The sequence below is a fragment of the Astyanax mexicanus genome, chromosome 19 (assembly GCF_023375975.1).
Source record: "Astyanax mexicanus isolate ESR-SI-001 chromosome 19, AstMex3_surface, whole genome shotgun sequence".
Taxonomy (NCBI): Eukaryota; Metazoa; Chordata; class Actinopteri; order Characiformes; family Acestrorhamphidae; genus Astyanax; species Astyanax mexicanus.
Window position 1 is genome coordinate 19,679,459 of NC_064426.1, and position 54,427 is coordinate 19,733,885.

General features: G+C 39.9%; 1 protein-coding gene across 1 annotated transcript; it reads right to left on the reverse strand.

The window, feature by feature from the left end:
• Window positions 1–945: 945 nt before the first annotated feature.
• setd1a (SET domain containing 1A, histone lysine methyltransferase) lies at window positions 946–53,893 on the reverse strand. Its single transcript, XM_022674232.2, has 21 exons — window positions 53,674–53,893; window positions 52,147–52,291; window positions 51,249–51,347; window positions 50,005–50,275; window positions 49,082–49,206; window positions 47,276–47,511; window positions 45,349–47,044; window positions 42,359–43,369; window positions 39,835–40,005; window positions 38,175–38,262; window positions 36,862–37,022; window positions 36,042–36,075; window positions 35,712–35,928; window positions 35,471–35,526; window positions 33,971–35,358; window positions 31,634–32,024; window positions 30,252–30,430; window positions 28,501–28,611; window positions 20,616–20,735; window positions 11,214–11,351; window positions 946–2,737 (listed from the first exon to the last, which is right to left on the reverse strand). The coding sequence occupies exons 2-21, from the start codon at window positions 52,282–52,284 to the stop codon at window positions 2,564–2,566; spliced, it is 6,804 nt and encodes a 2,267-aa protein (XP_022529953.2). The 5' UTR covers window positions 52,285–52,291; window positions 53,674–53,893; the 3' UTR covers window positions 946–2,563.
• Window positions 53,894–54,427: the final 534 nt, after the last annotated feature.

Consider the following 54,427-nt stretch of genomic DNA (forward strand, 5'->3'; position numbering starts at 1 on the left):
CAAATAAATAGGTAGATTAGGAGAACAGATTGCAAAACGAATTCAGTGGAAATGCAGGAATATTAGACATATTTTCAGCAACAACTGAATTTGATGCATTTCCACATACAGTATTGTGTGATTCTCTGTTTCTACTGTCCAGGAGAGGCTTTCTACTAGATTTTGGAGCATTGCTCTGAGGATTTGATTTGACAAGAGCATAGAGAAATCAGGATGTGAACTTATCCCAGAAAAACTGGATAGAGCATAATTATACCAGAATACAGTTTTAGAGTATCCTATACTTTTAACAATACTTCTCTTCTGAACGTAGACAACCAGTGTCAGCAATGAGTGCTATTTAATGCTGAATGTATTTTTTAAGTGTTTATAATGAACGTGTTCAGTGTTCATAAGAAAGTGCTCAAACTTAAAAGCCAACTGCAGTGCTGATGGCTTCTTTTTTTATATATATAATTTTATTTCAATTTTTTCCCATTTTCTCCCCAATTTACACGTCCAATTACCCAACCCACTCATTAGGACTCCCCCCATCACTAGTAAAGCCCCAACACACCAGGAGGGTGAAGACTAACACATGCTTCCTCCGATACATGTGAAGTCAGCCACCGCTTCTTTTCGAAAGAAAGCGCAGCGGCTTGGTTCTGATACATCAGCTCACAGACGCCCTGTGCTGCAGAGATCACCCTCGGATTGATGTGGGGAGAGGGCGCCATCTACCCACCTGGAGGGAGCAGGGCCAATTTTGCTCCCTCTGAGCGCCGGCAGCTTGATGGCAAAGCTGCATGAGCTGGGGGTTCGGCTGATGGCTTCTTTAAGGCATTATTATAAAACACTACCTGAAGATGACACTTCCACAGTGTTAATGACAGTGTCGACGAGCAGACTCATTCTGGTGTATAACGAGAGACAAACACAGAAAAGAAACAAATCCACTGTTGGGAGTTTTCCGTTTTTTAAAAAATATTTTAATGCACCATTAATAAAGGGTCCAACGCATTAATACAAGAGAAATATTGCAAATAATATTAAAATAATACAACAAATTAAAAGAAAAAAAAAACAACAAAAAAAAAACAAATAAGATAACTGAATGATAGGTATGTACAATTTTTTCTCGCAATGGGAAAGTAGGAAAAGGAAGAACATATTTACAGACTGGAACCAGTGTGTTTCTACGAGAAACAAACACCTCTACAATATTTACACGTATTTCTTTCCATGTATTTTTTTTGTCCTTTTCTGTTCATTTAGTCTTTGTTTCTGAGGGTCAGTGTTGTACTGACAGACTGCTGCAACTCTACATATATTACATGGCTTCCTTTCAAAAAAGGAACAGACTGCTGACGGGGCATTTCACTCGCAGTTAAAAGTCATTAAAAATGAAGATTAAAAGCAGGGAGAGAAAAAACTAAAGAAAATATAATAACACTGCCTGAGCTGAGAGAGCTGACCAATCACAGCTGACCAGAGGCAGATTGGCAGGTACCTCTGCTTTGATCTGCTTTTCGATGCTACCAGAGTTTTTCTTTAACGTACTATCCAAAATAAAAGCATCCCACTGACTGAACTCTTAATTTAACATCTATACGGTTGGTTAATCATTTTATTTCTCTGATAAGTTCATTAGCATCCCTTGGTCCACCACAAAATAAAACATAAAAATAAAATAAATCAGGACTAAATGTACCTTGAAAGCTGATAAAATTGTTTTTTTAAATTGTTTTGATGGCAGCACTGATGTGCAGTTGCTGTGTGTTGTTTTAAAGCTGTTAAATGAGGCAGGTGAGGAGTACGAATAATATCTGAACTTTCGATACAGTTTGAAGAAATGGGGAGTCAAAAAAAATATAATAATTAAAAAAAAAAACTTGTGTGTGGATATACACATAGCTGACAGAGGAGCATGAGTAACAAACACACCTAATTATGAAATGAAAAATGAAAGAACTGAAAAATAAAATTTAAATAAAAAATCCTTATGTTTAAAGTGTGGCAAATATGAGAAATAATGATAATTATAATAAAAAACGCTCATCCAAAACCCAGAATGAAGGCTGTTTCCTACCCTTTTATCCCACCCACCCGTTAGCTTTGTGTGCGCGCGTGTGTTCTTGTGTGAGAAAGAGAGGCGTTGGTGTGCTTGTTGCCTAACAACGATCACAGACCTCTAAAAATAACGTGAAACGAAACGCAGCTGCAAAAATGAAATGCAGAGACTGGAAGAGAGCTCACGTGATTTATGAATCAGCAGTGGTGCTGACATCCCTACACAGACGTGTGTCACTCAATCCTTCCTTCACCCGACAGCTGCACGGCCAGATCCAGACAAAAATATGCTCCTTTAAGTCTCTATTAATACATCAGGGTATTGCGAGCACATGTAATAATAAGCTTCTCCCAGTGCCCAATACAGTAACTGAATATGGACACCGAACACAAGCCCCTGACTGCTCGCTGCACCAGAGAACCCAACCAGGCCGGGGAAGCTGAACGTGAAGGAGGAGGAGGAGGAAGAAGAGGAGCTGGAGGTGAAGGAGAAGTGCAGGTCTGTCCCAGGACTTCAGTTGAGAGTTCCTCTGCAGTTCTCTGTTCCACACAGACAGGGGATTTTGTTCTCCTCTATAGGGAACTTGTAGTCGTACGTGATCTCTTCGTTCACTCCGATCGGCTGCTTGGAATAGATGACGATCTTCTTCTGGGACTCGATGGTGATCACCTTGGCGTAGCAGTTCGGCTGTGGAAACGAGAGAAGAGGAAGTTAAATTTGGAGTACTGTTAATTTCAGGAAAACACTAAAGTTGCTCCCACACAGACCACAATGGAAAGACACATTCCGATAGGTGTTTATTACCCTCCATTATCAGGGTTCCCAGCTTTTTTAGGAAAACCTTTTCCAGACACAACATATTAAAAAGACTCTTAAAAAAAGAAAGGTTATCCTGCTTTTGTTGGGGTAACTACTGTCCAGGGAAAAAGGCCTTCTACTACATTTTAGAGGACTACTGTGAGGATTTGATTGCATTCAGCTCCAAGTGCTGCAGTTTTCTTTTTTAAATCCTCCCCCATTCAAATTTTATTTTTTGTTTTCTCCTCATGATGCATTTAGATCTACAATTACACAGACAATAGCAAAAAATTATATATATATATATATATATATATATATATATATATATATATATATATATATATATATATATTTATTTAGTGAAATAATTTGGCTGAAATATAACAGAGTATATAGCCAATGCAGAGTATATAGCAGTGGTTTTGCAAAAGTATTTATACCCCTTCAACTTTTCCACATTTTGTCACCCTATACAACCACAAACTTAAATGTTTTTTTATTGAGATTTTAAGTGATGGGCAAACACAAAGCATTGCATAAGTGAAGTGCGTTAGGATTATAGATTCAACAGTGCTCCTTGGTAGGGGTGGGCGATATTATTTTAGGGCCATATCACAGTATTTCATGGTATTTTCGCGATAACGATACTCTTGGCAACATGACAAAACACTGAATAAAAAAAAATGCAACAAAATGGAAATTACATTTTATTATTGCATACTAGGGGTGTCACGATTCTCTAAATCCTCGATTCGATTTCATTTTCGATTTGAGGGTCACGATTCGATTCGATTCTCGATTTTCTTGTTTTTTTTTTCTTGTTATTATTTTATGCCTCATAAAATTTAAATAATATATTTATTATTATTATTATTATTATTATTATTATTATTATTATTATAAATATTATAAATATTATTATTATTATTTATTAAGATATATATGGTAATGCCATCTAGTGACTTTTTTTGGTAGCAACAGTGTGCACTATTAAAACAAGCAGTTTATCAGAGCTGTGTGTGGATGGCTGGTGAAACTGCTCATTACATGAAGCTGCAGTTCTTCATCCAACCACTAGCAGCAGCAGCACAAGCCCCGCTCTCTTCACTCAGTCACTACTTCAGTACAGCCCAGCCACGGGCTACAGAGCTCAGCCAGTCCGTTTTTACTGTTTCTGTAAACAAATAAAGGTTTTAACCCCACTAACCGGATAATACAGCTCACTACAGTTCATCTTTCAGCCCAAGCAGCTAACAGCAGCAGGTTAGAACAGCCGACACGGAGGCACTGCTCGGATTACATTATAAACAGGTCAGTTAGCGCGCTGCTAACCTCAGGATGTTTATAACTACGGAGTTTAGTGGACACACCACGGCCGCCAGGTAAGTCTTTTAAAGGCTACTGAAGACTATTAAAGGCTATTAGAGTGTAACCCCTGGCTCCCAGGGGTTACAAGAGGTTATTGAAAGCATTATTGGGGGGCAGAAATCAGTACAGGCTGGTTAGATAAGTGATGTGGGTATTGTCTTATAAATATTTACACATAACTTATATCTCTCCTGAAAAGCTTTTATTTTAGTCAGAAACACGCTTGTGTTTACTTTATCTGAGAGAAAGATGTTTTTTTAATTCAATGGAAAGCAACAGGTGTAGTCAATTATAAGTTTAAGATTTTTAATCCACCTCACTGTGATCTATAGTCAGTGTTCTCAAGTCACACTGACACACGCATTTCAGCGAGTTCACACGCTCTCACCTGCGCGCACCCACCCCTCCGTTAGATACAGATACAAAACCTGCGCGCCCAACCCCCGCCCCCCCTCCCCCGTTGGACAGATAAAAACAGTGATCACACTCCCGCCGACTGCGCTCATGCAGTGGCTATCTCTATTTAAATGAATAGGATGCGCTGTGTTGGTGCCGCGCCATTTGCGTAGCGCGCTGCGCTATTTGCGTAGCGCGCGCGGGAGGGATCGTCGATCCTCTTTTTGACTTCGATACTCGAGATCGTGACCTCATTTCGATTCGATTTCGATAAAATATCGAGATCGTGACACCCCTATTGCATACGATATAATATGGAACACCCTTAAATGAGATATTCAAAAATACAAGAATTTTATCAGATTTGTAACAGAAGTCAGTGATCCAGAGTGTTATGATACTAATAATACATTCCAGATATCTCCATATATCCAGAATTAAAGTAAAATTAATAATATTGGACAGATATAATCTGTCTTTAGTAGATTTATAATGTAAATATAATTTTTCTTTCGATAAAAATATTAAAAAAAAAAAAGTACCCTGATGTGATAATTAGGGGTGGGTGATATGGCACGATATTTGAGGGTATAATATCGTTCATGATATTTAAAAATGTTGGCGATATTATTGGGTACGATACGATATGGCACACCTCTACTCCTTGAGATGCCTAAAGCTTGGAATATGTTTTTTTAACTTAACCCTGCTTGAAGCTTCTCCACAACTTCACAATCTCTGACCTGTCTGGTGAGTTCCTTGGTCTTCGTGATGCTGTTTGTTTAGTAGTGTTCTCTAACAAACCACTGAGGCCTTCACAGAACAGGTGTTTATATTTATACTGAGACTAAATTACACACAGCTGGACTTTTTTGACTAATTAAGTGACTTGTGAAGGCACTTGATTGCACTGGATTTTATTAAGGGGTTTTAGAGTGAATACTTCTGCACATCATACTTTTCAGATTTTTATTTGGTAAAAAATATCTAAAAACAATGTATTATTTTCACTTTAATTCTCTCGTATGCAATACTTTGTGTTTGTCTATTACTTATAATCTCAATAAAATACATTTAAGGTGACAAAATGTGGAAAAGTTGTTCAGTGCACAGTGTTCCACTGTGTCAGACACTTTAAAATCTGTGGAACGTTCCTTAAAGCACTCTGCCCATCATTTTAACTCATACTAACTCATCCTAAGTAACATCTATCTACTGGACATCTTGAGAGCATCACTACAGGACAGTGTGTGAATGTGTGATTGATCTCACCACATTTACAGAATATAGGAGTGCTGAGTTAGTGCTAGAGATAAAAGTAGCTCCTTTTCAAATTGTATTATCTGCTTCAAGCTTAAGCTTAAGCTTTAAACTCTGAGTAAATGTTTTATGTTTCATATAACCATTTCTGATCTGATTTCTAGAACAAGATGTTAAAATGTAAGTTATTAAACTGTTGTTGTGTCATTTACGTTATATATTAATTTTAACTATACAATATTTACTGTGCCCACATTAAGAAAAACATGAATGATCTGCTCAATAAAATATATGATTCGATTTTGAATTTGATTTCAATATTTAAAATAGTTTTGGACTTTTATGGGTTACAGACTACATCCATGTATGGGTAAAAGCTCAAGGTGAGTCAGAAGGACCACATATCTCATAATTTGCAATTAAAAATTAAAAAAAAAAATTAAAACAGTGAAAATGAGTGAGAATAATTAAAATGAATAAAAAGGCAGTATTTTGTGTTGCAGCTTGGTTTGTACTGATGTTTATTTTGACATGGTCTGTTCGGTCAACTTATTATATTCCATTAGCAGTACTTCTCTGGGTGAACTAGACACAGCATTCTGAATGGAGATTTTGTTGCTGAAAGGAAAATATAATAGTCTTTGACTAGGCTTAATCATTGTCCGGGAAACTGGCCCACGTTGTGTTTACAGGGGCTCAAGTCATACGCAGAATATGTAAGAGTTTTAACAAAGGTTTTTAACCAAAGTTAAACAGTAGTATATTAAGAACGGCCTGCAGAGTAAAATCAACAGAAGAATTTAATGATTTACAATCAAACAGCCTAGCTTCGTGTTTTTACAGCACTGTGACATCAGCTTATCAAGCTCATCTTCTTATTTGACTTTTATTAAAGGAAAAATAGGCATGTGCTGTAAAACGATGGTTCGAAATGCTGATTATCACATATTCCAATATTACTGATAGAAAATATTTTGTGGCCAAAACACAAAAAAACCCTTTTTAAACCATTTTTACTAATATCCTGATGTGTGGTTAGGGTCTCAAACACCTGCATATAAAGTCTTGAAGGTGGTGTAGAGAAATAGGAACGCTGGGTTCTTTTCCTTTATCCAACAAAAAGGCTGTGACTAAGAATTATTTTAGTAATCGACTGATCAGTCTACTTATTTATTAAACACTAGATAACATTTTTAGACTTTTTTTTTTATATAAAAGGTTGCCGATTATATCGACTTACCGTATTTTTCGTACTATAAGTCGCACTTAAAATCCTTTAATTTTCCCAAATTCGACAGTGCGCTTTATAATCCATTGCGCATTATATATGAATTTTACCAGTAAAGCCACTTTGCTGAAGTACAGTGTTATAAAGGAGTTTCAGTTTAGTTCTCCAGCTGAAGTAGCATTAGCTGCTAACGGCTATTTCCCAGTTCAGAGGTGAGTATTATCAGCCTGTAGCCTGCTGCTAACCCCAGCTGGAGCAGCATTAGCATTACCCGCTAACCGCGCTGTTTTGGCATTCACAGGTGAGTATATCGAACTGTAGCTTTGTGTTTACCATGTTAAAACACGGTAGCTGATATCATCCTGGCTTACCGAAGCACTCAGGGTTCCTAGCAGTTAGCTGCTAATGCTATAATGCGGGAATCTAAGCTTACTGTAAATAAACGAGAGAGAAATCTGTGTAGATTAACATCTAGTGCTTGTTTGACTTTAAAAGAAAGTATTTTATTTTATTAGTTTTGTTTACTTATTTACTTGTTTACTTGCTTAGCTGTATGAAAATAGACCAGAAAATAGACATTCATTGACAGTGCACCTTATAATACGGTGCACATTACAGTACCAAAAATACGGTACCTTAGCAGTCATACCTACTAAAAAAAACTTTTTTTGCAAAAGCTAAACACCTAAACATTAATAAATTCTATATATAATACAGTATAATACATCAGTCAACTCTAACTACAATTAATTGTGCTTAGTGTACTGCAGTACAAATAATGAAATAATACATTTAAACCCAATTCATACGTCATTAAACATATAAGTGATAAAATATACACTTTGGCTGTGCACAGAAGCAGGGCAAACTTTAACACTTCTATAATCATGGACAAAAAACACTCCTGAGGTGATATAATTTCAGTTTGCCATCAGTAATCAGTAAAGGTTTTTTTTTTCCACAACAAATGCTTTTGTTCATGTAAAAGTATCTCACGTAAAAGTAATTCCCCTTAAAATGTTGTAGATGGTGTCAGTAAATGGCAAGTTTAGCTTTAGCTCACATTCACAAAAAAACCCATTAAATTTCCTGTGTGTAATGTCCAGCAAGCACCACGGTAGAAACAAACACACGTGTGAAAGGGGTTAACCGCCAACCACCAATCTTTTCCACCTCTCGAATTATCCATCTCTAATAAAAAACTCTTCCAGTCAAAACAACCACAATTACAGGCCTGCGCAATTACAGGCTACCGTATTTTCAAAACAAGCCTGGCAGAGCTTAAGTTCTAGCAGCGCCAGCTCTGCTGCTGCTCACGCAGCCTAAGCACACCATCCGTGACCCAGCGCTTTATTAAACCCACTGAACCCAGCAGTCATGACCTAAGCAAGAAACCAAGAGCACTTTAACAGGAGTTAGACTTGGTCTTTGTGTACTCCTGCATTACACACCAGTGTTTGACCTTTGCCATGCAAACATTATTAATTAAACTAACTACGCAGCTGAACAGAAACCTGTACTTTAGATAAACAAATGTAGAAGTGTGTGCTCATGCCATGTGCAGTACCAGGTAATAACAGTGTGGGAGGTGGGTGTGTATTTAAATAATACAATCCTTACTTAATTTAGATAGCAGCAACATCAGGATACCAACTAGATACTAAATAGGGGTGTGCCATATTGGTTTGTTTAGAACTTAAAAATATAGCAATAATTTAGGAAATGATAAAAACTAAATCCATATTGTTATAAGAGCAATATTCTGACCCACCCCACTCATAAGGACTCCCTCGCATTGCTATCACAAGCACCGCCCCCAACAGTAGGAGGGTGAAGACTAGCGCATGCCTCCTGCGACACATATGAAGCCAGTCATCCCCTCTTTTCAAACTGCCGCTTGAACACACCAGCTAACAGAACACACTGCCACAGACTCCTGTTCTGACCAACATTACACTAGGAGCGATTGGGGAGAGAGCACCACTTCCTCCTTAGATTTTCTCTAAATTACCATATTTTTTGTACTACAAGGCGCACTACCAATGAACATCTATTTTCTGGTTTATTTTCATACAAAAGGTGCACTGGATTATTAACTGCATTATGCAGCACTAATAAGGAACAGGGGTGACATCATGTTTTCCTTCTAATTCAGCAGGTCTCACTGCTGGGTAAGGCTAAGCTCAGATAAGTAAACAAAACTGTAATTCTTACAAAAAAAAAAAAAAACGTGCACTGTATGTTAATTTACACAGATTTTTTTTCTTTCTTATTTGCGCTTCCATTTATTTTTTAGTAAACTTAGATTTCCAGATTTCCACTAGAGCTGGGCGCAGCAGCAATAGCGGCTAAGCACAGGATAAGGCAGTGTAGCGCTTCACAGTGCTAGCCGGGTTAGCAGCAGACTACAAGCCAATGATACTCACCTCTAAACAACAAATAAGCTAGTGCTTAGCGCGATTATTAGCTAATGCTAATACTGCTCCAGCGTCAATGCTGGAAAATTTAACTGAAACTCCTGTATAACACTGCACTTTAGCAGAGGCTTTACTGCTTCTTACAACCTGACTGGTAAAATTCATACATAAGGTGCACGAGATTACAAGGTGAACTGACTATTTTTGGGGAAAAGTGCACCTTATAGTGTGAAATACGGTATCTGAACTTTCTACATTTAAAAAATACCCTTGTTTCTCCTATTTAATTTCAGCTTGTTTTCATTCTGATCGTTAAAAAATTAAAATTTTATCCAGATAAATCTCTCCAGTCAAATAGAGTGAATTTGATTTTAATTGGATGAGAAGTATAAACATATAACATTCCGACACACTTTTAGTTTAAACGATCCATCTCACCTGCACACAGCACGTCACACTTCAGCAAGAACATAGCAGGTGTATGTAGCCCAGTATGAAGATGATCAGAAATGCTCTCGAAATTTCCTAAACTAAGCTTCTTTAACATATTTGCATTGTACTAAAATGAATTCATTTTTAATGCGTATATATGCAGCTAAAATAGAGAGCCTAGTGCATCTTAACAATTTAATAGAACATTATACTCATTATGTCCTTATTGGTATTTGTTTTCCCTTACATTACTTTTACTTTCATTCTTTAAGTAGTTTTAAAAGCAGTACTTTTACACTTTTGCTTGAGTAAAAATCTTCTACAGAAGTATTTTAAACACTAGTATCTATACTTCTACCTGAGAAATGAATGTAAATACTTTCTACACCTTTGCCAATAGCTGATGGCTAACAGCATGATCCAGGATTTGAACCAGAGATCCTCAGATCATAGTGACAGCACATTAGTCCATACTAAACAACTTATTTTGTTGCAGTAGTATATCCTTTCATTTTTGACAAGAATATAACGGTCATAAAATAACACAACATTGTAAGATCTGTTTAATATTTTAATTAATAGTAACTTGAGTTGTCAAGGTAGCAACACAATAAAAACAGTGCTGAACAATATGAATACATCAAGTTCAAGGATTTGAGGATTAGTACGGTTTTGTAATACCAAACACAACACAAATGTGTATATTTAAATACCGATATTCATGCTATATTGTCTAGCACTATTCAGAAATATCAACATTATAGTACATTATACAGATATTCGCAGTTTTATTACTTTTATGACTGATTTTCTTTACTTATATTGGTAATTGTACCTTAAAAGACCTTTTTAAATATAATATACATTTTTAATTAATGCCTACACTTCACCATACTTTACAGTCTCTATAAACTGTTTTGAATCCCTGTTTATAAAATGCTAAATATTATCTGTGGGTACATAGTCTCCCTCTTTATCTTTTTAAGCACTCTGTGAAGCACTCTGAGCTGTATTTCTGTATAAACAAAGCTTTCCCACGCCTGTGTTCTTATTAGAAACTGCTGAGTTATGAAGTAAGAATGTACTTGAAGAGTTTTGAATATGTTTGAGTTTCAGACAGAACAGCAATGTGCTTTTATTACTCATTTGTTTATCAGAATTCTGCACACACTTCAAGAGAAGTCCACGTGGGTGCAGGAATCTGATAAACAAGCATGTGAATTGGCATGTACTGCATGTGTAGGATGTGAGATATACTTACAGTGCAGCAATGGTTGATGAAGCGAGCCAGGTTCCCACACTTTGTGGCATCGATGATGGTGTCGTGATCAACACGAAACAGGTAGCTGCTTCCAATTCCTTCCTGAGCGTAACGTTTCTCCCGATTGTCTGCCACCATCTGAAAAAAGTGCAACATGGTCAGAAACAAGAAAATGACTTTTACATTAATGCATAAATATTTTATTTATTTATTTTACATCTGGCACAGCACTCAAGCAGAGCAGCATCAACACTGTCAAAACATCAATCTGGTGACGGAAGAATTTATATATATATATATATATATATATATATATATATATACATGTTGGTATGGCATGATTCAGTGCTCAGGTGATCAGTTATACAATTTAAAATTCAAATAAATTCATAGAAAAATTATGCAGCTCTGAAAACAATTGAGATCACTTAAAAAAAATGATGAGTTTCTCTGATTTTGCCAAATTAAAAACCTCTGGAATATAATCAAGAGGAAGATGAATGATCACAAGCCATCAAACCAAGCAGAACTGTTTGATGTTTTCCACCAGGAGTGGCATAAAGTTATCCAAAAGCAGTGTGTAAGACTGGTGGAGGAGAACATGCCAAGATGCATGAAACCTGTGATTAAAAACCAGGGTTATTCCACCAAATATTGATTTCTGAACTCTTAAAACTTTATAAATATGAACTTGTTTTCTTTGCATTATTTTACTTGGAATTTGGGAGAAATGTTTCCATAGTTTATAGAATTAAACAACAATGTTAATTTTATCCAAAAATATACCTATAAACATCAAAATCAGAGAAACTGATTCAGAAACTAGTGTTTTTTTTTTTTTTGGATGAACTGATTGTGGTCTTACAAAATGTCATGCGGTGCGACCATGATTTATCTTAAAATTACTTCTATTTTTTTTATTATTATTTCTGTAAATACATTTTATGGCGTATTGTCAAAGATAAACACAAGCATAATAAACTGACGTATTTTTCAAATAAAGGGGGGAAATTAAAATAAATAAAAATGATATAAAACTTCAAATATCATATTATTGGTGAATTTTTATGGTGAGTAAATATTTAAGAGAGGTACTAATATGTAGAGACATACAAATGTCCTCACTTTATGCATTTAAACTGCTCTTTTAACTAAACAATAATGCATCATATCGAAGACCCATTTCTTTAATTTAACCAATCCTGAGATTGATTAACATTTTGGCGCAGCTTTAAACGAGCCATTGACAGGATTCCACTTACGTGATGAAAGATATGTTGCCAGAATGGAGGGGATATAAATAAATATATACCCCTCTCACAAGCCCTCACTGAGCCCAGTGGAGTGACTAACATTGGTTTTACTCATTTATTATTTTGACCTCATTTATTATCTTATGAGATGAAGCACAGAACATAACTAAAGATCTGAACAATGACGCATTACCAAGGTTGTCAGGAAAGGTAATGATGTAATGATGATTCCATTTAACTCTTCCCAGAAAGGACAAATGATATCATTTAATAATATCTTCTTGTTTCACCTTCACATGCCCACATCCCCACCCAACCTCCTGATACCACATTTCAATTGAAAATGCGTCACAGAAACAAATGGAAACTGATTGCTATTTCCTTATTCATCACTTTAACATTAGATTCCGTTTGACCAGCCTAGCTTACCTGGAAATATGGTATCTAGGATACGGGGTCAGAGGACAACCGACCAGATCAGAGTGAAACGTCACGACAGGCTGGTTTCCTCTACCTCTGCCTGACCCTGTGCTCAATCGACCTTCTACCTTCCTGCTGTTTTCAACTACAACTCAAAAAATTCAGACCCATAAAACACCCTTTCCGCTGATTTAATGCAGCACAGATGCCTACTGAGGTCCACCACATCCACAGTTCAAACACCTCTGTTTAAGAGGGGGAGGAAGAGAAAGGAAACACTACACCTCCATCTGTCTGGAAAGTGTGGTCTAGGGCATGATTAAAGATTCTTATTCCTAAACAGAAAGCAGTACTGCCATTTTCAAATCGTAAACCATAGAAAAACGTTGTTTATTTTAAACCAGTGCTTGAGGTTATATTGAATACTGGAACATTATAATTGTTTTAGGTGATGTTATACTTCTAAAACCTAAATAATGTAGATTTTATTCATTTTAATACATTTGTAATTCTACAAAAATAAATAATTTTATGTTACTCTGTAATTTTTTTATTCTCAGTTTTAGAAAAATAATTAAAAAAAAAAATAAATGTATTCTTAATTATTCTCAATTTTTTACATTTTAGAAGTAAGGCCATATATATATATATTTAAAAGTGATCATTTTTTTTCTGACTGATGGTTAATACATGTGTTTTTTTGCAGGTTTTCATTAATTTTGTCTTTTTACTACCATTAAATTAACTGAATATTTTACATGAATTTCTGTCACAAGCAAACAATTAAACAAATCATTTAAATGTTAAATCTGCTGATATTTCGTGAGTAATCCTGTAATCTGTTTTGTTTGGGCACACAGATTAGGCACATCAAATTAGGCCTGGACAATATTTCGATATCGGTATTTATCGCGATAAGAAATGTTTAAATAACGGTGATATCATTTTTGTGGCATATCGATATGTATAACTCACAGGCGTTTTTAGCGGCGTCAGTTCACTGCAGCGCTGTACACAATCAGACTCAGTAGCCGGGCTACGTCAGTGCGTGATGACGCAATCATACAGGCACGTAGCCAGATAGGCTAGGCTAGACCTGGGTCGGGTCGGCTCCGCTCCGCACCTAAAATCTCCCGCGATGAAGCAAAACCGACCCTAACCGAGCGGATCTCAGCTCCGCTCCGCACGTAAAACCTCCCACGATGAAGCGAAACCGACCCTAACCGAGCAGACCTCGGCTCCGCTCCTAAAATCTCCCGCGATGAAGCGAAACCGACCCTAACCGAGCAGACCTCGGCTCCGCTCCTAAAATCTCCCGCGATGAAGCAAAACCGACCCTAACCGAGCGGATCTCGGCTCCGCTCCGCACGTAAAACCTCCCGCGATGAAGCGAAACCGAACCTAACCGAGCGGATCTCGGCTCCGCTCCGCACCTAAAATCTCCCGCGGTGAAGCGAAACTGACCCTAACCCGCAGAATGAGCGCACCTGACGTCTCCACAAGTGATTAAACAGAATAAATAATTGAGGGAGTCGGGTCTAATTCAGTGGTTCGGCGTTCAAAGGTCTGATAAACTTCAGACTTCAGCTTTCACTAAATTGTTCTGGAGAGTGGAGCCGACTAGCAACAGTAATACATCCGTTCCTCCACCTCAAGCAGATTCACTACACACAATATCTTCCTTATTCTAAAACACTTTTTTAGTTTATGTTGTATCTAAGTTATTTATAGTTGATATAGGTTTGTTTATTTGACAGGGATATCATGTTCCCTTTATATAAATGAAGACTTTTTGTATTCCCTATTCTGGTTAAAGCACTTCTGTTTTGATCTGTTAAATATGTTTACAAAATAATAAGAAGCTTTGCCTCCGTTGTAATGTAAAGTTATTTATATTGGTAATATGTTTATAGGTTATAGGTTTGTGTTTCACAGAGTGAGCATTGATTTATTCTGATCATTTTTTATTTCTAAATTATTATATAGTTTTAGTGAGAGGAGGCTTTAAAAGACTTAAATTAAAATTAATTTCAGACAGTAGTGTACAGATATCCATTGCAGGGATTCTTAGCAGTTTTTCTGAGCCCTTTAAAGTATTTATATCGATATCGAAATTATATCGTATTGACCGAAATTAAGGAATATATCGTGATATAAATTTTGGCCATATCGTCCAGCACTAGTTCAAATCAGTCTTTTCAGAGACTAAGATAAGTAAGATGACTCACTCCTCCCACCTCTATACTGTGTATACAAAGTACACACATCCCACATGCACTGTACCGCTGCTATGGGATTAAAAATGTGACTAATCGGAAATTAGTATATATTTTTTTTGAGCTGGATTACTTACCGACATTTAAGGGGAGAGGACACTATGCCAATTAGATATAAAGTATAAAGTCTTGAGGTTTAAACCTAAGTTAGAAAGCCTTAAGTAGCTTGACAGCAGTGATGCCAATAGTTGTTCTGAGCTGGATTACTTGCAGGTAGTTTATGACAGGTAGTTACCCAGCACACTGTGTTAAAAATAATTGAGTGATTGTTTAGTGCTAATGATAATTTGTTTTTAGGGGGAAAAAAAAACAATGCATACCTGATATCTGCATCAACAAAGTAGTTGCCCTTTTTGTAGAACTTGAAATCAGTATTACACAAGATACGAATGACAAAGTTAAGATTATTATTATAACTAATCATTATTTTTGTTATAATTACTGAGTTTTCCAAGCCATATTTGTCCAGAACCAGTTCCAGCAGCAGCACACAGTAAAAGATTCTCCAGAGACAGGCAGACTGGTAAAGTATTAGGCAGCTTTATAGCAACTATAATGCTGTCTGTCTGAAAATCTCACATCATACTTTAAAGTATGTGGGGGAGCTACTGGTCTTTTTGTTTTAATGGACATATTAAACCTGTTTCTCTTTTAAAAAGTCAAAGCATACCCATCTGTTCAAAGTTTTCACTTGTTCATAAGTCAGTGTACTTGTTTCAAGGAGCTAATACTGGGTTTCATTAAGAGCATTCCAGAAATGCAAACGTACCAACTAGAGACTGCACTGAGAGGAACAGATACAGCATTTGTTATGAAAGAAGCATGTGAATAGAGGCAGTAGAGTAATATTACAGGATTTTACATAAATATGATTGGGTTACACACCGGTGGTTGTGTCTTGTTGCAGTACAGCAGCAATGTTCTGGCCAGGAATTGAAATGACAGATTGCCATTCTCACTATTACAGTAAGCGTGATTTCGTTCAGTTTTTTTTTGCCCCTAAAATATCAGCTTCAGAATCATGTTTATGCTTCACCAAGTTATGATTTAAGTAACAAAAACTGTTACTTAAATCATAGTAGGTTGACCATATTAAGAAGAGTTTGAGGTTTCATAATTTTCTCATTCTACACTCGCTCTCAGGGAAAATAATATCTTCTCATAGTTTTCATACCACTGCTATGCTGGTGACCCTCAGCTAATCCTTTCTTTTCCTCCTTCCAACACTCAGGTTTCATTCCGCATTTCAGCAAGTCTTGCTGATGTCTCATCGTGGATGACTTCTCGTCACCTGAAACTCAACACCTGGCAAACTGATCTACTGTTCATTTTAGATACCACAGGTCTTTAACACAATCTCATCATCTCCTTCAAGAACTTGCTGTTCACTCCATCAGCAGAAGTTAAATGCCTTCACGTAGTAACGGATGACCAGTTACCATTCTCAAGCCATGTCGCAAATCTGACTGAGTCACGCAGAATTCTCTTTTATAACATCCAGACAATTCGTCTGCTTCTCTCTAAGGAAGCCACTCAAGTGATTGTGCAGTCTCTCGTCATTTCAGAACTTGACTACTGTTTCTGCCTACTGGCTGCTCTTTCTTTGTGAGCCATCACGCTCCCTGCAATGACTCAGAACACAGCAGCACGACTCGTCTGCAGTCTTCCGAAGTTCAATCATGTGACTACTTGGCTGCATTCCCTCGACTGGTTTCCTGTTGCCGCCCACATCAGATTCAAACCCTGATGCTGGCCTACAAAGCCTAAAACGGACCAGCTTCTTCTTAATTGATGCAATTCAATAGTCAAAGCTAGATTGGTTTCAAGGGCGATTCGAGTTTTTAATATGGCTTGGCTCGAGCCACCATCACCTAAAAAACCCATCGAAGACAGACATTCGGGTAGGGCTGCACGATATATCGTTTAAGCATCGTCATCCCAATGTGTGCATATGCAATAGTCACATCGTAGGACGTGCGATGTCACCTAAGGCAATTAAATCAAATGTTTTGATTCTTGACACAAGAAATAGATACACAGCGCTGACAGGCTGCTGCTGCCTGAGAAGCGCAAAGGGGAGGGGGAGTGCGAGGGGGGGTTTCAGGCGTAAACACGAGTTAACCACATGGCTTGGAACGTGCTTGAAAGCTGGCTTGCATGTGTTGAAAGCTGTGCACCTCAGTTTAGCACAGTTTTGCGCAGATCACACTTTTAATCCCATAAAAATGCTTTTATTTTCCTATTAAAAGGCAATTTAAATGCCAGAATAAAATGCCAATTATTGTTGAGGTGCTGTTTGCCTCAGGTTTTGATTGATTGGTTGACTCTAAAGTGCTGACTCAGCTCTCGGTTGGTCTGGATTTCTGATGCAAGACAGCACATAGGTGGGGGCAGAGCTGGTGACGTCACAGGTCCTGCATTGTTTAAAATAAATAAATAAATTTCCAATATCGTGCAGCCCTACATTCAGACTCTCTTCTGTTCGTTCCATTACCTTGGTCCCAGGACAGAGAAGTCACTTATGGTGTTCAAACTCTGACTGAATACTTTTTACCTAAACAAATAATTTGCTACCAGGTGTCTAAACATTATTAGACCTTGATGTATTTCTGTTGATTTTAGTCTCTACAAATTAGCTATGGATATTTCAAGGTAATCAACAAAGCATTTTGTAAGACACTTTAAATAAGGGCTTCTGCTAAATAACCTAAATGTAGATGTAAACGTAAGAAGTTGCTTGAGGACTATGAAGCTCAAAATAGTCTCATACTAGCGTGGCAGATGGTTTCTGCAGAGCCAGGGAGAGCTGAGGCAGCAGAACACTGTACAGTAAAGCTGACAGTGCTGGGGTGAGAGTCGTTGGGGGTCATCAAGGTTAACACCAACGATAGTGCAGGCTATGTAAACACTCTAATGTTATAATAACCAATCTGTAATGAAAAACTTTTCAAAATTCTTAGAAGCAGTGTATGATTAAAAAAAAAGATCCGAGTACTTTCTTTAATAAACTATACATTAAAAATCGTTATACAATACTGAAACTTCGACACAATCATCTTTTAAAGCGAGCCTCTTTCCTGGTTCACCTTCAACTGTGCCTCCAAACCGAGCTCCAAGTCCAGCCTGGTGTATATTCTGACGATTACACCACTGTGTTAATGACCTCTCAGCAGTGATGGCACAGCTTGCGTGCAGAGAGGCGAGTCTCAGGATTCAGCACAATTAAACTGTTCGTGTCATTGAATACAGGAAGCTGGAGTATTGCAGTATTAGTGAAACATATCAACAGCTTTAAATTCCAGGAAGTTGTCATCATTCATTTTGAGGAAGTCATTCCGAGCGTGCATATGCACTGATAAAGGTGACGAAGTTGCCAGCTGATGAAGGGATGTGCCCCACCAAACCTTTAACACAGAACGCACGACAGACACTGCTTCCAGGGAAGAATAGTAACTGAAAGAGTGAATGAGCAGTTCCAGAGCAAAACGACCCAATTCCAGTCTATTCTTACACCAACACATGACTCAGAACATCTGAACAACACTGAAACCTGGTCTACGCAATCAGATATCAGTCATGACTGACAAAGGTGCAAATGATGCTTTAAAGGGAACTAAGGGTTACGGTCAGGAGATGTGTCAGTGTTTAAACTGATTATATTACCTGAGGGAATGGTTTAGGAACAGGGGTAAAGTGTTACCTTGTGGATAAAGCCATCATGTCCATTACAAAGCAACAAGATTACATCCACACAAACAACAATATCGACTATTAAAATGTGTTGACAGAATTTGGGAGGTGTAATGGGCTCACACACACACACGACTTGTTTTCTGTGTTTCCAAAAGCGTAAACACACCAGATAAGGGACAAAACAACACCCATACACACAGTACATCAGCTTATTATATTTAAACTCTTATCCTTTTTTGTAACTTCTGCGTACTATGTATACACGCTGCTAGTGGAGGTCCAGAATTTCCCTCTGGGATCAATGAAGTGTGTGAGCGTATCTGCCTGTGTGTGTGTCTGTCTCTGTGTGTGTCTGTGTGTGTGTGTGTCTGTCTCTGTGTGTGTCCGTCTGTGTGTGTGTGTGTGTGTGTCCGTCTGTGTGTGTGTGTGTGTGTGTCTGCCTCTGTGTGTGTGTGTGTGTCTGCCTCTGTGTGTGTGTGTGTCTGCCTCTGTGTGTGTGTGTGTGTGTGTGTCTGCCTCTGTGTGTGTGTGTGTGTGTCTGCCTCTGTGTGTGTGTGTGTGTGTGTGTGTGTCTGTCTGTGTGTGTGTGTGTGTGTGTGTCTGTCTGTGTGTGTGTGTGTGTGTCTGTCTGTGTGTGTGTGTCTGTCTGTCTGTGTGTGTGTGTCTGTCTGTGTGTGTGTGTGTGTCTGTCTGTGTGTGTGTGTGTGTCTGTGTGTGTGTGTCTGTCTGTGTGTGTGTGTCTGTCTGTGTGTGTGTGTCTGTCTGTGTGTGTGTGTCTGTCTGTGTGTGTCTGTCTGTGTGTGTCTGTCTGTGTGTGTCTGTCTGTGTGTGTGTGTGTATCCGTCTGTGTGTGTGTGTGTGTGTCTGTCTCTGTGTGTGTGTGTCTGTCTGTCTGTCTCTGTGTGTGTGTCTGTGCGTCTCTGTGTCTGTGTGCGTGCCTGTCTCTGTGTGCGTGCCTGTCTCTATGTCTATCTGCCTCTGTCTCTCTGTGTGTGTCTGTCTGTCTGTCTGTCTGTGCGTCTCTGTCTCGGTCTGTCTCTGTGTGTGTCTCTGTCTGTGTGTGTGTGTGTGTCTGTGGCTCTGTGTCTGTATGTCTGTGTGTGTGTGTCTCTGTGTCTGTATGTCTGTGTGTGTGTGTCTGTCTGTCTGTCTCTCTGTGTGTGTCTGTGTCTGCCTGTCTGTCTCTGTGTGTGTGCCTGTGTCTGTCTGTCTCTCTGTGTGTGCCTGTGTCTGTCTGTCTCTCTGTCTCTGTGTGTGTGTGTGTCTGCCTGTCTGTCTGTCTGTGTGTGTCGGTGTGTGTCCAGTAAAACATGCATTAGCTGTAGAGGCCTCAACAATAGGAAACAAAAATAAAGGGAATGCTTAAAAAAATAATCATAATTAATCGAGTAATCGAACAAATAATGGTCAGAGGGGTACAAGGAAAACCCTGAAGGCATTACTACCCACAGTGAACAGTGCAGTGGGCAGTAATGATGCTGTGACTGGCACAATCTGGCTAGAACTCTCCATATCGGCACACAAGCAAATCTGGCAGACAGGATTACACATCTACATTCAAACCACAAAGCCCCAGACACATACCTCACAGGTCAGGAAAGCATTCTTTAGCTTCCATGTGACATGTCAAAAGTCATGGGACACAATACTAGTTCCTGTTTCATGACACATGGCATGTGGTCATTAACTCATTTATTCCATGCTTTTTCCATTAACTGGGTATTTGGCAGTATATAGAAGCAATATACCAAGCAATTTACCTGTCTGATGTTTTGGCCCACATACTCGATAACCATCTCATCTGCTGCGATTGGCTCCATGGCAAACAGGCCCCACTCGTGAATACGACTGCGCCCAAACCGCAGTTTCTTCTTCCGGAACTGCATGCGTACATAAACAACAGGCATGATGAGATAAAAGAAAATGAACAAAAAAGGCAAAGACAGTCAGATATACAACAACAATACATATTTACAAATACATGTTTTTGTGGATGCTCGTTCTAATAAATTAATTCAGCTACTTTAATTTGTTTTTAATAATTTCTATTACAATTACAATTAGGATTTGCAGTAATGTTTTTTTATCAAACACGAAAGATTTTTAAGCATTGCTCAAATAGAAATCCCCAAGATTTAGGTGTGTAATATCAGGCAGAAATTTAACAAAAATGCTGGCCTGTTATGGGGTTAGGGCTGCCACAAACGATTATTTTTATAGTCGACTAATCACCGATTATTTTTTATGATTAGTCGACTAATCGGATCATACGTTAATTGAATATAAAAGACAGTTTATCACAATAGAATGCAGCTGCTATTATACAACCAACATTAGATTTCAGCTATATGCTAACTAAAAATAAAAACAATTAAAATCATAGTTCATTAAACCTTTAATGAAATATGCAGCTTGTTGTAACAGACAATTATTTTACTGTTTAGCATAAAGTGTAAACAACTGTGTAAAATAAGGATAAGGCACTGGCATTTATGAAACATCTCAACCGTGAGGTTGTTTGAACTATTATGAAAAAAAAGTATATTAATAAAAAATGCCTCTCTGTCCAGATATTGTGTACATTACCGTACACAGGGCAGCGGTCTGCACAGATCTGATTGGCAGAGGAGAGCGTTTGGTGATTTTACACCACACATGACTGATCTGTGAGTTTACTGCACCGAAAAGCACTGAAAACAGAAGCCACTGTCAGAATGAAATCCTTCTCTGTAGTTTATCGGTTTGGGACGGCATTTGTGACAACGTCTGGGTCCGGATCCGGATCGCGGTCCGCCTATTAGTGACCTCTGTTTTAAAGCTATCAAGATGAGTAAGTTAAGTACTGAGTTAACGCTCTGTTTACGCTAATTTTAGCAGCTAAATAGCAATTTAGCTTCTTCGTCATTTAATCAGCCACAACATGCCTCCTTTTCAGGTGCTCGTGCATCGCGGTTGTGCTGCCGAGGAAGGCAAGTTCTTCATTGCAGATATTGCATTGCACGCGTTTCACTTTTATTTTCTTGGTGATCCCACACTTTTGAGTTCTGTAGCGGGGTAGCCATGAAACCAGAGCCTGTCTGTATAATGTCCTGAGATGTCGTCCACTACCTACCCTGGTTTCCACTACTGCGCATGTGCGTCCAGGACAGAAAGGCAGTCGCAGCAGTTTGGAGAGAAAAACAAAGAAAAAAAAAAAAAAAGACTAATCGACTATTAAATTAGTCGTCGACTATTTTAATAGTCGACATAATCGTGACTAGTCGACTAATCGTGGCAGCCCTATATGGGGTTAAGCTGCACCCACTATTGACACTAATGTGCAAATGCACATACACACACACAGCTTTTTTAAACCCAGTAAAGAAGCATTTGGAGCTGACGGACATGAACATATGCCAACATATAAGCCCTGAACAAACTAAACAGTGTTCCCTAGAATGACTATAGGCTCTAACCAATACTTTTGGGATGAGGTGGCGTATTGGTCATTCAACATATTCAACATATGACCTCAGTAACAGGATAGTTCCAAAATTCTGTAGAAAGCATTCCCAGGACACTGGAGATTTATTCTAACTAAAACCAAATAAACACTTTAAACCATTGAGTTAGGAATAAACAATACTTGCTAAGTGCATATTTTGTTGGTACACGGATACAGAAGAAGACAGATCAGACAGATACGAAGACAGATGCACAGAAACAAACAAATTTGTCCAAAGGATGAAAACCAAATATCTTTTTTTTTCACTGTTTTTCATTAATCTGACACTTATATTTCTTTATATGAAGAGTGTAAGTCTTGTGCTGGTGCTGATCAAATTCTTATGTTAGAGCTATAGTTAAGATTTCATATTTGTTTTATTTGTGTATGAGTATTTTTGTGTATTTCTGTATTATTTCATGAAAGTATCAACAATGTCAATTTGATTTAATAGAAATTTTACAATGAGACTCTTATTTTGACAGTGTGCAAAAAAAAAAGATGCCACTGGAAAAATTTGGGCAGGACAGATGCACAAAGCACATAGATCGTACTTGTTGTATTTAGCAATTATTTGAAGAAAACTGTAATAAGAGGAAACCTTTAGGATTTGCACTTTTCTTTGGTTAAAACAGATCCATTAGTTTTCAGAGTGCTTTCCTGATTACTGAATATGTTGCAATAACACCTTATATTATCATATGATAATATAAGCAATATGTGAGCAATATGAGCCTGATTAATTATTTTGGTATTTTCACTTTTTTATTATTATTTGTTTTTATTTTGTGGTGATAATAATAAGCTAATCAGATAGTTGGACAAAAATTAACAAACATACAGGCAAAAAGGAGACAGAAAGACGACATATACATGTTAGTGAACAAAGACGACATGCGTTTTAAACGAACTCCAAACTTTACTTCTCCGTATTCACACAACCACCATTAAATCGCTCTCCCTCAGCACGCATGCGCATTAACAGTTAACAAACTCCCTCTTCTTAAAAAAAAAAAAAAAAAAAAAAAAAAAAACTCAAGTATAATACTGTCCAAAGGGAAAAAAAAAATACTGCCTTAAAAATGTTTTTAGTCCATTAAACGTCTGTCTTGGTCTCTTATTCCTTGAGGTGCCATTCACCTTCGCTGAAGGCCTTTAGGAGGAGTAGAGCTGACGTTCCTTTCTTTGTCAAGCAGTCAGCAAGCTGGTCTTTGGTCGCTGACCACATGATGTGTCGAATGACTCCGGACTGTATGAGCTCCTTGATATTGCTAATTTCAAGCCGTAGTCTCTTCTCTGTAACTGGTTTGGTTGACTTTACAGCATCCAGGAGTGAGTGATCGTCAGTTATACATATTATGGGTAAGCCTCTGTGCTTGCAGTCACCTACAGTAAGTTCTGAGTAGAGTGTGGCCAGAAATATTGCATTATCAATGCCATCTGCAAGGGCCAGTGTCTCCCCTGCAAGAGTACTTCTCACCACTCTTCTTATTCTTTTCGACTGCCAGCATATAGGTGAGAATCTTCCATTCTCTCCCATGAGCATGATTAGATGACCACCCTGAGTGCCACCATCAGGAAGGTTGCCCATTGATGAATCACTGAACACGACAAGCTGTAAGGAACTGTCTTTGCCGAGGTGCTGGAATTTCAAGGTCACTTCATCAGATTTGAGTTTCTGGATCAGTTTGTTTACAGAGTGCAGACTTTGAACAGTAGCAGCTTTCATACTGGATGCTAAGATGGATACATCACACATTGCATCTGGCCTTGTTTGTCTTGCTACCCACAATATTTGGCCAATTTTTGATCTAAGCATGTCAATTTCTTGATTTGTTAGGGGAGCATCTCGCTCAGCAGCTCTAGCCGGGTTCACTGGAATGGGCTGGAGATTCTTGCTCTGTACATGCTCTGCTGTACCTGTACTGTGTCATTCAGAGAGGAGAACTCCATTCCAATATAGCTGAAGGTGTTGTGTTCTTCCCGTCCAACTTGAAAAGCTGCTTTTAACTGTGGTATGATTTTTGTGGCGAATCTTTCAGAACCTCCCCAGATAAAATCATCCACATGACAGCCGAGTACTCCCATGACGTTGGAGGAGTCATCTAACCAGTAGAAGACTGCTGGATCAACTTGCGACATGACTGCTCCTAAATGATGCATTGTGTCCTTCACTTTATTATACCAATAGAGAAAGGCATCTGCTAGTCCATAGACACACTTTTTCAGTCTCCATAGAACGCCTTGGCTCTGAGCCTCTGGTGGTGGGCGTATGTAGATGTTTCGAGCCAATTCTTTGCCTTGCAAAAAAGCTGCTTTTATATCCATAGAATTTAATTGCCATTTCTTTTGACATGCCACTTCTTTGTGGAGATGCATTTCTGTCCTTCGTCTTTCACTTCCTCAAAGACATCATTCTTCTTCCAATTGCATAACTCTGCTTGTTTTGCAGCATCAAAAATATCGTCATCAACCATCAGAGTCTCCTCTGTACTGCTTTCCTCACATAAGACAGTGTGCTCTGCTGGTACAGTTTGAACATTGTCCATTTCACCCAGATTTACTGAGCCTGTGGAACCAGCAAGGTCCCCAGATCCACTGAACTGTACATTGTACCAGTTTCTGTGTTTTCCAGTGGCCTTACCTGCACGACTTAGAATGGTTCCTGTTAATGTTTGTCCACTTTCTCTATCTGTATATGTCACTGTTTGTCCAGCTTTTAGTCGCAATTCTCCATGTTTTGTGAATGTTTTAGTGTGTACTGTGTCAGCATTTGGTCTGTTTTCAGGAGCAAGTGGACCGGCTACAGCATGATTTTCTGATTCAGGCAAGTCATGTTGCAAGTCAAGTTTTTAGCTCAATGTTAAATTTTTCAGCCATATCTCTCATGTCTTCATTGTTAAATTCACCACCGTTGTCTCTAAATAGTCTATATGGGGGTCCATGCACGCTTATCCAACAGTGGATGAGATGCTTCACGATGTCTTTGGGTTTCTTGGTTGTCACAATACTCCCTGCACTGAAACGTGTGAAGTGATCAATGACATGGAGATACCATACCCCTGGTTCCAACTCATGCAAGTCCACAGCCACTGTCTCATTGTAGGTTGAGGCCATGGGTAAGCCCACTGCAGGCTTTGGCTTTGACTTGCTGTATCGTATGCATGTGTCACATTTGCTTACAATGTCATTGAGAATTGCAAGGCAGTCATAGTCATGGTTGCCTGCGCAGTCCAGCAATTTTTTTAGCTTTTCTACGGACGCATGTCCAAATTGTCTGTGTAGTTTTAACAGAACTTTCTGTTTTTCCTGTCTTGTCATATTTTCAGTTACAGTCAGAACGTCTTCGTTATTCTGAATATCATTCTCTGCTGAATTATCGTTTGCTTTTATGTTAACACAATAGTGACCTGAGGAGGTCAGCTCATGTTTCACTGGCTGCCTGAACATTGTGGCTTTATCATTCTCAATGTCCAGGACAGCACCTGCTCTTTTTAGTGATGTTTTGCTCAAAAGCAAGGGAATGTCGACTGGCACAACTTCTGTTTCTATATAGCATTTAGTCTGACCGATCACAGCTGGAATTGTCACACGTTTTGTGGAATGAACAAGTCTACCATCTCCAAATCGGAACGCTTTGGCACTGGTTTGGGTCTCCAGCTCGCTCTGCTTCAGTCCATTAACATAGTTGTCAAACCATTTTTCTCCACAAACTGTTCTGGTGCAGGCAGTGTCAATTACAGCTGATCCTAAAGCCTCTACCATGAATATCTCTGCTTCAGACAATGTTTCTTTTGAGAACAAAGTTATGTGACATTCATCAATATCTTCTGTGTGGCTCTCAACACTTTCTGTTAATCTTGCCTGTTCAGTTTTGTGAGGACAGTCCTTTGCCCAGTGGTAAGTACTCTGACAGATAGCACAACGCGATCTTCTTCCATATTTGTCTAATGGGTTTGACCCAGGTGGCACAGCAGTTTGACTTTGAGAGCTTGACTTGTCCTTTTTTCCAGTAAATCTTGTGAAGTACGCACAGTCAGGATCAGCTGATGCACTAGCACCAGCTGGCGGTGAATTATCGCCAAATATCCTTTTCAAGGCTGATTTCATGCTACTGAATGTTACATCAGAGCAAGCGGTAAGCGCTAATTGTTTGTCTTTAACTGTAAGTCCAGCAGTATCAAGTAATTTAAATGCGAGAACAGCATCGGGTAGTTTCATTTTCAACTTACTCATTTTGTTGTATACCCGTTCGAATTCAACAATGTAATCCATCATGGTAACGTTGCTATCTCTTCTGATGTTGTCGAACTCCGTATGAGCATCGTACTGACGGTCTTTCTCCTCTTTCAAGTACACCGTGTCCAATTTCTGCAAAAGCGTTGTTAATCCATTGTCTTTGTTCAAATCCTCCGCGGATATTTCCAGTGCTATAGTCCTCGCTTTTCCAGTTAGAGACAGGGTTACTGCTAGCGCCTGTTTCCTCTGGTCCAGCTCAGTAACTAGCTTCCAGATCTTGATTTCATTCTTCCAACTTTCATAATCCGACTTGTTTTCATCAAACGGAGGCCGCCATCCTCTGCTACCAATGTTAGTGAACAAAGACGACACGCGTTTTAAACGAACTCCAAACTTTACTTCTCCGTATTCACACAACCACCATTACATCGCTCTCCCTCAGAATGACCCCCCCCCCCGTGTTAACAATACAGAGACAGGTTGTAAGAGAGTCAGATGAACAGAGAAAGATAAAATGCTAGAGATAACTATATGCAGTTTGAAAGTATAGAAACTCTGACGTCTTATAATGCACACCAACAAAACAAATCAACAATAGAGCAAATCAACAGGCATTCACTGTTTAACAATAAGGAGGAGAATGCTGAAAGTTCAGGGGAAGTCGAGCATGATTTCCAGCATAAACATACGCGCATACACAAACCCCACTTCAGCCTACAGAAAGAGTGGGGTTGGGTAAGGCACGGCTTTCTATTCATGGCAATTAGATCATAAGTCTGAGGTGCTTTTTTTATGCAAAAGACAGTTTAGGGTCTCTGTATCCTGCAAATTTAGAACATTGTGTTGAATCATCTGTTAAAGACGCATCAGTCAACAGCCTTTTTGTTTTTACAAAACAGACAAAAACAGATAGATGCTATTAAACATTTAAACATTTATCTGTTTTTTTTCTTCAAAATTAATACCCAAAATATTTTAAAAATATAGCAGATCTACATGCTTGCATTCACATTAACACAAATGCAGGTACTTTGTGGTTGAACGGGAAGCTATAAACAGTTTCAAGCATCATAAGAATGAAAAAGGTTAGAAATTAGCAGAAAAAATGAGAATCCTAACAAAACAAACAAAATTCTGCTGGTGAGTTGACTCACACAGGCCAGCAGCAAAGCAAGAGTCTGACAGCATAATCTATCGTTTAAGACCTAATTAATCTGTCTAAAATGAGGAAATTGTGACCTAATATTATTATAAAAAAAGGCTGTAAGATTTTAAGATTTTAAACAAATACATGCATGCTGTTGTATGGCTAAATTTTGCCTGTAATTTATTAAGGCTATAAATCTGGTCATTCACCAAAGGCGTCTCGATTTTTAAATGCTAAAAATATTGTCTCCATTTGGGCTTTTGATTCAGTTTCTTAATCTGGTGGACATTAATATAAACACATGTGTTTCCTGACATAATAATTAGATTAGTCTGCAAGGCAGACCCTACTCCATATACCTCTTTTGGGGATTTTTAAATAATACTCAAAAAAAAGTTTCTGTGACTTTGCAGATTCTCTCAATGTGGACAACATCAGAAATAAAATGTTTCCAAATGATTTACTGATTGCTTGATAATCTATATGGGGAAAAACATAAAGGAATAGTAGAATTGACTGACTGGAGACATGAACGCATTTCCAACTGGCCAAATTCTGTGTCGGGTACAGCCCTAACAAGGTCAGTCAGTTCATAATTAACAGTGAAACAGATGATCACCATTAGGTAAAATGGGTTTGCAGGGAGGAACAACCTTCCATTCAACAGCTGATTACGTCATCATCTTCTACTGATACAAGAATAATGCAAGAGCAGTAAAGCTGCCGTAATCTCAATAGTCTGATAAACAGTCAAGGCCAGAGCAGGAGATTTTACCTTGAGCTGGTTCAGTTTTAACAGGTCTGAGTCCATCACCGCCGGCGTTCCGATAGCGCTGAGGAGACGCCTCTGTTCAGAGCGCCTCTCAGACAGCAGACGGTTTGATCCCTGCGAGAAAAAGGAGGAGTGTGCAAATTAGTATATTAGTGCTGAGCTAAATTCTGCTTGAAGAAAAATAATTAGGATCAACTGAAATTCAAACTTATACTATATACTATATACTGATGTAATTACAAAAAAAAAAAACTCACTGTATTTTCATTTTGTATCAGTATCAGTGTCTGAAGTTCAGTCCACCCCCCAATGTCAATGTACAGAAATTAGCATAATTAAAATTCTGTGTTCTACTTTAAAGTAATATTTAAAATAATAAACTATTATTAAGCTATAAACTAATTATTGTTTTTGTTATGCATAAAGCAAACCCTAGAAATTATTATGCAACATATAGAAACCACCTTGCAACACTAGACGCCATAGTAACAAATCAGGATACCATATGCAACACCTTGCAAATCACCTTCAAAAAAGGCACTTGTCTAGCAACCACTTGGCAAGACCCCAGCAACCAGTGGGAATAAAATAGCAACCGTCTAAGCTGTATCACAGCAATCACATAGCACAGCACAGCAACAACCTAGCAACAGTATAAAAACAGCATGCATATACCTTAAAACACATGACCCAACAAAACCATAGCAACCACGTGGGATATCGTAATATTGCAAGCACTCACCACCACAGCAACCACCTAGCAACAGTATAGAAACAGCATGCAATACTAAAGCAACCACCTTGAAACACTACAGGATCTAACAAATCCATAGCAACCACATGGGATATAGTAATATTGGAAACACTCAACACCACAGCAACCACCCAGCAGCAACACAGTCACCACTGTGATACCACAGAAATCACCTAGAAACACTATAGCAAACACCTAGCAAATACTAAGTAACACCACCTTGCAACACTACATCATCCATTTACCAACCACTAAGCAACACCATAGGAACCACTCCATAAAAACCATAAAAATCACATAACTAGCAATCACGTGGCAAAACCATAGGAACCAGTGGGAATAAAACAGCAATCTTCTTAGCAACATCACAGCAACCACTATGCACAACACAGTAACCGCCAAGCAACAGTACAGAAACAGCATGCAATACTATAGCAACCATCTTGAAACACATACATAATATAACAAAACCACAGCAAACATAATAGTGAAAACACTCAACACCACAGCAACCACATAGCAACAGTATAGAAACAACATGATCAATAACCACTAGGCAATGTCATAGTTACCATAGCTACCATATGTACCACATTGCAAAAGCACTTATCTAGAAACCCTAGTAAAACATAGCAAAAAATGGCATAAAACAGCAACCTTCTTAGCAGCATCACAACAACCATTTTGCACAACACAGCAACTACCTAGCAACAGTACAGAAACAGCATGCAATAGCAACCCCCTTTAAACACTAACAAAGCCATAGGGACCACATGGGATATCGTAATCTTGCAACCACTTAACACCCCAGCAACCACCTGGTGGCAACATAGCAAGTCCATGGAATACCATAGCAATCAACTAGCAACAGAACAGAACTCATCTACCGTTACTTTATCACAACCTAGCAAACACTAAGCCACATCACAGCAATCATCAAGCAAACACTTAGCAACAGCATCGCAACAGCATCATGTAAAATCCTGTGTCAGTAAAATACCGCAGTTTCGAAGTCCACAGCTTCCTGCACGGCCTCAGGGAGGTCCAGGTCCAGATAGACGTCCTTCTCCTTGCGGCTGATGGCGTAGTATCCCTCACTTCGGGCGCAGCCTGTGACGTGCTCTCTGAGCTGTCCATCCGGGGTCTTCTTCTTACGCCGCGGGTTCGGGATGTTGGTCAGTGCAGACGTGGGTTAAGGATCGAAAACTTAATAAGGAGAAGCTTAACATGCAAAACATCATAAAAAGAGACTTAAGTACAGAAAAATGCTTAAAGGCACAGTCGGAAAGTTTTGGGGATTTGGGAAGCGAGCCCTCTCTGGTAAGAATATGTAACTGCATGTGGAAGAGTCCTTTAATACAGATTACGTAAATAAAATCTGTGCGACACTACTAAGGATCAGGAGTGTCGCCATGTTTTCCTTCTAAATCAGCAGGTCTCGCCTCTCGGTGGTGGTAACTAAGTTAAAAGCTAAAGTAAAGCTAAGCTAAGTAAACAAAACTGTAAAACACTTTTTTCAAAGTCAAAGCTCTGGAGGTTAATCTACACAGATTTAGCTTCTGAAAACTGTTTAAGTGAGTAAAGTGCTTCCGTTTGTTTACAGTAATCTTAGATTTTCAGATTTCCACTAAGGCTAGGTACAGCATTATTAGCATTATCGGCTAAATTAGCGGGTAAACGCCACCCGACATTGCTACACTGAGGAACCCTGAGTGTTCCTGTAAGCCAGGACAATATTAGCTAGCAGTCCTTCCCACATAGCTTGTTTAGCTTGGTAAGTGTGCAGGCTACAGACCGATAATGCTCAGCACAGCAAAAGTGCTAGTGCTTTGCAGCTAATGCTAACGCTGCTGCAGCAGTACTAGCCAGGGTTGGCAGCAGGCCAATAATACTCACCTCAAAACGACAAAAAAGCTAGCGCTTAGTGAGGTTAGCGGCTAATGCAAATACTGGTCCAGCCTCGGGCTAAACTGAAACTCCTGTGTAACTCTGCACTTCACTGGAGTGGCTTTACTGCTTCTTACAACCCAACTGGTAAAATTCATGCATAAGGCACACTGGATTATAAGGCGCACTGATGATTTTTGGAAAAATTAAAGGATTTTAAGGGTGCCTTACAGTGCAAAAACTATGGTAATATATTAGACACTGATACCAATAATTCCTCTAAACTCAGGAATATTACAGCTTCAGATTTAAAAGAAAGGAATCAATGAGATAAAATGTATATATTTTTTTTAAACATAAATAGAACATTTTCAAAAAGCTGTAGAAAACCCTCAGAAATCACTCCTCTGTGCTTTTCACTACTAGCACTACTTTCATATCCTGCTCTCTATCCCCCCCATGTGGCCATCCCAAATACTCTGGAAAAAAGGATATTAGGGTGAGGGACCCAGTGTGTGTCATTGAGCCAGTCTGTGTTGTGGTCGTTCTGCAGAAGCTTCTCATAGGTGTTCATCAACAGACTCATGTCCTCGTGGTCCAGGCCAGCGTTCCAGATGTCATAGAGTATGGTCATCTGCTCAAACTCGCTGCGCTGATCGAAGGAGATCAGCTTCTCCGGTGTAGAGGGTGAAACAGGGGCTCGTTTGGGCTTCCTTTGGGTGGACGGGGTTACGCCAGCATCCTGAAGGAAGAGTCGTTCACTCTTCCTCACTTCTTCACGCTCAACCGACTCCTCCAAACCAAAGTCGGAGTCGGCTGAGTCAGAGCTGGAGCTGGACAGTTCGCCTGATTCCAGCTCCTCCACGTCAACGTCCATCTCCGGGTCCTGATGGCAAAGAGGAGAGAAGAGGAGAGAAGAGGAGAGAACAGATATAAGCAACGACAGCGTCAGGTAAGAGAATTAGGGATGTTTGAGGAAATAATGGTAATAAAACGTCCAAGAGTTCCTTGACCTGCCCATCTGACTGTCTTTCATGCTCTAATAGACAGACAGAACCTGGCAAGACAAAAGTCTTTGTTTGAATCACTGTCAAAACACAAAATATTAAAGATACATTCAGTTGTAATACAAAATTGCACTGGTAATACACAACAGAAGCCTCATCACTCATACTACCCATTACTGTTTTTGGCAAGATTTATTTCTCAAACAATCCACAGTCCAAACAGCGAGACAAAAAGCGAGACGGGCCTAATCTAATACTAATCTAAAATGCAGGGTAGGTTTGTATGTTAGAAGCTTGGATGAGCTTTTGTGCAAATACAGTTTGAAGTTTTCCCAAACTCCTAATGAACCAAAACAGAGCTCCTTACAGTACAAACCCAAAGTGGTGTGCTTTTTTTTAACAAGCAACCACTGCTTAGCATTAGCGTTGAGTCTGTTTCTCAATCCTGATCCTGCACCCCCTGTTCTGAACAATTTGCACACATTTTTTAATCAAAGGAGAAATATATAAAAAAATATAGTGTTGTTAATTCAACGGTTAATAAGAAATTTGTCTTTTGTGTGGTTACTTTTTTGGGGGGGCGGGGGGGGGGAGGTATATCATATATAATCTGAAAAAAAAAACAAGTAAGTAATGGGTGAGGGTGATCTTTTAGGCTATTTCTGAAACATGGCCACAATCTTGATAGCCACCATATTTTGTTTGTGAAATAAATGGGGGGGTTCTGCAACTTTTGACTCACCCTGTCTATTGTATAATAAAATGGAAATATGTTTTGTTTATTACTCAAACTACAAACAATCAAAATCCCTCATCTACTGCCACAGTGTGCTTATATCATACCACTGCACTGGTATTATTTTCTGTAGATGCCCCAGAAAAACTGAGACTGATAAAACACGAAGTAATTTAGATATTTAGCTCGCTACTGGCCTACTAATAATGTCATTTTTTTTAATCTATTTTTAATCAAAATAAAATATTTCACTCATTTAACATGAAATGTTACTAAGTTGACACCACATTGAGGTGATTGAGTATTGCTGCAGGTTTTCATTTCAAACAAACCTGAGCACAATAGGGTTGCATATCTTATGATTATTTTTTCAATTCATCGATTAGTCAGCAATTATTTCTGCCATGTTCTCCATCTCTAAAAACAATAAAAACAACTGAACATGAAATTTAAATGTTTAGATGTTGTTTAAACATGAAAAGTAATAATCTTTAGTGAATAAATATGTAAACTGCTGTGTTTGGGCACTTTTGGAGACACAAACTGATTTGAATGTTAACTATGTGAGCCATTTACCCATCTCCCATTGCGATTCTGTCCCCAGCACTTTGTGAAATGAAGTACTGTTACAAATTAACGATTAGTCAACAATGACACATTGAATTTATCAACATTGTCAATTATATCGACTAAACGCTGCAGCCCTAGAGCACATCTGACCACTCATTCAATCAAGTCCTGCTGCCTCACCAGGCTCAAAAATCCTCTATTGATGCTGTTTTAAGAGCTTTTGTTTTTGGAGGCAAGAATGTTGAATTTGTCCACCCAAACAATTAAAGAAAAGTGGAACTGGAACAGACAGCATGTCAATCTTACACAGACTCTTAGCCTGACCACCAAGTTCTTGTAAATTAAAATGAGGAAATCTGCATGAAAAAATAAAAGAACTTAACCAGACGTCGTGAGAAGTTGAGTGATTTCCTTTGCATTATTTGTGTCTCATGAAAATTAAAACCTCAAGAAAAACTCAAGCAAATGCACGTTGTGACGAAACTCCACAGACAGACTGACTGATAGAGAGATACACACCTCTAACTTCCCCTTCCTCTGTTTTTTGCCATGTTCCTCCTTTTGGCGCTTGGGAAGCTGTACATCCACATTCTCTTTGTCTTTTTTAGTCCTCTTTTTACTCTTTGCTTTCTCCAGCTCCTCCAATTTCTTAAGTGACCCTTTCTTTTTGGACGAAGGGCTGTGGAACGGCGCCTCAGCCCAATCTGCGCCCTCGGACACAAGGCCACCGTAAAGTTCGACTGCTTCCCCCTTGCCTGCCTGAGCATCTCCGATAACCTCCTCCGGAGCCTCCTGCACACCGTGCTGGTTGAGGTCCGCGGGGAGGAGGACGGTGGAGTCCTGTTTTGTCCTCTTTTGTGCAGAAGAGAGAGGAGAGTGAGGGAGGAGAGCTAGGTATTTGGAGTAGTTGTGTTCCTGCAGGATGAACATGCCTTCCGGGTCCAACTGACGGAGTCGAGGATGAGGAGCAAATAAATCCCCCTCTTCCTCCTCCAGCTTGTGTTCCTCAGCCTCGTCTGAGGTTTCCGTTTCCTCGGAATCGATGTCCGCGTCAGGGTCCATCTTTAACGCTACATCGGCCAGCACAGACAGGTCGGGAGTGGATGCGGTGGCCAGCTGTAGCAAGCTGGACGCTCCTACCTGCTCCCTCAGTCTTAACCTCTGCTCCAACTGTTCCTCTTCATCATCCTCATCCTCCTCCTGCAACACAGGGTACAAAGAGGAACTGTGGGGAGGGGTGGAAGCCGACTGGCTGGGTGTTCTTGCACGACCTCGAGGGCGACCCTTCTGCGTGGGGGTGGTTGGGAGAGGGGCTGGCTCCTTGTAAGCAGTTTTGACCAGAGAAGCATGGTCCAGAGGTAAGTTCTGGACTGTAAGGCAAACTGGAGCAGCAGGTGTTTTGGGAGAGTCTTTGCCTGCTCCACGTTTGGAGGGGGACTTTGAAGGGGGCGTCTGTGGGGACTGAGGGGGGCCTGGACTTTTTCTGGGCTCCTCCGACCGAAGGGAGCGCACAGGAGGAGGGACGGTGAGAACTGAAGTGGGGGACTGCGGCAGGGTGCTCCCCTCGCCTGGGTGTGAGGCGAAGGGGCGGAGCATTGGAAGAGGTTTGGATGACGTGGGCAGGGCAGCAGAAGTGGGTGTGGTTGAAGGAGAGGTGGCAGTGAGCACATCAGGAGGCTGAGATTTGACAGGAGAAAGGAGGAGAGACTGTGAGGGAGTTGGAGTTGCAGGTGGAGACAGTGGCACAGCACCAGGCTCTGGTGTTGGTTTGACCTCGTTCTCCTCCATGGAGAAGGACACGGTCTTGCGCCGCTTCTTGAGAGGAGGCAGGATGGGAGAGGAAGGGCGAGGACACGGCGGAGATGGCAGTCGCTGATCCGCAGGTTCTGCGACGGTCGTCTTTTCTTCTGTGACAAGAAATAAAAAACACAAAATATTAAGAGAAAAAGAGGAAGAGGGTTTTTCCAGAAAGTTCATTTTTTAAAAATCCAGTCGCGTGAATGAGGTTCTTTGGCTTACCTGGTTTAACCTCCACAGCAGCCACAGCAGATGATTGGTCAGCTTTTGCCTTTTCCCTGTGAGAAATAAATTAGTGTCAATTCAGCTGTCAGTTCATTCTTTCCTTGGATATAATCAACAAAATCCATCTGATCTCTGTTTTGATTGATGTTTTGTACATCTGTTAGTGGCGATGCATGCAGTTATAAAACAAAGTTATACATAAAATAAAATAAAGATGTCAATCGAAAAAGGTGCATACTTCTCTTCCACTTTTTCTGTGTCCACAGCCACGCTATCCATCGTAGACTCGTCCATTGTATCCAATCCTTCACTCTCCTCCTCTGCTCGCCCAGCTTCTTCCTCATCTTCATCTTCTGAGGATGAAGATGATGAAGACGAGGATGAAGAGGAGGATGAGGAACTCTCGGATGAAGAAGAGATGCTCTCATCGTCACTGTCCGCACTGAGGGCTTCATCTGGTTAGGCAATAAAAATAGAAAGAACATTCACAAATTGTAAAAATAAATAAATAAATAAATACTTGACGACATAAAAATAACGGATAATAAACATAAAAAAATCTGCTCACCCTCTGACTCTTTGTCACTGTCTTCTTCATCCTCCTTGAATAGAAATAAAGCACATAATCGCACATTACTGACAGTCCTTTACGTTAAAGTATCATCATCATTAAGATCATGTCAAGTCTCTAATAGTCTAACATAACTATCACACAAAGAGCACTGCTGCCACCTAGTGTCCACTTCAAGCAAAACACTTATTCATTCATGTCTTTTTTTTTTTTAGTACAATTCACAGAAGTAGTTAATTTTCAATGAAAATCAGCATGGGTCTTTGCATTCACAAATTATAAAGCTATTTAAGAAGCCTCTTTGAAACAAATATGCCATTGCTAGGAATATAATTTCTATCATTTTGACAAAACCATTATTTAATAAATGTTTGTAAAAGTTCTCAGAGTACTAGCATGTGCTTTTTAATTGATGATTGGTTGCTCAACACTTTCATGGAAGTTATATATTAAAAAGGTATTTGTTTTATTTACAAACAAATACATTGAAAAAAGAGTGAAAAATATCAAACAGTGCATGTATGTGAAAACTGTGACCTTTCAGATTCAGTTCTTATGCATTTATTAATGGGTATTTAAATAAAGATGGGCAAACTTAAATTATATTTATTATTATATTACATGATTCAATTTATTAAAATGACCATTTTTTAAACACAAGTGGGTGAGATACAGAGAGCGATCGATATAGAGACAGAGTGAGCGTGTAAAACACAGCCAGAGCGCCTGAGAGCCTATAGCACAGCGACAATGTGTGTAGATAAATTAAATAAACAAACAATGAGTGACACAAAGAACCACACATTCAGAAAATCACCTTTTCAGAAGAAGATTCATCTGATGTTTCCTCTCCTTCACTATCCAGATCGTAAGGTTTACGAGCCTTGGCCCTCTTCCTCCTCCGAGTGCCCCCTCGGTCAGGTGCCCGACTCTCCTCTGGACGGACTGGAGCATCAGAGCCTTTACCCTGGTATGAATCTGAAAGAAGATAAAAAAGAAGCTCAGGTTAACAGAGAAGAAACACGCTCACACCAAAGTGTCCATAATTGCACACTTGATATAAAATAATGCATTTTAAAGCTGCAGCTCAGCTAAACATGTATGCAATGTTTCTGCATAACCTTTTTCACTAATATTAATATATATATATATATATATATATATATATATATATATATATATATATATATATGCCTAGATGTTTGCACTTGCTTAAATAGCGTTGCACTATAGAGCTAGGAGGCTTTTGCAGCCAACAATGAAGGAAGGCTTACAGATACCAGGTTCTGCAACACTGTGCAAACAGCACGCCTAAACTGTCACACCATTGCCTTAAACCCCACACATATTTTAATTATGTGGTCTCTGACAGTTGTATGTATGTGATATACTTGATACAAGCATAGTGCATAGGTTAAAGTGACAAGAGCAACTATTTTAAGGTCTAAGGTCCATAATTTGTTTGTATACAGTACAGCATGCAGGGGTCCAGTCACTCATTACTGAAGATACCGTATTTTTCGCACTATAAAAGCCTTTAATTTTCCCCAAAATGGACAGGGCACCTTTTAATCCAGTATGTCTTATATATGAATTTTACCAGTCAGGTTGTAAGCAGCAGTAAAGCCACTTTGCTGAAGTACAGCGTTATACAGGAGTTTCAGTGAAGTTCGCCAGTATTAGCTGCTAACTGTCAGACTCGTCTAAAATGCTTTTTTTCTTTCTTTTTAAAAAATATTTGTAAAATTAGCTGCTAACAGTCAGACTTGTATGGAATGCTTTTTTTTCTTTCTTATTAAAGATTTTTTGTAAAATTAACTGCTAAACGTCAAACTCGTATGAAATGCTTTTTCTTTTTTTCTTTTTTAAAGAATTCCTTTAAAATTTTGTTTACTTAACTTAGCTTAAGTCAGGTCTGATTTCATAAGGAAAACATGTCACCATCCCTGTTCCTCCTACTAGTTACTACTGTCACATTAAATGAGCTTTATAATCCGGTGGGCCTTATGTATGAAAATAGACCAGAAAACAGTTGTTTATTGATAATGTGCCTTAGAATCCGGTGCGCCTTACAGTGCAAAAAATAGTGTACTTTCAGGCCAGGCCTGAAAAGAGACAAGAGAAATTCACCTTCATCCTCCTCATCCGGTGGGGTGGAAGGTCTGGCTCTTTTCAGTGACACGTCCTCTGCAAGCTCCTGAGGTTCTTTCCTTTTCACCTGGAAAATAAACACCCACACACATGAGTCACTCTTGCCAGCAGAGACTCGTACAGCTACTTCCAGCTCTTAAACAACAGACAGCTTTTCTCATAACACATGACAAAAATAATGTAACAGCAGTCTACACATTGATCATTAAGTGCTACCTCAGGGGATGGCTTCTAAACCTGTGTAACTTGTGAGGTGTTATCTTGTGAGTGAAACTGAACACTGGCAGGCATTGAGCACATAAAGAACCATTGACACCCATAATAGAGAGTGCAGTGGGGGTGGTGATAATTCTTACCGGTAGTTTCTGGCTAGAAAGATATCAGATCCACATTCTATGCAGGAAACCCCACATGCATATCTTCATTGTGAGTGCAGATTCCTTTAGCTTCCATGTGATACATCAAAAGTCATACAACACGATGGTAGGAGTTTCTATCCCATAATATGAGTCCTGAATAAATCTGGAATTGGATCAATTAAAGTGTGAAATGGACTTGGTTTAGTGAAATATGGTGTACATACTTTTGTTGAATGGCTCACCTCCATTCACCCCCAGCATTTCAATATACAGTGCTTTTTTATTTCTAATTTATTTCTCATTTTTCTTATTATCTCATTTCCTCCCCAATTAACAAGGCCAATTACCCAACCCACTCATTAGATCTCCCCCCAATCACTATTGATGCCCCAACACCAGGATGGTGAAGACTAGCACATGCCTCCTTCGATACATGTAAAGTCAGCCACTGCCTCTTTTCCAACTGCTGCTGATGCAGCATTGCTGAGTAGCATCACAGAGCACTCGGAGGAAAGCGCAGCAACTCGGTTCCGATACATCAGCTCACAGATGCCTTGTGCTGATCGACATCACCCAAGGAGTGTTGTGGGGAGAGAGAGCCCCATTTTCCCACCTGGAGAAATCATGCTCTCTCCAATTGTGCTCTCTCAGGGCTTTGATGTGGTCGCCTCTGAGAGCGGATGAATCCGATTCCAGGTTATGTTTTGTCAGAGAGAGAGAGAAAGTGCTTCAGAAGTCTCCATTGCTCCACCAGCCGCTCGCATTCAGTAAAACTGAGCCGGATCCTCTATCAGAGGGTGTACATGTGACGTAAGTATGTAAAGACACGTGACATGGCCAGGATAACTCCCGTGAAAAGCAACCCGAAAAGCCAGTTTTTAGAATGAATATATTAGACTTAGCAGGGATGGTTGTTTAAGCACACTGGTACCATTAAACACAATATTTTGTTCCTTCTCCACTCAGAAATACTTCTGCTTTTAGTTTAGAAAAAAAATAATACGGACTGCCACTTTAAGATATATGGAGCCCTTGTGATGACGACAAAAAAATATGACCCAGATTTCTTTTAATTTAATTTGAACAAAAAATTGTGAGTTGGGCATGTCAGATTATGTTCATTTATAAGCATGGTGTGTGGGGGGTGTGTGTGTGTTAACATGATTGGCAGCAGAGTGAAAGGTTTCTCTCTAAGTAACTCAGAAACATATTGTTTACGACATGGCACATTTACTGCGTCTCAAATGGGAGTAGTACATCTACTTGCACCGGAAAAGTACCTTAAAAGACGGTAGTCGCAGAGCCCCCCGCAATGCAAAGCCCTCCACGCCTCCACTCTTCGCCCAATCCACCAGAGACATGAGAGGCTCGCGTGGCCGACTGCTCGTCTTCTCTTCCTTCTTCTCATCCTCTCGCACCACTGAAACACTTCGCATAGCTGTCTGGAATGGCTAAGAACAGACAAAGAGAGATCATAAGAAACTGAATGAACACATTACATTCATTTAAGACTCAGACAACCCTAGTTTGACCTTGAAACACAATCAGCATCACTTAAACCTAGTGCTGTGCAATATGACTATAAATATTGTAGGGACGACAGAAAAGTGTTTATCGTGCTACTTACCTTCTATCATCCTTATTGTTTCTACAGTAATTTCATCAATTATTCATGTACATCTGTGTGTTCACTATTTCTTTTTGATCTTTTAGAATTCGTTTGATTATTTTTCTTTTAGCATTTTGAGCTTAGTTTAGTTGGTTATTTTCCTATTACATATCTATTTTCTGTTTTTATCAAATGTTGTTATTAGCTTATTAGCTAGATTGTTGCTAGCCTCCTTGTTATTTAGCATACATAATGTCTCACTGGTCTTTTCAATGAATGTTGACTCATTCATTTAATACCTTTATCTTACTATTTTAAGCCAGACAGACACTGTGATTTTTTAATCAGGTGCGGAGAGCTCATCTGCATGTTTGAACGGTTTGTCCTGTAGGAAAACGAATGCAATTTATTTGCTGACATTTATCTGCATCCACCTGCGGATGTTTAAACGCGCGGATGAGCTGTAACTTTTGGATCAGCACAAAAATCACAGTGTGATTTGTTACGCTGAACATAGTTCTACATCGCGCCACAGACCATTTTCGTCAGGCAACCGACAGCGCACCAGGAAAGTGGTGAGAATTCTCGCCGGCCCAAATTCGGGCATCAGGTCAGTCAGGCTCGGGTTCAGGCAGACAATCTGAACTCTAAGCACTTTCCCTTCCATTTAAGTGCTTTTCACACAGCAGAATTTGCAAAATAGATTTCTTACTGCAGACCTGTCAACCTTAAAATAAGTTTAGGAGAACAATTTATTTTAAATGCTGGTATTTCCCTGGATGTTTAGGACTAGACATTAATAATAGTGTAGTGTGGTTTAGGCCTGGCAGACTACAACATTTTTCTTGTGTTATAATATCTCAGCGTAGTTTTGAGAGCCTGAGAATCTTCAGCACATGTATCTTGCCGGATTTGAGTGTTTGCTAACCGGCCAGTGTGACAGCATGAGTGGCCGCAAACACACGCACAATACACAAACTTGGAAGGTCATGTGAAATGTGAGATCAAATGATATAAATACTTTACAACATGGAATTTTACAAGCATACAAGGGGTCCACATCCTTAATCCTAGCTTTTTGTATTATTATTTGATTTAAAAACATTTGTTGTACCAAGTAAATAAAGAAAAAGTGTCAAAGAGCCTATAAAAAAGCAGATTCATTATGGCTCATTACTTTAAAAGTACCAAGTAATCAAGCAACAAGAAAAAAATAGACAATTAGAGCTGGGCAGTATACAAGTTCATACGGTATACCGTAGGGGAAGATATAACCGGTATGCATTTTTTATACCGCCATACTACTAGAGGTGCTGCGGAGAGCTGCGTAGAACAGCACCGCCAAAGAAGCACGCTGGGACAGCTCGCTAGCCAGTTAGCCTAACAAGCAGGTTAGCTCTATGCAGAACAATAAACTGCCTGAGAACAGCACTTTACCCCACAGACGAGCCCAGAAACGGTCCTGAGTACAGAATCATTTATTCAGCAAGTGATAAAACTCCCTAAAACTTAAGGTGAGCAGTACTACAGCCCTGTTTATATATATTAATACTGTAGCTACCGAACTTAATTTCAACTATGAAAGGCTTGAACTATTTAAAATATATAGTTTTGTAAAGTTTACCATGTTAAAGAGGCGCATCTCTTGAGGTCTATTGTTTGCATTCTTTAGTTGTTTTTCTGTTAATGAAGTGTAATTTTGCGGGGCAAAGTAAACCTAACAGTAATCAAAGTCTTAATTGAAACCCTTAAGTGTTTTATATTACATGTACTCACAGTACAGTAAGTCACAAACCTATATAAAAGCCCAGTCATACAAAAAAAAAAAAAAACAATAATAATACTAAAAATACTGTGATATACCGCGAAACCATCAGAATCTTGCAAAAATACAGCGATATAAATTTTTGGTCATACTGCCCAGCACTAAATCCAATATAGAAGATAAAGATGCATGAAGACGTATAGATAATCGTTTTGTAATTGCATCGTAGAATCGTAATCGAATCATAAAGTGCCTAGAGATTCCTACTCCTACCTTTTACTCCATTTTTAATATAACTATTTATGTTTAAGTGAATACATGACACAAATATAACACCAATACAACTATTAACTCTCAAGACTGGACCACCTGGCCTAACAGTGATCCCTAGAGTCATGTGGTTCCATTTTGAAGCACAAAAGGCGCTTACCTTAGCCTTTCTCTCTTTACGCTCCCACCACTCATCAAAAGTGCCAAAGGCCACGTTTTCTACCATCTTGCGGTTCAAGTCCCTCTGCATGATGTTCTTCATCTCCTCAATAAGAAGTGTAAGTACTTGCTGAACTACAGCTTCGTGGGGGTTCTGGTCCATCATGCCCATTTGGTTCCCTGTTTCCCCGTAATGCTCTTCTTCCACAGCCGGTGCTGTGCCATAGGCTGGCATGGGGTAAGGGGAGGGGTAGTGCTGAGGGAGGACATGTTGGGGCCAGGTAGAGTGCTGGGGAGGGATGGGATTGTGGTGAGGAGGTGGTAACTGGGCGGCATGCGGATCTGGGTATGGATACTGCATGTGAGGGGGCATATAGCGGTGGTCCTGGTCATAGTGGTTGCCTGCAGTACCGTCTTGGTCCATGTATGGGTGATGAGGGTGTGGAGGAGGTGGTGCATGGGGATGGGTCACTGAATGAAGGTGATAAGATTGTTGGTATTCAGAAGCTGGCGGGTGTTCTCCGTGGGGCACTTCGGAACCATTGCTCGATGCAATCCTCATCTGGTGCAAGCGACTGAGCATCTGGGTCTGCATCTGGAAGGACATGCCACTGTACTGGCTCATCAACTCCATAGAGTTGGCGTAATCGTACATGTGGTGCGAAATCTGAGGTGGATATTCCGGATGCAGCTCCATGTGGGGCAGTGGAGGAGGAATGCCAGGAGGTGGAGGAGGCTGAAGGGAGAAGCCAGGAGGTGGTGGAGGGGGCAGGTGGGGAGGGTAAGAGGGGATGGGTGGAGGAGGCATGTTTGAGCCGAAGTGCTGTGTGCTGTCTGGGGGAGGACTTGCGGAGGGGTCTGAGGTCTGTGAGGGAAGGATCATTTGTGACGTGGTCGTGGGCGAAGAGGACGAAGAGGCAGCAACAAGATGCGGCATCACCGCGGAGATGGCAGCGCCATTATCTTCTTCTTCCGATATCTCCATGTCTTCCCCAGAGGAATGAGGAGATGGCTGGAGGAGTGAGAAAATAGGAAACATTTGAGATGCTGACACAGTACAGTACAGGTTCTAAACAAGAAGGCAAATGCATCAAAACAGGTGGAAACAGCTCGACTGTAGTTGTAAATTTAGGCAAATCTACTAAACTTGGATATAGGAGTCTGCAAGGCGTTATTATCTCGACTGTGTGCGCAGGTTTGAAGCTTTAGGCTCTGGGTGTGTGTGATTTGCGGTTAGTCCCTTAGTGGGTAGCCTGCTAGCTAATGCTATGTTGTGTTGTTACACTGGTAATGTTAGTTAATAGGCTAACCACTGTGCTGTGTAGTGTTAGCAGTTGGTCTGTTAGCTAAAATTACTAACTAAAACTCTCAGACACAGGTTTGTATCATCAGTACTCAGATTAGTTTGTCAAAAACAACTATTCCGAGCTGTCTGATGCTCTGAATATCTGTACTAGAGGGAAACCGTAAACGGGATTCATAAAATTGGAGAAAAAAAAGTGATATTTTGTTGTTCTGACATCAAATTTGTGAGAAAATTTAGTTTTAGAAAATGTTAAAGCTCCACTAGGTAGGATTGAGATTTTGTGCTCGTGGGCTCCCCCTACAGTTGCAGAGTGTAATAAATGTTTAATTAGAACTAAAGGTCGGAAAGCAGGGCGCAGTTCTTGCGAGCGTTGGTTGCGGCCGCCTCGGAAAACTTACAGAGTCTGGTTTGAACTCAGAGGAGCCCGGCACAGATACGAGAGCACCGGAAATCCTACCTAGTGAGGCTTTAAACATATGACCCAACATAATAATAATAATACACACTGTGTATCAACAATTGAATTGAAACAAACAGTACTGGTCAGATATAAATCTGTTTTTGCTAGATATGTCATGGACAATAAAAGCAGTATATATTTCTTTTTTCTTAGGTAAGACGTAGCCTTAGTTTGCTTTTTGTTTGTGCCCCTGCTCATCCTGCAATGTGCACATGCAAAATTTAGCATCTTGGACAAAAAAAATAAATAAATCATGTCATCTTTTAGAATTACAGTACTTCCAGGTAAAAGTGAAAGAGCTCAAAAAGAGTATAATATTTTTTGTGTGTCTACTGCTGGATGCAGCACTCTTTTTTTACACTGACTAATAGGGACTATGCTAACAGCAGGGATCTGCCAAATAAACCAAAATGCCTCAACCAGTTTGAAGCAGGTTAGCTGCGATTCCAACAGCCGGCACTGGCAATTTAGAGGGTTAACTGCAATGTTAGCTTTTTTTAGGGAACATCTTGCTGTTTGCTGTGCATCATGTGGGAATAATAATTGAAATCTAAATTATTAAGCCTAAAATTGCAATTTGCCATGATCCATACAGCAAAGCTCAACCACAATTAAGCCACAATGCTAACAGACACAGCAGTCAGCTTTAACAGGTTTTGAGAAGGGTGAAGTTTCACACCAGAGTGTGTTTGGGATCAGGTCTCAATGTTTTTGTTTTGGTCTGCATCCAAGTGTGAATATTAACACCTGCCTAAATGATTCACACCAAAGGTGGAAATAAAGCAATGCCCGATTTACCAGGCTAAATTCCTCAAAATGTTAAATCACATACAAAATATTGCAAGCTTTTATTTCTGCAATAAGATAAAGCCTTCTACTTCTGTGTGGTAATATTATGATACTATATAGAACACACACACTGTTGTTTGCCTATCAATCATATATTTCTAAGTTTAAGTATCCGCTATGTGAGCATCCTGATCAAAAACAGACAGACGAATATTGCTGTAATCAGATTCAGATTCCTTTGTTTTTGATAAAAAAATAAATAAAACAAAAACTGCTAATTTTGGCTAAAGTAACGCAGGCTTAAGGAGGACACAGAATCGGGAATCAATTTTAAAAACAAAATGATCAGTCCACCTCTTATTTTAAGATCTTAAAACGCACAGAAACAAACACCACATCAGTATTCGTTTCTTAAGAATCTAAGAAAGTCACTTACCTGTCCTTCTCCATTGTAGGTGGGCGGAGTGTGGGCACCTACAGTCTTGTGTACATCGGAGATCATATGGGAGTGTTCCTCTTGGGAGAAAAGAAGTTGGTCCTGTACAGAGTTCAACAATGGGCCAGAAACAGAAGCGACGGAAGCATCCACCTCTGCAGGGCTTTTCCTTTCGCAACCTCCTCCTCCTCCTGCACCTGGCCTCTTCCCTCTGTTCCGTCGTCCATCCCTGTCTGCTCTTCTCCTCAGGTTTCCATCTGACTCCCTTTGCTTCTTGAGGCTTGTCCTTTCTCCATCCCCATCCCTTTGCTTAATCGACTGTCCGTCAGCGTTCTGCAGCCCTCTCCTCTCTTCCTCTTTCCTGTCCTCCTCCTCGTCATCCAAGGCAAGGAAGGAGAACTTTGATTTTTGCTCCTTTAGGAGCATCTCGATACGAGAGTCCAGACTGCTGCTGTGGTGAACGAACGGAAGGCTCTCGTTTGTGGAATCAGGTTCTGGGGAGGAGGAGTCACGCTGAGGAAGAGGTGGAGAAAGGGAGGCTGTGGAGGAAGGGAGATGGTGAGGGAGGGATGTGGAAGATGGAGAGGTGGAGGACGAAGGGATGGAGGCGTGAGGAGGAGAGGAGGGTGGAGGAGTGCGGGGGGGTTGGGGAGGGGTGCTGGGACGGCGTTTGGGTAATGTCCATTGCTCTTCTCGCGTGGGGCTTGTTTGGCCAAAGTCCAGCGAGCTGAGCGTTTCTGCCACTGCGGCAGCGATGACGGAGGCCGGAGGAAGGGGAGGGGGTGGTGGAGGTGGTGGTGGGGGTAGAGGGGTGTGGTGAGAGTGGGTTCGATAGTCATTGTCCATAGAGCCTCTTTCCCCTGAGCCCTGCGGACGGAAGGATGGCGAGGGGTCCAGTCTGGATGAAGAGGGGGTGTCGTGAGCAGGCAATTCTTTAGATTGAGGGTATCCTCCGTATGAGGTGGAGGAAGGGGGAGGAGAGAGGCTGTTGGAGGAACGGTGGGTGGAGTAACGAGGGTCTGAGCTATTGGCGTAGTCTCCGTCTCGCTCTCTGTCACGGTCTCTGCTGCTCCTCCGCCGGCTGTGATGGTTGTGCGAGTGGTGGTGGTTCCGGTGCCTCCCGTGGTCACTAGAGCGAGACCCAGAGCTGTCCCGCCGGTAGGGCCTGCCATCCCCTTTCTCCTCGCGACGTTCAGGATGGTGGGAGTGGTGGGAGTGATGGGAATGGTAGGAGGATTTGGAAGAGGAAGCAGACGAAGAGTTTACGTCCTGTTGGTGGTGATAAGAGGAGCGTCGTGAAGTTCCATATCGCACCCCAGAGTCTCTGTCTCGCTCCCTTTCTCTAGGACCCCTGTCTCTGTCCCGCTCTCGGTCAACCACAGGGGGAGACTCATATAAGGAGGCAGAGGGTGGCATGTGTGGGGGCACGTGCACGCCCGTGCTGCCTGCATTATGATATGGAGGGTAGGCCGGGGGCTCGTTGGGTCGAAACGGCGCTGAAGGAGGGGGAAATCCTGGCCGGCCTCTCTGGTACACAGAGGGGTCTTGAGCGGGAGGTGCATGGGGTTCTTCATACCCACGCGGAGGCTTGAACCCTGACGAGGAGGACACTGCAGAGGAAGAGCAGGATGAAGAAGGGACCATGTCTTGCGAAGCGTAACCAGTGTTCAGAGGAGCCGCACCAAAACCTGCATTCCTAAAATCACAGGAACAAAAAAAAAAGTGAAAATATTGGCTTTTTGCCCATGTTCAGAAGCAGCCAATAGGTATGAGAATAGTCAATGGGGTAATACATCACAAATACAACAAATAACTTATATGATTGTGAGACTGCAAAACACTAAAACAATATTATTCAAACTATTTACATGTGGAACAGGGTGTAAAAAACAAACCAAAAAATGTGAATGTCAACAAGAGAACAAACCTCGCCCCAGCGTAGCCTGAATCCTGGGAAAATGGGGTCCCAGAGCGTGATGTGTAAGGAGTACCCCCGCCCTGTGAGGAGGAAGAAGAACCAGGTGTGTAGGGCCCCCCGAGTGAGGATGGGGGAGTATCCAAACGCTGCTCCCCAAATGCAGTGTCCACAGAGCACGGGGTGGTACTGGCAGGTGGTGGGACTGGAGCCTGTTCTACAGAGAGCCTCCGTCTGGCATCAGAGGACTGAGAGGAAAAAAAAGGTGAGAAAATAAAGGGTTTAGTCAAAAGAAAACGGTACCGCATAACATACAAAGAAAAACAACACAAGAAAGAAAAAAACAATCCTTAAATTTGCAATAAATATTAAATACAAGTGTCCTCTCTCCATTTTTACAACTATAATGTAATTTTTGTTTTAATGAATAAAATAGAAATAAAATGAGATTAGACATATCGATATAACTTTAGAAATAACTTAAGGAACAAATGTAACATTTATTTGGCTTACATTTTAGCTTTCAATCAACTGTATGCCAACAATAACATGAAAGATATCTCCATTTAATTTTTTCTTCATATCTTTTAGTTTCACATTTATTAAGCACATTTTTCCACATAGACTGGTCACTTTGTAAATCCTCCTTTTTATAAATAAAGTACGAATAAAACAACAAATCTGGTGAAACTAATAAAAAAAAGAAATATTAGCTTAAATCAATGTAAAAAAAAAAAAATAAGTAGCTCAACTACTGTAGTCCTGTTGCCCTTTTCCGGCATACAATAAATATGTCAGCAAGCATCAGTTGGGAATATCTTCACATTGGCCATTATTGGGCAATACAAACATAATTTCAATCTTAGTGCATCCATAATGTAAACGTGGGTTACAGCAATTTACGTTGCATAAAACCACACAGATTTGGATCTCAAGAAACTAAATAAACTAAATTTAGGATATAATACCTTTACAATTTTCAGAACAAAAAAAACAAAACAATACCATAAACCCTGTACAGCTTTCACAGACACACATCCTAAATGACTAGAATTTTCTCTAATTACTAGATTAATCATTTTACAAAAATAGATGAATGAAGTGGTGTAAGTCTTGCCCAAGAACTTAAAGGTCACCTTCCGTCGTTTTTTCTTTCATTTTAAAATGTCTAGTTGTGGTCTCTAGTATGAATGAATGACATGTGAGCCGTTTTTGTAAAAAAAAAAGTGCTCAGGTGTCTCTGTATAGCTCTTTTTTAATGGACTGTTTTAGGGGTGTGTCCAAAATGACCGGATTCCAGCTTTGCTCATGAATATTCATACATGCAAACAGCATGCAAATATCTCTCCTCTGATTGGCTAGGAGCACTGCGACGCCCCTCCACCGCTCTGCCGCTCACTGCCTCCCACCTCCTAACTGATGAGCGGTGATGTTGCGTCGCTTCAGCTCCGCCTCTGGGAGTTTCTCGAGCCAAGGTGGGCTGGTCTGTGAGTTTCTGCCTACGTAGGCAGAAAGATAATTCAAAATTCACCCGTTTTTCGGAGGGGGGGAGGGGGGATTTCTTTGCTTAGCTCCTGCAGACAATGGGGGCTGCAAAACAGTTTAATGTGCAGGTGTACACATTCAACTCGGAGAGACCTACTGTATTCCACAAAAAACAAGAAAAATCGGATTTTCACGGAAGGTGACCTTTAAAGATATTGCTATATTGTGGCAGACATGCCAGGATATGGATAAGAAAGCTAATATGATGCACCACATTAAAGGCCCTGAAAGATTTTTATAACTCTAAAATCAGAATCCAGTGTGTGCACTTACTGTGTCAGGCTGGGCTGGAGCAGGGGGCTGAAATTTCTCTGTGAGGGCCTTGCCTCCAGTTGGTACGGTCTGAGGAGTATATGAGCCACCAACAATCAGGTCGTAATACTTCCTCCTCTGCTGACCTGAAAACATCAACAAACGGTCAGTGTTATAGTGCAGGTAATAATATAGATCCATTTTTTATTTTTTGTCACTGATAATGTAAATCTGCCATTGGACTCTCAAGTTGTCAAAATATCATGATGACTGAACCAATGCAAAAAATCCAAAATTACTTGGAATGCGATTTGTTTTCACCGACTGTCTTAAGAGAAAAAATGTTATTAATTTGATAAGAAACAAGATTTAATGACCATATTAGTTACAGGACAGAATTCCTGTAGAATTATTTTTATTATTCCAGTCTACACTGATATGCCATCTCAAATCAAAATCAAAGAAGCCACAAGTGTCTTTATGTTTAAAAGCGCCATATTTAGCCTTTTAAAGTCTGAATTCTGAACATGTTTCAAAGAAAACATAAATTAAAAATACACTACAAACAGGTGAATGACACATTATCAAGCCACATTTTTAGCAACCCTGAAACATGAACCTCCAAACACATATGAAAATTACTCCAGACCCCAAAGAGGCACATTTTCAGTTTCAATTTCAGTAGGCTTCAGTTTAAAAACCAAAGAGAAAGCAGGAATTGAATCCCTAGACAAGGCTGCGTTCACAGGCTAATTCTTCCAACCTAAGCGAGCAGATTCACTGTGGACCTCTACGTCACCCTGTTATATCATGTATTAACAGTATGCAGTATGAAGTTTTCTGTTCTTCACACATATATTACAGCTTTTTCTGTGGTTATCACGAACAATCAAGCAGAGGCGATACCAAAAAAATGAGGTTTATCTTACAGCCTTAGTCTGTACCTTTGATGTCTAGCTGGGCATGGACAATGTTGCCCATAACAGAGGTGTTGTGCAGGTGTTTGACTGTGTCTTTGGCCCCTCTGGTGCTGGTGAAGAGTACACGGGCCAGGCCCAAGTGCTTCCGGGTCTTCGGGTGAAACAAGATCTCCATTTCTTCCACCTCCCCAAATTTGTTGCACATCTCTAACAAGAAAGGTTCCTTGATGTTATCGTTTAGCCGGGCAAACGTCACCTCCTTCAATGGAATAGGACCCACGTAGTACTCATCCAACTGTTGGAAAAGAAAAACACAGAGGAAAACTCCATTAGGAGGAGGTAAAACTGCAAGCAGAAGAGGTCTGCTCAAAGCTTCAGACTTATTACCCTCTACTAGAGCTCTGCACTGGACCGATTTTTTATCCTTATTTATTTACATCATGTCAATTACGCACAACATTAACTGAGTGAGTATTATCATAAAGTGCATATTTATTTGCAGAATTTCTCCACAATTATATTGTCCTGGAAGGTTATCCAACTGCTTCCACAAATTACATAAAAAATTAAGATCTGTGCTGCAAAATATTCGTAAAGGGACCACTTTACAGACCACTGAGTCAGACCAATACCTTTTACTACATTTTCACCCAAACCCAAATAAAAAAAAACAATCATTAAAATTAATGCCTTATGCTTCAATATTTCTCCTTTACCAATTGTAGTGTTGTTCTCAGTCCTTGAGAGTTTGGTCTTTGCTCAGATCGGCTTATCTTATTGTGGTTCCTACTGCTCACATTTCAAGATGCATCAGAAAGAGCTCTTAAACATACCTGAATATTTACCTCCAAGCTTTTGTTGCACATCTCCAACATTTGTCCATGACAGGAAAATCATGCCCACAATTATGTAGTGTGCATTCAGCATTAGCTATAGCAAACAATGCCCACCAAAAGGCCTGTTTTAACTCTCTGCTGACCAAAAAGCGATAACAGCCACCAGAGCCAAAAAGACTCAACCAGACCTCAGTCTGTTCAAAAGTTAAAATTTCCTGTCTCTAAAGATCCTTGCAGAAAACAGGCCTTCAGACTGAGACAATTACTTATGAAATGTTAAGAATTTGTTCAGGTGCACTCAAGCAAGAAGAGCAAAACAATTCAGCCAAAATATGTATAAAAATGTACTCTAGAGAAAACAAGAATTGATGTGGAACATTTTCACTCACAGGTTGCAAATATGAGAAAAAAAGACTGACATTAAAAACATACCTTAAATTTGGGCACGGGAAGCGACAGCTCCGTGTGCCTGGACCATATCCTTCGGGGCCGAGGGTCACGTAACTCCCCCACAGGTGGGAACCCTGCGTCCTAAGGGTTAGAAAATAATTTAATGAATATTAATCGCTTAATAAGGAATCATGTAGTTATAAGTATTCCAAAAATATAGCCTCAATTTTAACATAAGCAGTGCTAATAGTACAAACCAGATTTTGCTGTTATGTACAATATCAATATTTATTTAGTGCTAAAAACTGACAAACACATGCACTTAAAACTGCATGGCCTGAATAAGCATAACGGCATACAGACTACCTATTTGACTACCTATAAAATCTTGATATTAACTTAAGCGGAATTATGGGCTGAAGCAGATATCCAAAATTTGATATGCATGTCAGTGATGATTTACTAACATTTATAAAATGTTGAAATTGAGACTAAATTACCTTGGATTAGCATGACAAAGAAACAAAGCATTTATTTCTACTAGTTTATGTCCAACACTTATGATCCTGTTGATAAAGGCCTTCAGCTGCAGCATATAAATATTAAAACCAGGTGTACCACAGCTAAACTTAAGAGGGCAAGGCTGGTAGATCTCCAAGAATGAAGATTCCCAGTATTGTGTAAAAGCTAAAGGTATATCCGTCTTATTAAATCCAACACAAATGTCCAATAAATAAATTAAAATATTTTAATGCATGGTGAGTCACTTAACACATTTCAACTGAAAGCATTGAAACAGATGTTCACAAAATGACTCAGAGGCCTCAGAATTAGCTTGCTGACAAGTAATACATTACCCTTAAATGCCCTGATTTTAGTTATTTTCTTGCTGACTGCGGCGTCTACCATCACAAACCAACTATATAAAAAAAGCATATACCGGCACACTGAAGTGAATCCCATCGTATCTGTAGATCTTCTGAGCGACCCTGCGAATGGCAGGGTCCTGTACAAGTTTGTAGCTCTTCCATTGCAGACTGAGAGCTCGCTGGGTGTCCGCCCCACTATCTGGATCCATGCTATTACTGCAGAGAAAATAAGAATGGTGAATGAAATTCACAGGACACAACGGCAAAGGCACAAATGGCACAATGGTAGGGATGCACCGATGTGGGAAATCAGACTTATATACTATATATAAATTTGCTGAAGAGGATACACATTTTATTACTTACAGAGAGACTCAACACACTGGTATAACTTTAAAAAACTAAAAAAAAAAAAATACATAAATCAAATCATTTTAAAGAATCTCTGTCAGTGTGTGTCAATTTTATTAGCATGGCCAGCATCACTTAGACCTTTGCTGCCTTACAATAAATACAGAAAGTCAGCAAGTATCGGTTCGAAGTATTGGTCATATTAATATCACTGAATGCTGCTGATTCAAAAAACAGTATCAACCTATACTGACATAACTTCAATATTATCATGCATCCTTACAATATTTAGTTCAATCGGCATTACATAGGTTAGTCTGGTAAACAAACTTGGACATGATGGTTATGTTGGTCATCCAGCTTAAGCTTTCCAAACTCTCTTTTTTGTTCTTAGGGAAAGAATTAGAAATAGTCAACCTAAAGAGTAGGTCAGATGATGACCAAGGGCTGTATGCAATCCTTGCTCAAGCCCTCTCCTGATCATCTTCCCTATGCTATTGTCTCTTGTTGCTGTTGGAGATGAGTCTAAGAGGAGTTAATCAGGTTTTTGTTGTGATGCTGCACGCATAGTTGCACAGTTGCAACAATAGCAGCTAATCATATCCCTCATAAACTGAGTCCTGTTTTTAACAATATTTCAACACTACTTGAAAGAACAGCCGATTTTACATAGCTAACGACTTTTACCGGCAACCTGCACTCATATCCACATGGTTATAACAGTATAAACACTAAAACTGTGGGCTGCCTGCAGAGTAGATACCGCTAGGTTAGGAGAAACGCTATGAACTGTAGCTAATAACCCCAGATTTCAAACTAAACTCGTTTTACCCTCCGTCTCCGCGGCGAATTTATCCGAGCACTAAAACAGAGGCTCCCGTCTGCTAAAGTCTTTTATCCCTCTTTTAGAGCCTCCAACGCAGCTACGAGCGGTCACCTGCACTTAGCTAAAGCGCTAACAAGCTAAAAACGTCCGCCACAATGCCGCTAAACAAGATAGCTAGCATGCTAAGCTAATGTGCTAACTAGCCGCTCGGCAGGCCGCTACAGCGAACCAGACTCCCGGAGACCCGCGGAGCCAAAAAGCGGCGTATTTTCCACTCCGGGGCCGCGCTGCCCGGCCTCGAGAGGTGCTGCCCGCGTTCCGGTGCCGCTTCGAGACATTTTAAAGCGCCATATTCCACCTAAAAGCGCTGTTTTGAGGAAATAATCGGGGTTAAACACACAGCGGCCATCGCGCAACCAACCTGAGAGCCTCGCCTGTCCGCCATTCGTCACAAGAACAACATTCCTTTGATTCGGCTCAAGCACTTTCCGCACAGGATCTGCCTATCTTTGCCGGCTAGCGAACTTAATGAAAGCGCTAAATTATTAAAACATGAATCAAACGATCCGTGTTTTAATTTACAGTAAACAATACAACACGCTTCATCCTCTGACGCAGCTATATATTTTTTTCTATCTGACGAGCTAGCAATGTGTGTCTTAAATTGGCGAATCTGCCGTTTACTTGCTAAAGACGTCACTAGGGAGTCAGGCGGGAGGGTGAAGGTGAAGCCTCGGCCAAGTGCATCAAAACAAACAAAACAAAACAAAACAAATATATATAAACAAATTAAACAGCCATAAAACAAACAAACAAAATAAACATATGTAAAGAAAATATGCAAGTATAAACAAACAAACGACAGATATAAATGAACAAACAAAATAAACAGCCATTTAACAAACAAAATAAACAGCTACAAACAAACCAACAAAAATAAACAAACAGACAAAAAGCTGAAAACAAACAAACAACAATTATAACGTCATGTAAGCTAGATAATTTGTATATAAACTTAAAATGAATTATACACAATTAATTACAATTAATAAAAATTACAATTATATCATTAATATTTATTTTATCTAAATAAAAATGCAAACCAAACATGGAATAAGATTTTGGAGGAAACCAGGCACTGCTCATCACGAGGCCAATACCATCCCTACAGTCAA

Excerpts from the sequence above, each read along its gene's own strand:
- setd1a (XM_022674232.2), bottom strand. The coding sequence starts at position 52,284 with ATGGATCCAGATAGTGGGGCGGACACCCAGCGAGCTCTCAGTCTGCAA. Across the intron at positions 35,359-35,470 it reads TGCTGTGGAGGTTAAACCAG|AAGAAAAGACGACCGTCGCA; the intron begins GTAAGCCAAAGA and ends TTCTTGTCACAG. Across the intron at positions 11,352-20,615 it reads TGGGCCAAAACATCAGACAG|ATGGTGGCAGACAATCGGGA; the intron begins GTAAATTGCTTG and ends CACTTTTTTCAG.